Below are 72,089 nucleotides of genomic sequence, written 5' to 3'. Positions count from 1 at the left end.
AACGATAAAGCGTTAAGTTCCAGACAGATGAGCTATTGTACTATCAGAGCTGTTCAGACTCTATTGCGTGGAGGTAACGAAACTGTTAAATAACCGTTATCGATGTAAGTGTTCAAAGTGAATGTTCACCGAAATTTGATGTTAATACTCATCAAATGCTACACTAGTAATGGTAGAATGTCTGTCCTGCAGCGACACGTGAAAATACGACATACGAAAACTGAGAATAAATCACTGAGGTCGTTCCACAATTAACACCTTACCACAGTGCGAACTCATTGTCACGTGCATACCGATTTACGTAATACGGTATCCAAGGCTGTTCCTTGCAGCTGCACAGACGCGACGAGGCTCCCGACATGGAGCGCACGCTGATACGAATCTAGAAGAGAACTGAGGCCTGACCCTAGCTCGCAGCGCTCTTATTTATACAGCCGCGGTGCGGACCATCGAAGGCGCAGCCGACATTTGCCTTCCTGACTAGCTACTGGGCCGGCCGCGGTGGCCGTGCGGTTCTGGCGCTGCAGTCCGGAACCGCGGGACTGCTACGGTCGCAGGTTCGAATCCTGCCTCGGGCATGGGTGTGTGTGATGTCCTTAGATTAGTTAGGTTTAAGTAGTTCTAAGTTCTAGGGGACTTATGACCTAAGATGTTGAGTCCCATAGTGCTCAGAACCATTTGAACCATTTGAACTAGCCACTGGGGAGCGCAGAACATCACTTCAAGTTACTAAATAATCAATTGCTTCATTCGCTGTAGGCCAATGAAGCTCTCAATTTAACTGTGCAATCAGCACACAGGTAAGTATCTGTAATGAAATTCTCATGTGGCTATGTTAAATACTTTTGGCGAGAGAATTATTTTAGTTGCACTGCACGCAATGGATGAGCTCTGAGCTTGCCCTTTGGAGACCTCTACAGCTGTAGTTTTACAGCTGCCTTTTGGAAACTTCTCATATCTTTGTTATTATAGCGTATCTCCATTCTACCTAAATCTAAACATCCTAGCTTTATCTAATGGCTTACTTAATCTATCTGGCTTCCGTACTTATAGGACCCAAAAACAGGAAATCATGAATATCAACCAAAATATTACTTTGTGAGATCCAGCATGCTGTTTCCATTAAATTACAATGAAAAAGGAATCCGAATATAAATTTGGAAGTTTCTAGCTCCTTCCTGTTACGCCGATGATTTTTACGTGAATTGTCCAAATTTCGAAAACTGTTAAAGTTACTAAACTGAAACATAACACATTATTATTTTAGTATCACTCCTGACATGCTATTAACTTTTCAGGTTATTTACTTTACTTTTAAGGTATTGCGCAACATTCGTGACGTCATAGCTACACTACTGGCCATTAAAATTGCTACACCGCGAAGATGACATGCTACAGACGCGAAATTTAACCGTCAGGAAGAAGATGCTGTGATATGCACATGATTAGCTTTTCAGAGCATTCACACAAGGTTGGCGCTGGTGGTGACACCTATAACGTACTGACATGAGGACAGTTTCCAACCGATTTCTCATACACAAACAGCAGTTGACCGGCGTAGTCTGGTGAAACGTTGTTGTGATGCCTCGTGTAAGGAGGAGAAATGCGTACCATCACGTTTCCGACTATGATAAAGGTCGGATTGTAGCCTATCGCGATTGCGGTTTATCGTATCGTGACATTGCTGCTCGGGTTGGTCGAGATCAAATGGTTCAAATGGCTCAGAGCACTATGGGACTTAACATCTTGGTCGAGATCCAATGACTGTTAGCAGAATACGGAATCGATGGGATAAGGAGGGTAAAACAGAACGCCGTGCTGGATCCCAATGGTCTCGTATCACTAGCAGTCGAGATGACAGGCATCTTATCTGCATGGCTGTAACGGATCGTGCAGCAACGTCTCGATCCCTGAGTCAACACATGGAGACGTCTGCAAGACAACAACCATCTGCACGAACAGTTCGACGACGTTTGCGGCAGCATGGATTATCAGCTCGGAGACCATGGCTGCGGTTACCCTCGACGCTGCATCATAGACAGGAGCGCCTGCGATAGTGTACTCAACGACGAACCTGGGTGCACGAACGGCAAAACGTCATTTTTTCGGATGAATCCAGGTTCTGTTAACAGCATCATGATGGTCGCATCCGTGTTTGGCGACATCGCGGTGAACGCACATTGGAAGTTTGTATTAGTCATCGCCATACTGGCGTATCACCCGGCGTGATGGTATGGGGTGCCATTGGATACACGTCTCGGTCACCTTTTGTTCGTATTGACGGCACTTTGAACAGTGGACGTTACATTTCAGATGTGTTACGACCCGTGGCTCTTCCCTTCATTCGATCCCTGCGAAACCCTACATTTCACCAGGATAATGCACGACAGCATGTTGCAGGTCCTATACGGCCTTTCTGGATACAGAAAATGTTCGACTGCTGCACTGGCCAGTTCATTCTCCAGATCTCTCACCAATTGAAAACGTCTGGTCAATGGTGGCCGAGCAACTGGCTCGTCACAATACGCCAGTCACTACTCTTGATGAACTATGGTATTGTGTTGAAGCTGCATGAGCAGCTGTACCTGTACACGCCGTCCCAGCTCTGTTTGACTCAATGCCTAGGCGTATCAAGGCCGTTATTACGGCCAGAGGTGGTTGTTCTGTGTACTGATTTCTCAGGATCTATGCACCCAAATTGCCTGAAAATGTAGTCACATGTCAGTTCTAGTATAATATATTCGTCCAATGAATACCAGTTTATCATCTGCATTTCTTCTTGGTGTAGCAATTTTAGTGGCCAGTAGTGTAGTTAGAGCAGACTAGGACTGCACACAATGGAAAGCATATGAATTCTATATGGCGTGAGTAGGCTGCTTTCCTACACCATAGTGCTTAGAACCATTTGAACCATTTGAACCATGCACCGACAAACCACCACAACAGAAAGAAACGGCAGGAACTCGAAGAATTTTGGGAAGACGTGGAAGAAATGACAAACAATATACCAGGAAGACGTGTTAAAATTGTGTTAGGAGGCCTTAGTGCACAACTAGGTAAAGAGAAGAGGTACAAGCAAATAACTGGGCCATACACATCACACAGATGGGCGAACAAGAATGGGGAACATTACTGTCAAAATTTTAACTTAAAAATTATGTCTACGCAATTTCAAAAGCAAAGACGAGAACTGACAATACGGGAAACTTTCAAAAACGTAAGGGGAGAATTTCAAATAGAACACGTATCTAACAAGCGAAAATGCGAGTACATAGGAATTTCTAAACGTTTTAACAACTAAAGAATTCTTTGAGTCCTGCCATCGCTTGTTACAAGTAATTATTAGGCCAATCCCAAGAAAAAGAAAGGCAACACGGTCCAAAATTATAAGACAGGACCCAGAATACTTGAAGATAAACAAATACAAGATCATTAAAAAAGTTAGTCAAAATACAACAAAAACCTGGAGAGCGCGCTGGGGTCAACCTCCCAGGAAACGCAAACATAGGTGGTGAGACGCTACTTGTGATCAGGCCATTGAATGTAAAATCCGGACCTGGAAGAAGTTTAGCGGTAACAGAACAACAGAAATATGGAAACATTTCGACAATGTCCAGAAACAACCATCGAAATATATTAAATGAGTAAAAATGGCGTACAACAAAAGTAGACTAAATGCAATACAGGGAGACTTCAAGAGAAATAACATACAGAATTTCGATAGCATACAAAGGGAAAATATCAGCTCTCTAAATATCTGCTTCAAAATAACAGACGGATCTCTAGAAACAATTTCTAAATAAAACAGCAAAACTCTTAAAATATTTTAGAAACACTTCAACTGCGAAAAGCTACAGAAAAATTACACTTCACGAAAGACATGCCAAATTCAAATTCTAAACCGTCCACAGTCACAGAGCTAGAGGAGATTATAAAACAACCAAAATACACTAGACCCCAGGAGAAGCTGTCATTACCGCCGAAATCTGGAAACTCAAAGACCGAAATATCACACAGGTAACTAATAAAATTCTCACAAAAATATGGATTACAGAGAAAATTACACACTTATGTAAACACACGTCGGTTCACCCGCTTCACATAAATGGCTGCAAGAGAGACCCTAATACCTATAGAGTTATCACATCATCTCCGGTCACTTACAAATTCCTTTCCAAACCATTGCTCAATAGGCTAAAACCACAAACTGATACAAAGATAAGTGAATATCAAGTAGGCTTCAGAAAAAGAAGATGCTGTACTGAACAAATTTGGAACCTGCGAACACTCCTGATAGCAAGACAGAAAAACAACACTGTAGTCACATTCATGGATTTCAAGATGGCCTACAATTTCATAGACAGGCACACGCTGTTTGATACATTAAAAGAATATGGAATAGGAGGAAAAACTAGAGTACCGTACAGCAGACACAGACACCACATCAAAAATAAGATTTATGGGTGAAATCTAAGAACCATTCGAGAGACATACAAATGTAAGGCAAGGAGATGGTCTCTCACAACTTTTACTGAAGTTGGTTTTGGGCAAAATTATTAATCAGTGGGAAGAGAAAGTACAGGGGATTCAATTAGGAAGAACACGTGCTAACAAGACGATCATAAAGTATCTGGCATTTGCAGATGACCTGGCAATAGTCAGCAACAATAGATAAGAATCACTCGAATACTTATATGAAGTCTCTGCCAAAAATAGTCTTCAAATATCATATGATCTACCAAAATTGTTCTACAAATACAATATGAGAAAAAAAAACAGTAGAAGGGAAGAAAGAACGAGACACACAAACCACACATCCAAAGTATGTAAGAGTTACGAGAGTGGAGAAATTCAAGTATGTAGGGGAATATATACCTATAGAAGGATAAGAATAGGCCTCCAACATGGAACGAACAAAAATCTTCAGAAAGCCTACTAACTGACATGGATGCATTGCCACAAAAGAAACATATCAAGACAGTCCTAACTCAGTCACTACAATACAGTTGTACTACCAGAACCACTCTACGCATCAGAAACAATCAAAATCGGATAATTAGAAATCAAAGAGACACAAGAAATGGAATGTAAACTCCTCAGAAAAATATTGAGAACAACGCAAGGATGGTATATGGATGAAGAGTCCAACCAAACAACTATACATCCCATTTACAGACTCAGGAACACGATCAGAGAACGCCAACAAAGATTTTATGGACACGTACATAGCATTAATAACAGCAGATGCCCAAAAAGGGTTTTTAGTGTTTTGAACAGCACAATCCAAAAAGAAGCTTGCGCTGTGAAATAGAAGAACGCCGAAAACAAGCAGGAAACCATAAGGAACTGATAAATTAGACAAATTCCGAAAAATAATACGGAACACAAAATATAAGTAAATTAAAGGAAGGAAACAGGGAAAATAAGGACAAATCACTGGAAATACAGGTACATCCAAAGCATGAACAGATGTTGGGAAAAGAAAAAGATGGGAAACAAGAAAAGACAGAATAATCATGTTACATTAAAGTTCAAACACTGTCTTGTGGGCAATACTATGTAGCGATAATAGTAGTAATAATAATAAAAGGGAAAGATTCATTTGAACCAGGTTTGCATTTAGTCAAGGCCATTTAAATAAAAGACTAGTTAGGAACTGACAATCCACGGTTACTACCGCTATTACCAGTACTAATAATAATAAGAATAATAATAGTGAAAGTAGAAAGTAGTAATATAATACAGAAGAAAGCTACAAAAGTGAAATATTATGGTGTAGTGAGCTATGTTTTCTGAGAGATCATAATTCAGTTAGACTGTGTCAGCTGGGAGTGTGGGACACAGACTGTAGGATACAGTTATATCAAAGAGGAATATGATTTATTGAGTGATGGGCTTAAATTTTATAGGTTGTCAGATAAAAGCATCGATTGAAAATAAAAATTTAAACAATATATACAGATTTACGGTTCAAGATACGTAAATATAATTCCGTATGATAAAAGTGTTCAAACATAAAACGCATTTTCAGTTAGCGATTATGCGACGTGTCAGCGTGTTTTCTGTGACTGACGCTGAAAGAATAAATAATCAGAAAATGGTACCCTCGATTTCACGGACGGGTGCTGTGAACAGGAGCGAAATGCGCGCTACGGAAAATGCTTTGAACTCGTTACCTATGAAACTGTTCACTGTAATTAGCGTCGGGTTTAGTGTACATCAAAGGAAATTATTTTACAAATTAGAAATTAGAGAGTCTTTTCTGCAGCGAAGTACACAGGTGTAGGGTGTCAGTAATAAAAGAGAACATTATCGTTGTAGTAGCGAGCTACCTGTAAACGAATTTCTTTCCTCTTTTTACCAAACAACCAGAAATTCTTCCTTTTATTTGTTTTATCGTCTAGTTGGCGCTTTATCATGTCATCGATGGATCAGTTGAATGTTATTGGGCAATCAGCTGCAGCCCAGAGAGAGAATTCGACGTAACATTCTTCTGAAGTCATCAAAGAAATTCACAGAAACACGAATCATATCAGTGTAGCCGATACTTTAATTTTGAGAATCCACCATAGCTGCATCATTTTCACCACTGTGTATGCATATATACTGCACGCATCGAATGAATCACGTCGTAACTGAACAGTCAGATGAAATCAACTTTCTGGAATTGCAAGTTATTAGTGCTGGTTCTCATTCTTCCTTTTTCGGATGATGGTGATGTTCTACATTATTTCATTTGTAGCTGACCTTCCGTTCAGAAAGCCTTAACTGTTTTACTTATATATATATATATATATATATATATATATATATATATATATATATATATCAGTAAAGTTTTACCATCATCAGTCAATTATTATTCTGAGATTAAATTACGTCGGATGCACAGTGGTAATACAGTTTATTACAGATTTTCGTTAGTATGTCCTGAAATCTTTCGGAACTTTCTTTTTCTCCTATATCACTTCGTTTGTTTTTTGCAAACGTATATGTTATACTGCGTAAGTACAGCAAGCATCGGATCTGAAATGCGAAGTTTACTCTTCTCTTGCAATTTCTTGTGACATTTATTAACATCAGATAAGGAATTTATTGAGCTAGTTAGATAAATGTTATAACCATACTCTGGTCATGTGTGATAGAGTAGTACATCTACATACATCTGCATCTACACTCTGCAAACCACTGTTAAGTGCATAGCATAGGGTATGTCATTTTGTACCAATTGTTAGGGATTTATTTTCATCCAATTCACGTCTGAGGCGCGAGAACAATGGTTGTTTAAATGCCTCCATGCATGTTGTGATTAACCTAATCTTGTGCACACCATCCCTACGGGAGCGATGTGTAGGATGTTGTGGTATATTCCTAGAAGCATAATTTAAAGCTGTTTATTGAAACTTAGTAAATAGGCTTTCTCGGAGTAGTTCACGTTTATTTTCACGACTCTGCTAGTTCAGTCTCTTCAGCTTCTCTGTAACACTCTCCCACAGATGCTACAATCCCGTGACCATTCGTGCTGCCCGTCTCTGTATACATTCCATGTCCACTGTTAGCCCACTTTGGTACGGGTTTCACACCCTTGAACATTATTTTACGACTGGTTCACGAGTCTGTTGTAACGTATCTCCTTTGTAGACTGATTGCATTTCCCGAGTATTCTACGAATAAACTGCTTTTCCCTCGACTGAGCCGGAGTCCATTTCATATCCCTACAAATTTTTACAATCAGGCATTTGTATGCGTTAACCGTTTTCATATGTGACTCTTTGATATTGCAGTCATAGGACTTTCTTTTTGTGAAATGAACAATTTTGCATATCCGAACAGTTAAGGCAAGTAGCCGATCCTTGCACCACTTTGAGACCTCATCAAGATCTGACTCAATATTTATGCAGCTTGTTTCACATAGAACTTCGTTATAGATAACTGCATGATCTGCAGAAGGTCTCAGGTCCGCTTTCCATTATAAGACATGAGGAAACTCGTTTGCTACAAACACACATAAATCTTTAATTCATAAACAACAAGCTACAGTTACGGATATAGTTTGATGAATGTGCCCCTATGTTCTTGTACATATCCGCTGTGACGCTTGACTTGTTGCAGTTTAGTAACAAGCACGTAACTCAGATATGTTGTTACTTTCATACACACCAAAGAAAGGATACTTAATCTGCCAACTCGACTAATTTCCCCTTTTTTGATGAGCTGTTGTCTGACTATAGCCTGTGACTAAATCTACATTTCTACAGACCATTATGGGAATATTCACTAGATCCACATGTATTTGCTTGTTGTAACTACAGTTGACCGTCAAGTTTGTGCTATTATGTACGTTTGTAGCGCACAGTGATTACGTCCATCTGCACAGTCGTCTGTTAACCTTCTGGTGGATATTAAACTGTTGTGTCTTCACTTTTATTGAGATCTGAGTCGCAAAGTTTGAGAGATTAGCTGGAGGATAGTACGCCCAGTGCGTAATATTTAATATTAGGCTGTAACACTGCAGTTAGAGAATTGTTAAATAAGTTGTACGAGACCATTATTCGAACAACAACAAAAATATACAATGTTTTCATTACTGTAATACGGCGTTCATTGTTTGATAGACTTTTAAGATACTATAGAACGTTTGTATTTGTTATGAGGCAACCATAACCATTCTGAGGATGAAAAGATAAAATACATAAATGTAGCAAATGAAACAGATGAAAGGGAATACAAACGTCTAAAATATGAGGTTGACAGGAAACTGCCGGCGTGTGTGGCCGTGCGGTTCTAGGCGCTTCCGTCTGGAACCGCGGGACCACTACGGTCGCAGGTTCGAATCCTGCCTCGGGCATGGATGTGTGTGATGTCCTTAGGTTAGTTAGGTTCAAGTAGTTCTAAGTCCTAGGGGACTTATGGCCTGAGATGTTAAGTCCCATAGTTCTCAGAGCCATTCGAACATTTTTGAACAGGAAACGTAAAATGACTAAGCAAGAATGAATAGTGGACAAATGTAAGAATTTAGAAGCGTGCTTCACTAGGGGAAAAAGAGATACAGCCTACGGGAAAATTAAACAGACCTTTGGAGAAGGAGAAACAGCGTTTCGAATATTAGGGGCTCGGATGGAAAACCAGTCCTAAGCAAAGAAGTGAAAGATGAAAGGTGAAAGGAGTGTATAGGGGGTCTGCATATGGGAGAGGAACTTGAAGACAATATTATAGAACTGGAAGAGGATGTGGATGAAGCGTGGATGAAGAGATGATGAAAGTCATAATACTGGGAGAAGATTCTGACAGAGCACTGAAAGAGCTAACTCGGAACAAGGCCTCTGGAGTAGACGATATCTTTGAGAGAACCAGCCACGACAAAATTCTTTCATCTGGTGTACGAGATGAATGAGACAAGTGAAATACCCTCAGAGTTCAAGATTAATATAATAATTCCAATTCCAAAGACATCATATACTGACAAGTGTGAATATTACCGAACTGATGATGATGATGATGAAGTCCCATACTCCTTAACAGACCGTAGGGGAATGAAGGGGGAGACCAGCGCCGCTCTACTAGGCAAGGTCCTAGTGGAGGTGGTTTGCCATTGCCTTCCTCCGACCGTAATGGGGATGAATGATGATGATGATGAAGACAACACAACACCCAGTCATCTCGAGGCAGGTGAAAATACCCGACGCCGCCGGAAATCGAATATGGGACCCCGTGCTCGGGAAGCGAGAACGCTACCTCGAGACCACGAGCTGCGGACATTACCGAACTATCAGTTTAACAAATCATGGTTGCCAAATACTAACACGAATTATTTACAGAAGAACGGAAAAAAGTTGATAGAAGCAAACCTCGGGGAGATCAGTTCGGCTTCCGAAGAAATATAGGTACACATACGACAGTACTGACCCTACGACTTATCTTAGAAGATATGTTAAGGAAAGACAAACAGATGTTTATAGCATTGGTAGGCTTGAAGAAAGATTTTGGCGTTGTTGACTCTTGTACTCTCTTTGATATTCTGAAGGTAGGAGGGGTAAAGTGTTGTTGTTGTTGTTGTTGTTGTCTCCAGTCCTGAGACTGGTTTGATGCAGCTCTCCTGTGCAAGCTTCTTCATCTCCCAGTATTTACTGCAACCTACATCCTTCTGAATCTGCTTAGTGTATTCATCTCTTGGTCTCCCTCTACGATTTTTACCCTCCACGCTGCCCTCCAATGCTAAATTTGTGACCCCTTGATGCCTCAGAACATGTCCTATCGGCCGGTCCCTTCTTCTTGTCAAGTTGTGCAACAAACTCCTCTTCTCCCCAATTCTGTTCAATATCTCCTCATTAGTTATGTCATCTACCCATCTAATCTTCAGTATTCTTCTGTAGCACCAGATTTCGAAAGCTTCTATTCTCTTCTTGTCCAAACTATGTATCGTCCATGTTTCACCTCCATACATGGCTACACTCCATACAAATACTTTCAGAAACGACTTCCTGACACTTAAATCTATACTCGATGTTAAAATATTTCTCTTTTCCAGGAACGCTTTCCTTGCCATTGTCAGTCTACATTTTATATCCTCTCTACTTCGACCATCATCAGTTATTTTGCTCCCCCAATAGCAAAACTCCTTTACTACTTTAAGTGTCTCATTTCCTAATCTAATTCCCTCAGCATCACCCGACCTAATTCGGCTACATTCCATTATCCTCGTTCTGCTTTTGTTGATGTTCATCTTATATCCTCCTTTCAAGACACTGTCCATTCCGTTCAACTGTTCTTCCAAGTCCTTTGCTGTCTCTGACAGAATTACAATGTCATCCGCGAACCTCAAAATTTTTATTTTTTCTCCATGGAATTTAATACCTACTCCGAATTTTTCTTTTGTTTCCTTTACTGCTTGCTCAATATACAGATTGAACAACATCGGGGACAGGCTACAGCACTGTCTCACTCCCTTCCCAACCGCTACTTCCCTTTCATGCCCCTCGACTGTTATAACTGCCATCTGGTTTCTGTATAAATTGTAAATAGCCTTTCGCTCCCTGTATTTTACCCCTGCCACCTTTAGAATTTGAAAGACAGTATTCCAGTCAACATTGTCAAAAGCTTTCTCTAAGTCCTCAAATGCTAGAAATGTAGATTTGCCTTTCGTTAATTTATTTCCTAGGGTAAGTCGTAGGGTCAGTATTGCCTCACGTGTTCCAACACTTCTGCGGAATCCAAACTGATCTTCGCTGAGCACAGCTTCTACCAGTTTTTCCATTCGTCTGTACAGAATCCGCGTTAGTATTTTGCAGCTGTGACTTATTAAACTGATAGTTCGGTAATTTTCACATCTGTCAACACCTGCTTTCTTTGGGATTGGAATTATTATATTATTCTTGACGTCTGAGGGTATTTCACCTGTCTCATACATTTTGCTCACCAGATGGTAGAGTTTTGTCAGGACTGGCTCTCCCGAGGCCGTCAGTAGTTCCAATGGAATGTTGTCTACTCCCGGGGCCTTGTTTCGACTCAGGTCTTTCAGTGCTCTGTCAAACTCTTCACGCAGTATCGTATCTCCTATTTCATCTTCATCTATATCCTCTTCCATTTCCATAATATTGTCCTAAAGTACATCGCCCTTATATAGACCCTCTATATACTCCATCCACCTTTCTGCTTTCCCTTCTTTGCTTAGAACTGGGTTTCCATCTGAGCTCTTGATATTCATACAAATGGTTCTCCTTTCTCCAAAGGGCTCTTTAATTTTTCTGTAAGCAATATCTATCTTACCCCTAGTGAGATAAGCCTCTACATCCTTACATTTGTCCTCTAGCCATCCCTGCTTAGCCATTTTGCACTTCCTATCGATCTCATTTTTTTAGACGTTTGTATTCCCTTTTGCCTGCTTCATTTACTGCGTTTTTATATTTTCTCCTTTCATCAGTTAAATTCAATATTCCTTCTGTTACGCAAGGATTTCTAGTAGCGCTCTTCTTTTTACCTACTTGATCCTCTGCTGCCTTCACTACTTCATCCCTCAGAGCTACACATTCTTCTTCTAATGTATTTCTTTCCCCCATTCCCGTCAATTGTTCCCTTATGCTCTCCCTGAAACTCTGTACAACCTCTGGTTTAGTCAGTTTATCCAGGTCCCATCTCCTTAAATTCCCACCTTTTTGCAGTTTCTTCAGTTTTCATCTACAGTTCATAACCAATAGATTGTGGTCAGAGTCCACATCTGCCCCTGGAAATGTCTTACAATTTAAAACCTGGTTCGTAAATATCTGTCTTACCATTATATAATCTATCTGATACCTTCGAGTATCTCCTGGATTCTTCCATGTATACAACCTTCTTTTATGATTCTTGAACCAAGTGTTAGCTATGATTAAGTTATGCTCTGTGCAAAATTCTACCAGACGGCTTCCTCTTTCATTTCTGTCCCCCAATCCATATTCACCCACTATGTTTCCTTCTCTCCATTTTCCTACTCTCGAATTCCAGTCACCCATGACTATTAAATTTTCGTCTCCCTTCACTACCTGAATAATTTCTTTTATCTCATCATTCATTTCATAAATTTCTTCATAATCTCCAGCGCTAGCTGGCATATAAACGTGTCCTACTGTAGTAGACATGGGCTTCGTGTCTATCTTGGCCACAATGCGTTGACTATGCTGTTTGTAGTAGCCTACCCGCACTCATATTTTTTATTCATTATTAAACCTACTCCTGTATTACCCCTATTTGGTTTTGTATTTATAACCCTGTATTCACCTGACCAAAAGTCTTGTTCCTCCTGCCAACGAACTTCACTAATTCTCACTATATCTAACTTCAACCTATCCATTTCCCTTTTTAGATTTTCTAACCTACCTGCCCGATTAAGGGATCTGACATTCCACGCTCCGATCCGTAGGACGCCAGTTTTCTTTCTCCTGATAACGACGTCCTCTTGAGTAGTCGCCGCCCGGAGATCCGAATGGGGGACTATTTTACCTCCGGCATATTTTACCCAAGAGGATGCCATCATTATTTAACCATACAGTAAAGCTGCATGCCCTCAGGGAAAATTAGGGGTGTAATTTCCCCTTGCTTTCAGCCGCTCGCAGTACCAGCACAGCAACGCCGTTTTGGTTAGTGTTGCAAGGCCATATCAGTCAATCATCCAGACTGTTGCCCCTGCAACTACTGAAAAGGCTGTTGCCCCTCTTCGGGAACCACACGTTTGTCTGGCCTCTCAACAGATACCCCTCCGTTGTTGTTGCACCTACGGTACGGCCATCTGTATCGCTGAGGCACGCAAGCCTCCCCACCAACGGCAAGGTCCATGGTTCATGGGGGTAGGAGGGGTAAAGTACAGTTACCAAAGGCTGTTAACAACTTGCACAGAAACCAGACGGCAGTTGTAAGTGTTGCTAGATGCGAAAGGGAAGTAGAGGTTGTGGATGGAGTGGGACAGTGTTCTGGCCTATCCCTGATGTCATTCAGTTTGTACTTTGGGAAAGCAGTAAAGGCAACCAAAGTAAAATCTGTAGCAGTAAATAAAGTTCAGGGGGAAGAAATAAAAACTTTTAGGTTTGCAGATGACATTGTAATCCTGTCAAGGACAGCAAAGGACTTGGAATACCAGTTGAATGGGAAGGACAGTGCCTTTAAAGAAGGACATAAAGTGAACATGACGAAAGCAGAACGAGGATGAAGGATGAATTGACGTCAATCAGGTAATACTGAGGGAATTAGATTAGGAAAGGAGACACTTAAAGTAGTAGATGAGCTTTGTTGGCTGGACAGCAAAATAACTTTTGATGGCCAAAGCGGTGAGGAAATTAAATACAGACTAGTAAAGGGAAGAAAAGCTTTCCTGAATAAGAGTAATTTGCTGTCATTGAATATAGATTTATGTGTTAGGAAGTCTTTTCTGAAAGTATTTGTCTGGAGTGTAGCCATGTATGAAAGTCCAACATGGACAATAAACAGTTTAGACAAAAAGAGAGTACATGCTTTCGAAATGTGGTGCTATAGTTGAATGTTGAATATTTGGTGGGTAGATCACGTAACTGTTGATGAGGTAATGAGTAGGAGAGAATAAAAGAAATTTGTTGCGCAACATGACTAAAAGAAGGGATCGATGGGTAGGACACACTCTGAAACATCAAGAGGTCACCAGTTTAGTACTGGAGGGAAGTTTAAGGAGTAAAATTCGTAGAGGGAGATCAAGAGATAAGTACAGTTAGCAGATTCAGAAAGATGTTGGTTGCAGTAGTTACCCGGAAATGAAGACGCTTGCAAAGGATCGAGTAACACGGAGAGCTGCAACAAACCAGTCTTAGGACTGAGGACCACAACAACCAAACATATAATTGTCATGTCTTACTTCAAACTTAAATAACATAAGTTTTTACCTGTGTTCGTCATGTCTAAGCGATAGTGAGAAGCTACGTCATCTAAGAAAAAGAAAGAATCAGCCGTGGTCCTGAGTTAGCCTTAATTGACTCATTGAGGATAAAAGAAAACTGGAGAGGGACTGTCTTCGGGTGATCCCGACTGTGCGCAAACTCAAAATTTTACCCGGGGTCGCTTTTCGAAATAGGTAACTGCGCATTAGTGTAGTGAATTTATCCTTCCGTTGCTGAACAGAAGTAAGTTTTTATTCATTTAGTTGAAACTCACACGAGGCTGACCTCGAAAGCAGAAGGTTATAGGTGTGTGTGTTTGCGGAAGTAAGTATTCTCTTTATACTCCGTTCCTATTTCAAAGGGTAAGTTTTGTTTCAGTATGAAATAACTTGTTCCCTTATTTCACTGCTCTTTGTGGAATACAGAGATACAACAATGGTGCCAACTCCTGCATACCGAACACCGGGGACCTGACGAAACATGCTCGTACCCTTGCTCTCTGGTTCATCAAAACGCGATCCATAATATATAGACGCACGCTGGCTGCGGCGGGGTGTAGCTGGCAGGTTGCCAGCCAGCAGTAACACTAACCTGTGGCTGTAATCAGAGCCCAGGCTGTCCATTAGCGAATTGGGTTGAGCGCGACCTTCAGAAACTCCCTCTTCCTCTTCGCCTCCTCTGAGCAAGTTACAGAAAGCTTGCCGAGCCGCACCGCCATTCCGGTGTTTTTCATTTCCTGTACCTTCTCACAGGCTAGTGCGACCGTCACACGCGAATTATTACTTTTCACAAAATTAATTATTTATCATTCTCATATCCTGAATGAACGATTTTCTTTAAATTCATACACAAAAAAATTCAAATCAAGAGAAATAAATTAGATCTACCGTCAACACAATAAGAACTTCGATTTTTGTGCGAACTAAAAATCTGCCCTTGATTGATATTAGTGAAAGGAAGCTTGAACTCATCAAGGGAAAGATACTTTGTTTTTTTATTTCTATCAAAAAGATATGCTTCTACACAATTCTTTCCTTACTGTTACCAGTCGAAGGGCAGCAAATATTTGCAGAATTAATGAATGCAATAACTGGACACTTATGACAATTGAGGATTCTGATTATGTGCTATAACTTTCATAAATCTAATTTTTTCTGCATTCTAGGTCAATAGCAAGACTGTCATAGCATAGCATACACATTTAACTAACGCGTTAGCTTGCTTATAATTTCCTGTTTCTTTTAACATTAATCATTTTGTATGTATTTACTCAAACAATAGTTCGTATATGACCTAGGTCTTCACCTTCGGTTTCCTTTTCTGAGAAGATGCCTAAACCTACTGTCTGCCACTAAAGCCCAAAACGTCCTTCTGTGCACCAAGATAGAAAGTTCTATGGTGCAGTTTCCATGAAGTATTTGAGTCTAACCTATAAGAAGGCAGCACTTCACAACTGGGTTTTATTTACTTCCTTGTATAATTATTCCGTATCTGTCGAAGCAGCAGGTCTTTCAGACACGTAGATTTCAATAAAAGTTGATATTAAAAATAGGAAATAGTTCTAATATCGTCATCAGTTAAATGATTTCTTTTCATATAAGCCGCTAAGAGAAAATACGGCTCAAGATTCTTAATCTTCAGAGCAAAATCTGTTGTCTGATTTGCATGATTTTAATATACCTTTTAATTTTTATGTAACTAAATACAAGGTTTTTACGCTTGTAACACTATAGTCCTCTTTCAGTCTGCTCCATTTTGTATCTGATAAACACGGTGTGTGTCAATTAAGAACTTGCGTAGTGTAATGGATTCCTTTTGCCACCTTTTCTAATTACAGTCTTCTGACTAAAGAATGGTTAGAGGCCTCTATCCACGGTACCGTATCCAGTGCCACGTTTCGCCATCTTCGCACACGTACTGAGTGTATCCAGTGCCACGTTTCGCCATCTTTGCACACGTACTGAACCTCAATCCACTTAAACCTGCTTACTGTACTCACAAAATTGTCTCCCTTTCCATTTTACGCCTCCCTCCGCTCGACCCCTAAACACACATCTCACCATTATCAAATTAGTTATTCATTTATTATCTCAAGATGTGTTTTGACAACCTTTCTCCTCTTTCTGCCAAGCTGTACCATAAATTTCTTTCATTCCCTACTTGATTCAATATCTCTTCCTTATTTATCCGATTTACTCTTGTAAACTTCAGAATTCTTCTGTAACGTCACATGTCTAAAATCTGTGTTCGTTGCTTGTCTATACTGCATACAGTCAATATTTCTTTTCCATGTCAGGCTATAAGTAATCACTGAATAAGTTAGTCTTCAGCCTATAGTGAAAATACATTCAGTATTTATTGACCAAGGAGTCATGTCATCATATTGTGATGTAGCTTTTTGACGCTGAAGCAGTAACGTCAATAGTTACAGCTGTAAAAGGATCTGTCTCACCTGAAGATGGGAGTTGAATGTTGAGGCACGGTATGTGGTAGGTCTGCAGCTGTAGTAGAACACACCCATGTTTATTTACCTGGAACTGGCACTGATAATATTTGCATTTGTTTTGAAGTGGTGAATAAACACATGTAAATTTGGCTAAGTTTCTGTTTCTGTTTGCCATGTAAGGAAAGAAACCTTAAACCTCAAGAGAATCCGAACAGTTGATGTTCAGACGAGACAACGATGGTAAACACCAAAAGATAAGCATTGCGGTCCCGTAAGTCAAGGATTGTAACGATCTATATGTTCGCACATTTGTTTGAAATAAATAACAAATGATCTAGGTTTATCTCAGTTTGCACACAAATACAAAAAAAATTTAAATTATTTTGCCCGTGATTTAGTCTGAACTCCTCGAGATTCATTTCGCAATCCTTCCTCTCACTCTACTCCTTTTTGAGGCAACAACGTCAATGGCTCCGTTTTATATGAGCCAAACGAAAAAGTAACGAAGTTTCTAGCTTGAATGTAAAAAAAAAAAAAAAAAAAAGATTTTGCAACTATTGTTGTCGGCTCTTAGATATTATAACCAATGAAATACCTGAACTCCAGCAGCAACGGTTTGATTGCTAAAAAGTATATTTGAAACTCTGTCTTTTATTAGTTACAGATGTCAAGATACAGTTAAAATATTAATAAACAGCAGACTGTATTAAGTACGCGATCTGCCATGAATCTGTTTTAAATTGAAAATTGAAATATTTCCTTTCTTTTCCGTTAATGTTCGGTGTCACCATGGTAGCAACGTGTTTAGAACAAGAACTGGTGTTAACCTTTTGGAAACCTTACAGACAAGAATTGGCCGTTTCCCTGTTGGAGGAAGCATTTCCGTGTGCATTCAAAATGATTTAACCCAACATGGAGAAATCTATATTCCGTAGGACTATGACATGACTGACACGAGAATACTGTGTAGAGCACGTTTCTGTGTTATATTTTCACGCTGACACGTGTAAGGGATGATAAGAAAGCTTCTGTCTGCAGGCGTTGCGGCTGCGTATATGCAACGTAGCGCGACCGCGATGCAAGTTTATAAGCACCGACATTTAGGCAAGCTATTGTATGGCATTCATGTCCTTCCAGAGCGCTAACGGTAAATACTGTAATATGAACTGTGGCGACGTTATTACCAAACGCCGGCCGAAGTGGCCGTGCGGTTAAAGGCGCTGCTGTCTGGAACCGCAAGACCGCTACGGTCGCAGGTTCGAATCCTGCCTCGGGCATGGATGTTTGTGATGTCCTTAGGTTAGTTAGGTTTAACTAGTTCTAAGTTCTAGGGGACTAATGACCTTAGCAGTTGAGTCCCATAGTGCTCAGAGCCATTTGAACCATTTTTTTTATTACCAAACGCGTCCAAACAGGACCAACATGCTGTAATTGTTTCCTTGGCTACCAAAGGGAAAACACGGGCAGACATCCATCAGAGAATGAAGAATGTGTATGGGGCAGCACGTCTGTAGAAAACCATCGTTGTCGAATGCTGCACTAAGGGGTGCTGCGCCCCCACATCGCAAATGTCGTAAAGCAGAAGTTACGCCAACTCAAGTAGGATACGCTCAAGCACTCGCTCTCTAGTGGAAAATTCGAAGAAAGTGTATGAGAGAGCACGGCTGTCGAAAACCACCGTTGTGGGATGGTGCGTCAAGGTCCGTGCTGGTCGTTATTCGACAGAAGACGCCAGTGGATCTGGAAGTCCAATCCCAACCATTATGGATAACAACAAGGGGGCGGTAGGTGATTCCCTATTGTCCTGATCACTCCCCATGCAGTTACCACGCGTTCTATCCCAAAAAAAGGCCTTGATGGGTCTACGATTCCTATTGGACAAATTTGTGCGGAATACAGTTACGGAATTCTTTACGCAGCAGGATACGGTGTTTTACCAATTGGCTATCTTCAGCTTGCTGCTCGGTGGAATGATTGCCTATGTGCCCACAGCGATTTTGCCTAATTGGCATACCGCTTCTGGACTGTATTCTACGGCCTTCTAACGGAAACTTTTTAATCGCCCTTTATATTTCAAGAAAATCTAAAGCTGGAGTATAGAATGAATGAAGCAGGCAGCAACATCTGCGTAAAATGTGTGAGCAGGATGAGAGGGTACTAGTAAAGAAAATGAGGAAATCGCGGAACGACTTTTTGAACCTACAACTTAGTTCTGTGAACTAAATGTGGGCATTGCTCGACAACGCTCAGACATTAATACTTTCTGTTACAAATATAATAAATTAATAAAAGTAAGTTTTTGAAAACAGCCTTAAGTAGCACTTTGTATTATCTATTTACCGATGTCACTCTTCAAATGAACAAGACCACCATCAGAATTTACAGTTTAAAGTTGGCTAACAGCATTAATGATTACGTTTAATGTTGACTGACAGCTCTCAAAATGTACTTTAATCGTAAGTTTAAGTGCAGGCTGGTGAAAATTAAAGTGGACCGGGGAGCAGAGTTCCGGGGTACAAAGAAACACTACAGATGACAGGAAATAGAAAAAATGGTTCAAATGGCTCTAAGCACTATTGGACTTAACATCTGAGGTCATCAGTCTCCTAGACTTAGAACTACTTAACCCTAACTAACCTAAAGACAACACACACATCCATGCCCGAGGCAGGATTCGAACCTGCGACCGTAGCAGCAGCGCAGTTCCGGACTGAAGCGCCTGGAACCGCTCGGCCACAGCATCCGGTGGGAAATACAGTACTAACCTGACTATAGTAGATGTTGAAAGTGACCACCATTCGCTTCTAGGAGGGTCGAAGGTGGACTGCTGGAATCTATAAAGTCTCATCCGTAATGTTTTGCTGCAGTTCTTGAAGACTACGAGGGCTGTTGCGATACATCTTAGACTTCAGGGCCCCCCGCGCAAAGTAGTCGCACACTGGCTAATCAGATGACCTGGGTGGCCAGCTAGGGCAGTGACCAGACTGACCTCTGGTAAGAGCTCTGTCAGGCATGAAGATTCTGTAAATGTGCTCCGAGAAATTGGTGTGGAACATTTGGCGGGCGTACACGAGGTTTGCACGTCACGGGGAGTGGTTATAAACATACATTCGTGTCCTAACTTATCCACTCGTCCGGGCCACTTTTATTTGCCCCATCGTGTCCTATAGGACAGCAAGTTTAGCTGTCAGTCAACTTTAAAAGCAATCTTTAATGCAGTTACCCAACTTTACACTGTATATTCTGATGATGTCCTTTTCATTTGAAGAGCGAAACCGGTAAATAAAAAAGACAAAGTACTTGGGGTTGTCTTCAAAAATTTAGTTTTAACAGTAGCTCCCCATGCAGTTAATGCTTGCTGTTGCTTTTGATAAAGTAAGAAATAATTAGTTTCTATAGCATTAATCACATAGTTATTAGGAAAGAAGAAAAAAGGGACCTTTCCTTTCGTACGGCTTTGATTTTTTCATTTCAGAACATCCGCTCACTACGAACCAGTACTAACTGCTCGTGGCTCAACTCTTTGTTACTTAATTCCAGTCACAAAAAGAAGAATAATGTCATTATTAACGCATTTAGAATAGACCACATGATTACAAACAAAAAGAAACCCTTGTTAAAGTTAATAACATCTTGCAACTGTGATTTCTGTTCAGATGAATAACAGATCGAGATTTTTTAGTGGAGTGTGTAAGATATAACAACACATGCACACTGAACACGGGTAGGGTGCAGAGCTAAAATCTGAACAAATTTCGTAGTTCCACTGGAGGTCGCGATTGGCGTTCTTGAAAGTCATAGGCATCTAGTAAATAGTCAGAATCTCAAAGTGGCCGAGACGTTACGGACAAGTGCGAAGTACAACCACAGAGCCACGATTATCCGATGACTTCGTGCTGGGCGTTTGCCCACTCAAATAGTTCGGTTCTATGGGTACCCGAGATCAAATTTTTACGAAATTGTGGCCAAGTAAAATGCTTCTGAGAAGTCTGGGGTTCACGTTGTACGTGTTGTGTCCAGTGAGGGTGAGGTCATGCTGCCACATTTCTTTGAAAAGTGACAAACAGTCACAAAAGATGGTTATCTGGAAGTTTTGAGGAATGTCATCAAACCGTGGTTGGTAGCTGTGTCCTCGGGGAAACAATATGTCTTTCAACAGGACGGTTCACCGGCTCATACGAGCCATTTAGTCCAAAACTGGCTCTCGGATCACGTTGTTATTTTCTGGTCAATGGAGTTCTGGTCCTCGAATAGCCCGGATTTGAACCTCCTCGACTACTATGTTTGGGGCGTAATCGAAAGAGTTATTAGTAAAAAATGGCACCCTGATGTCGCCCTCTACGTACCGCTATAAAGCAGTATTCGCGACTATGGGCAGCGCTGTTTTAAAGGGTGCATGAGATGGCTTCAGGACAAGATTGGAGGCGGTCACTGCAGCTGAAAGGGGTTACATCGAGTAATGTTACTATTGAAAGATAGCCTACTTACATGTAAAACTATTTTCATTTTCATTTGTATTCTGTTTTAATAAATTGGCTTTTTAAAAAAAAACTTTATTTGTCCGGATTTAAGTGCCGTATCCTGTATACTATGACCTCTTGCTAATAGCGTGTTGGTACACCTTTTGAACGCAGTACACCGGCAGATGTCTATGTGTAAGTGACGCAATTCCTGCAAATTTCGGTGGCCAAGTTGCCTTCCAAAATAGCGTCCAAGATGTGTTCTGTCGGATTCAGATCAGGCAACTTTTGTGTCCATGACATCAACGTGATATCACTGCCAAGCTCCTCAAACCACTAGAACTAGGTTCTGGTCTTGTGAAAAGGACGCTCATCCTTCTGGAAGATGCCACCGCCGAAGCCGAAGACAAGATGGGATGCAGGTGGCCCGCAACAATGTTTACTTAGTCCGCAGCCATCAAGGTGCATTCGATTCATAATACAGGTCTCATGTAAGTCCAAGTGGACGCCTCTCATATCATAATACGGTCCCCCACCGGTATGCGTTCGTGGCACGGTTTGTGTTCCGGGGAACCATTCGCCTGGATGATGATGTATCCAGACACGATCATCAACCTGGTCTAACACGAAACTTGATTAATTCGAACAGGCTACACGTTTCCATTGATCCATGATCTCATCTCTATGATCCCGTTTCAACTGCAAACATAACTGGCGATGTCATTGGATCAACGTGGAAATACGTAGAGTCCGTCTGCTGCTGGGCTTTATGTTCAACGTGCTGCTGGGCTCCATGTTCAACGTGTGCTGGACGTCATTGTCCCAAACTCTTGTGCCTGCACTAGCATTATACGAGTGTTGGAACTTTAATAGCGGCAACTATTTATTTACAGCTCGTACAAAATAGATACGTGTTTCAAAGTTTTACTGACCTTCAAGGTAGTCACCAGCATTGTGTATAACCCGTTGCCAGCGATGTGGAAGTCGTAGGACACTCATAGCAGTGCCAGTTGTGTTGACAGTTCGAGCGGGTCGTAGGTTATGTTTCAAAAATGAACAGCATAGAGACAGAAGTGATGACACTTTCTGCAGGACCTGACCATCATTTTGTAGGACAATGATCAAGCACGTAAAGTGCAAGCTGTTACTGATTTGTTTGACTGATGAGGCTGCTAAGTGCTGTACCACTTACTGCTCTCCCTGACTTAAGCCCTCGTAAGTTCAACTCGATTTCTAAACTGAAGGAAACACTTCACGGCATTCGCTTCAGAACTGCTAGAAAGTCGTCGGGCAATAGACTAAGCTCCTCGAACTGTCAATACTACTGCACTGCTAAGAGTATCCTGAGACTTCCACATCGCTGGCAGCGGGTTATACACAATGCTGGTGACTACCTTGAAGGTCAGTAAAACTTTGAAACACGTATCTATTTTGTACGAGCTATAAATAAATAGTTGCCACTATTAAAGTTCCAACTCTCGTATGTGGTCAGATCTGCCACAGATCACGGGTTATCCTCTTTTATTTTTGAGCAAGAGTCCGACCTCGCCGTTCTATGATAAGTTGTAGACGTCCAACACCTAGTGGCCTCCTCGTGGTTTCACCCTTCTTCAACCACTTTAGAAAAATGCTCACGACAGTAGGACACGGACGCTATTTCCGAGGTTCTCCTTCCTCAGTCACAAATAATAGCAACCTGCCAAATTTTTGTAAATCGAAGGTGGTGGTAAGGAGGGGGGGAGGGGGATGCAGGAGAAGGGGAGAGGGCACAGGAAAGGAAAGGAACTGTTGATGTCAGCTGCATCAGGACTTTATGTGGAATCTTCGGCGACGAGTGAAAACGTATGCCAAACCCGTATTCGAACCCAGGATTCTGCTTACTAGGCAGTTACGTTAACCACCGCGAGCCCCGCACACAGTGGGGACTATCTCGGCACCCCGCCCAGCCGACCCACATTCCCACCTAGCGCCACCTGTCCACAGTCACTGAACAGACACCACGCATTCATATAACTGAGTCCCCTCGATGAGCTATGAATCCACAACCTTCAGTGCGGATGCACAATTAGGTTCGACTTCCAGTAGGAATCTCAAAATAGTGAGCAGGGGGGACGTCGACGTGGAATGTGGATAGGTGGCTCTGGATGGAATATGGGCCAGCCAGGAGGCGTGCCGAGATAGTTCGAACAATTTCGATAATCACTGCGTCCGCGCCCACCAGGAGAAGACGTGCCGTACTTCCGCGGAGTGTGTGAGCTCGTGTTTGTTTACATTGCGACTTAGCCTGCTCGCCGAGGCCCACGAGAAAGACAGGCCACGGCACGTACGTCATGATGATAGTCCTGAACTCGATCGCTCACTCAGCTCTGCAGACAAAATGCGTTTCTAAACCCGTTAACTCGGAGCTGGGCGTGTAAGTACTAACGAGAATTGCATCTTCCACTGGAATCTGCTATTATGAAGTCTTACTGTTTAACAGTACTACAGCAAAATTGAAGATCAATACTCGATGTAAATGGAATAACTGCTAGTTTATAGCATTCAGTCTCTTCTGCTTAACAGTACTCATTACGTTTTGGAATCGGTGCCTTATGCAAATGATAATCAGTTTATCCTTATTTTATTTTATTTTACGTCAGAAGTAGGGCCATGGACTTCCCATCATTATAGGGCTAATAACAGTAAGATTCCATTATAGCGGATTCCAGTGGAATATTAAGTTTTCATTTGCAGGGACATGGCTAGTTACGAGTTAACAGGTGTAGAAACGTAGTTTGTCTGCTGATTTGAGTGAGCGAGCGAGCGCAGGACTACCTTCGTGACGTACACGCCGCGGCCTGTCTATCTCGTAGGCCTCTCCTGCTCGCGCACTGAGATCATGACATGTAAGTTCATTAAATCGACGTTACGTTTCACCTTTTGTCAGGAATACGCACGACCAAAAGCCTTAGATTTGTGCCGTTTCCTCCTTGAGGGTGCGAACATCCCGCCACCGATACTTCTGGGTAACCACCTCTCGATTCTCGGTAACACAATATACGTTTAAATGATAAATGACGTTGCGTGCGATCGCGTTTTAAAGACGACCAAACAGGGACGTCGAACATGCACGATTAGGCATGAGAACCATTGGAGTGTTCGAACTGCCATTTGAGGTACCTGCAGAGAACGTTATAACGGCTCTCCGACCATACGGCGTTGTTCATGATCATAACGCAGAACTCTGGGCCCATTTCTGCACATATCCTGTTTTTATCGGGGTCCGTCAAATTGCAACTGATTTGCTCAGTCATGTTCCGCCTTATCTGACCATCAGCGGATTTTGGGCCATAATCATGTACGACGGACAGCGGCGTACTTGTTCTGGGTGTGGAAAAGAAGGCCACATCAGATCTGAATGTCTGCAGCAATGGATAACGCAGCCACCATATGGAGGATCGGTACTTCCCTTGTCATCTACGACACTTCCGGTCACACTTGCGATGGCGCTCAAGTAGCCACTGGCCACCCAGCGGCTATCAGAATCACGCGAACAACTGATGGATAGTGTTCCGATGCTTCCTAAACCGTTTGTGAACGAGGTGACTGACGATGTGACTTCAGCCATGTCCTCAGTTCCGGTGTTTGCTTCGGCTGCACCCGTGGCCGACGCTGATGTCGAACGTGACTCCTTTCTCGACTCTCTGGATGCACCCGATGGCAGACTTTCTGCCTGACCGACACGACTCCCTTCCGTCTTCGGACACGGAAGGACAACTGCGTAATCGAATCTCCCCCACAACGACGAAAAAGGAGGTGCCGAGTGCGGTCGAAACGGGACTTTTCTCCCTGTCCAGATGATACACTACTTGCTGAACTAATCAACGTTTCAGCATCTGAGACCGTGGACAACGGGGTCGTCAGTGCGCCTGAGGAGCGGCTGCCCTCCGTTTCTCTCGTGTCGTCGGACGAAATGTTCCTGCCTCAGAAGTCCGTACCTAAGAAGAAACGATATCAGACGATCTGACGGTGTCAGCGGGTGTTGGACATATGAATACCACGGCGACGGATTCCCCGTTGGCCTGGAGCGAGGATTTTTAAGAATCAGCAGATCCCGCACAGAAATCTCCCTCGTTAGGGGAGCGACCTTTTGATCTCGACTTCTGCGGCTTGCGAGGATCGGCGACAGAGCCTACCGCCGTGTCCCCCATATCTTCACTGCAGAGACCTGTAACCCCCCACTCCGGCAGGGCTCAGCCCCACGAATACCGTATCGCGACATTGCATGTCCGCGCGCCCGTCAGTATCCACCTGTTGAAAGAAATGATATGGGCTTCGGAACGAGACATTACACTGTTACAGGCGGTACATTTAGCAATGCTACCACAGATAACAGGACATGACTTCTGTAGCTCTCGTGACGATCACCTCCGCCGTGGAAAGGCGGTGTTTGTACACGAAGGCATCCTAATAGACTACATCATCTACAATTATTATAAAGAATCCGCCTCGATTGCATATAGAAACCGGATGTTAACCTTGGTTTCGGTGCGGTTAACCACGCCTTCTTCGGAACACACTAAAACTACAAACTGCCTAAAGAGGCATGGTTCAATATTAATACAGAACGCCCAAAAGGGCAAAAGACTCGCATAAAATGTAAAATAAACGGTACGTGTGTACCATGTCAATAGCTGTACTTAGCTCAAACGTCAGAAGCGTGCTCCCTCATCCCAGCCAATGTTCGGTGTGCCGCGGGCTCTCAGGTAAACTGAGGTGGCGCCGGCAGCTAGGCTGTGACAATGTCAGAAAGGAACGCGCATGCGCAAATTGAGAAATCGTCTTCTTCCATATGATTGGCATAAAATGTGTTACGAAAGTGATCCGATGACCGGGTCAAAGGCGCAGGAAGTTAATGCGTGTGTGTGTATAATGCCCTAGCTCGAGGTTGATTTTATAGAACTATAGAACGTCGATAGGCTGAGACTATATACGTGGGACAGCAAATTCCACGGATGCTCAAAACGCATGCATGCAGGATAGACAAAATACCATCAGCTAGAGGCAGGCTAAAAATATGGGCGATGAATAGCCCGTGTTTCAGTTACTTGGGGTCGGTGATAGTACACGATGACTATGCTTGGATAAGCGTGTACAGTTACTATATTAAATTCTAAGCGCTATTGACCAGAAAAGGGTCAAATTAGTATGATAGGCTTAATTCAATTGCGTGAAAGGAAGTACAACGTCGCCTTCAACGCCCATAATATCTAATGACCGACAGAGGTCATTTTAATATTGCTATCGGATATGTACTAAAATAGTGTAAAAGGAGTCTAAAGCTAGTTTCTTAAAAATAAGGTAATTGAGATACTGAACCATGAAGCTTAATCTGGCGAGGTCTGTGAACGCATATAGCGTGGAACAGAGAAACTACCTTTATGTTGTAATAGCTGTTGACGTGAAAGGTCAAATAATGCAACGGGTTTAATATATATGCGTGAAAGGACATACAACGCCGCTTTCAGCGCCCTTATTATCTATTGACCTAAAGAGGTCAACGTGATTAGTGAAATCAGGAGTTACCAAAATGGTATGAAAAGTTATGTGCATATGCGCGAAGAGACGTACGACATCACTTCAACGAGTTTTAAAAAAGCTTAAGGATTTGTTTGCTAATATTAGGCCAGAGCTCGGTCTTGGAATTAATATGACTAAAAACATCCTTCCATCACCATATTCAACTTGGATAATTATAACTAAGTGGGAATGGCTATTTGGACCATATTAGAAATATTGGAGCTTGCAAGAAGTGAGAATACTGTGAGCATGTACAAGAATCACACATTATAAGGCGTTAAATGAGATAAAAAAGCTCGTGTATTGTATTAGTGTACCCGCGTGTGTAAGGGAAGCAGTTATAACTAAAATTAAGGGAACCTAGAGCGTGACTAAGTGAATTGACCATCCGTGACACCAAGCTATCGCATTAATGCATCGGCTATCTCCTATGTCGTATGGTAGAATGTGAAGCACTGAGCAAGGGGATAAAACATTCGAAAAAATTTTTGTTTTTTAACTGGAGTTGGTCATTAAGGATGCAGTGCTTGTCATATCTGTCGGTCATTAGATATTAAGGGCGTTAATGGCGACATTGTACGTCCTTTCACGTAATACATTAAGCCTATGATGCTAATTTGACCCTTTTGTGGTCAATAGCGCCTAGAATTTAATATAGTAACTTTACACTCATGTCCAAGCATTGTCATCAAGTACTATCACCGACCTCAAGTAATTGAAAAATCGGTTATTCATTGCCCATATTTTTAGCCTGCTTCTAGCTGATGGTATTTTGCCTATCCTGCATGCATACGTTTTGACCATCAGTGGAATTTGCTATCCCACATATACAGGGTGGTCCATTGATCGTGACCGGGCCAAATATCTCACGAAATAAGCGTCAAACGAGAAAACTGCAAAGAACGAAACTTGTCTAGCTTGAAGGGGGAAACCAGATGGCGCCATGGTTGGCCCGCTAGATGGCACAGCCATAGATCAAACGGATATCAACTGCGTTTTTTTAAAAATTGGAACCCCCATTTTTTATTACATATTCTTGTAGTACGTAAAGAAATATGAATGTTTTAGTTGGACAATTTTTTTCGTTTTGTGATAGATGGCGCTGTAATAGTCACAAACATATGGCTTACAATTTTAGACGAACAGTTGCTAACAGGTAGGTTTTTTAAATCGAAATACAAAACCTAGGAAGTACTTTTGAACATTTTATTTCGGTTGTTCCAATGTGATACATGTACCTTTGTAAACTTATCATTTCTGAGAACCCGTGCTGTTACCATGTGATTACCTGTAAATACCACATTAATGCAATATACGCTCAAAAAGATGACCGTTAACCTCACTGCATATGGCAACACGTGTAACGACATTCCTCTCAACAGCGAGTAGTTCGCCTTCCGTAATGTTCTCACATGCATTTACAATGCGCTGACACATGTTATCAGGCGTTCTCGGTGGATCACGATAGCAAATATCCTTCAACTTTCCCCACAGAAAGAAATCCTGGGACGTTTCACATGTGGCTGAACACTTCCTGTTCCTTAAATAACGTAACTATGCGGTGAACGGTCCGGACACTTGGATGATGTCGTCCAGGATACCGAGAAGCATACATAGCTCACGCCCGTTTGGCTTTTTGATCACAATAGCCATACATCAACACGATATCGACCTTTTCCGCAATTGGTAAACGGTCCGTTTTAACACGGGTAATGTATCAAGAAGCAAATACCGTCCGCACTGGCAGAATGTTACGTGATACCACGTACTTAAACGTTTGTGACTATTACAGCGCTATCTATCACAGTGCGAAAAAAGTGGTCCAGCTAAAACACTCATATTTCTTTACGTACTACACGAATATGTAATAAAGGTTGTTGGTTCCTATTTCAAAAAACGCGGTTGATATCCGTTTGACCTATGGCAACGCCATCAAGCGGGTCAACCATAGCGCCATCTGGTTTCCCCCATCAAGCTAGACGAGTTTCGTTGTTCGTAGTTTTTTCGTTTGATGCTTATTTCGTGAGATACTTGGCCCGGTCAGTATCAATGGACCACCCTGTATAGTTTCAACCTATCCACGTTCTAAAGTTCTATAAAATCGTCCTCGAGATAAGACATTCTACACACACACGCATTAACTTCCTGCGTCTTTGACCTGGTCATCGGATCACTTTCGTAACATATTTTATGCCAATCACATGGAAGAAGGCGATTTCTCAATTTGCGCATGCGCGTTCCTTTCTGACATTGTCACAGCCTAGCTGACACCGAACGTTCCCTGGTGTGAGGAAGCACGCCTCGGACGTTTGAGCTAAGTACAGCTAATGACATGGTACACACGTACCGTTTACTTTACATTTCATGCGAGTCATTTGCCCTTTTGGGCGTCCTGTATTAATATTTGGCCATGCCTCTTTAGGCACTTTGTAGTTTTAGTGTGTTTAGAAGAAGGCGTGGTTATCCGCGGCGAAATCTAGGTCAACATCCGGTTTCTATTTTGGAATCGAGGTGGATTATTTATAATAATTAAATTATTCACAATTGCAGACCCGCAGCAATGTTAAAAGTTCTCTACATCATGTATCTCCCGTCTTCCAGGGGTATAGCGTTTACGATTCACTACACACATGTCATTAATGTCGTCAGAGATGGAAAAGAGCCACCGTGGTACAACAACCGAGTTAGAAAACTGCTGCGGAAGCAAAGGGAACTTCACAGCAAACATAAACATAGCTAAAGCCTTGCAGACAAACAAAAATTACGCGGAGCGAAATGTAGTGTGAGGAGGACTATGCGAGAGGCGTTCAATGAATTCGAAAGTAAAGTTCTATGTACTGACTTGGCAGAAAATCCTAAGAAATTTTGGTCTTATGTCAAAGCGGTAGGTGGATCAAAACAAAATGTCCAGACACTCTGTGAGCAAAATGCTACTGAAACAGAGGATGATAGACTAAAGGCCGAAATACTAAATGTCTTTTTACAAAGCTGTTTCACAGAGGAAGACTGCACTGAAATTCCTTCTCTAGATTGTCGCACAGACGAAAAAATGGTAGATATCGAAATAAACGACAGAGGGATAGAGAAACAATTAAAATCGCTCAAAAGAGGAAAGGCCACTGGACCTGATGGGATACCAGTTCGATTTTACACAGAGTACGCGAAGGAACTTGCCCCCCTTCTTGCAGCGGTGTACCGTAGGTCTCTAGAAGAGCGTAGCATTCCAAAGGATTGGAAAAGGGCACAGGTCATCCCCGTTTTCAAGAAGGGACGTTGAATAGATGTGAAGGACTATAGACCTATATCTCTAACGTCGATCAGTTGTAGAATTTTGGAACACGTATTATGACGAGTATAATGACTTTTCTGGAGACTAGAAATCTACTCTGTAGGAATCAGCATGGGTTTCGAAAAAGACGGTCGTGTGAAACCCAGCTTGCGCTATTCGTCCACGAGATTCAGAGGGCCATAGACACGGGTTCACAGGTAGATGCCGTGTTTCTTGACTTCCGCAAGGCATTCGATACAGTTCCCCACAGTCGTTTAATGAACAAAGTAAGAGCATATGGACTATCAGACCAATTGTGTGATTGGATTGAAGAGTTCCTAGATAAGAGAACGCAGCATGTCATTCTCAATGGAGAGAAGTCTTCCGAAGTAAGAGTGATTTCAGGTGTGCCGCAGGGGAGTGTCATAGGACCGTTGCTATTCACAATATACATAAATGACCTTGTGGATGACATCGGAAGTTCACTGAGGCTTTTTGCAGATGATGCTGTGGTGCATCGAGAGGTTGTATTAATGGAAAATTGTACTGAAATGCAGGAGGATCTGCAGCGAATTGACGCATGGTGCAGGGAATGGCAGTTGAATCTCAATGTAGACAAGTGTAATGTGCTGCGAATACATAGAAAGATAGATCCCTTATCATTTAGCTACAAAATAGCAGGTCAGCAACTGGAAGCAGTTAATTCCATAAATTATCTGGGAGTACGCATTAGGAGTGATTTAAAATGGAATGATCATATTAAGTTGATCGTCGGTAAAGCAGATGGAAGACTGAGAATCCTAAGGAAATGCAATCCGAAAACAAAGGTAGTAGGTTACAGTATGCTTGTTCGCCCACTGCTTGAATACTGCTCAGCAGTGTGGGATCCGTACCAGATACGAGACTGGAATAGAAGAGAGAACCGATAGAGGTACTCAGGGTACCCTCCGCCACACACTGTCAGGTGGCTCGCGGAGTATGGATGTAGATGTAGAATGTCTATGCGCTTTCTGGTACTGGTCATGGCGTGAATGAGCACGATTCTATGCGGAGGATATCCAGACTGTTCGTAGGTCGGCATGAAAATCTTCTCTCTGAAGAAGAGTTTAAGTGTGTACTCGGCAGGAAAGATCAATACTCGTATTTCGAAACGTGCCAGGATCTGTGTCTCATTGTTGGCGATCTAGTCCGACGTGGTACATGGAAGGTACGGGGTGCAGACGACCCGGGATTCACATTTCACACGAGCCATTCGACAAGTCGGTTAGACCGCACTTATGGCTACCGTGGGCTGGGTGATGCGGTGTTCGATGTAGAGCGCTGGCCTCTTGTGTTCTCGGGCCGCTGCGTATACATGTGTACGCTGCTCTGTCCTCGCCGGGAGGCTTGGAGGAGTCGGGCACCATATAAACTGAACACTCAGATCTGCAAGATCGCGATTGGTGCCAGCGTATCACTGAGACGTGGACAAAGTGTGAACGGCGCCTCCAATCGTATGCAACAGTGGCAGACTGGCGGCTGGAATGTGCCAGACCAATGCTTTGTCGCACATTCACCAATTACTACAGGGAGGTGGCCGCTTGGCACAGGCACACTACACAGACTTCTACTACTTCTGCTTCAGTGCCCACCGCTACCTTAATGTCCAGCCACCTTCCCCGGAAATGCAAACTGAGCAATCATGATTAAAGCGAAGCTACTTGCGATTACTCGCCGAAAACTACAGGAGGCTGTGGTGCTTGCCCGCTGACCTGATGTGGTGTGGTGAGTGGATGCCTCCATGCATTGTACATGACCACAGACACCGCAGACAAAACTCAGTCACCGAACTCTTTGATCACCGTGCGCAGCGAGTCATCTGCCAAGCGGACATAGTCACCAGCTTTGTCGAACATTATCGTAGAGTCTACGGTGCGGATGATAGGGCCGTTCTGGACTTCGAGCCTTTCGCCGTGGACGTTCCAAACACCCTCAGGCTTGAGGAAGGCGTTACCTTAGTAGAACCTTTCACCTCCGAGGATTTCACCACCTCTATCTTCAGGGGTGCTCTGTGCAAGTCGCCAGGCCAGGTCCCTTCTGATTTTTATCGAACGTTTTGTGGTCTCATGTCTATACGATGGACAGGGATGTATAATGAACTGATCACGTCTGCAGCTACGATTCGGCAAGCTCTTGTCGAGAGTATTATTGTTTCCGTTCATATACCGGCACCGGCCATTACTACTGCCCACTACCGCCCCATCACTTCGTTAAATACTGTTTGTAAGATTTTTACGTATTTATTCACGGCAGTCCTCTCTTACCACGATTCCTCACCGAGCAAACTACCCCATATGGTACAGTTAACGTCCAGACAGCTACTGGAGACTCTTGTGACGTGAATGCGCACTCAGAGGCGTGCAGACTTCGTGCGGCGATCGTAGCCGTAGAATTTTTCAGCCCGTTTGACAGGGTGCCCCATGATTTCTACACACTGTCTTAGAACGGATGGACTTCCCTGCCAGGTTCATCGGCGTCCTTTGATGGCTCTTTAGTAGCGCGCGTTCGTTGGTCCAGGTCAATAAACGTGTGGCGGGTCCGATAAGGATCCAACGGTGCGTCCACCAAGGCTGCGCATTATCCATGCACCTTCATGCAGTGGCGCTAGAGCCGCTCATAGGTCTGCTGACGGCGCAGTTGTCTGGACTTTCCTTACGCGGTTACACCTTCTGATGTCTCTTGCACAGGCAGATGATCCCCTGCTGCTGGTTCCTGCTCGGGAGGAGTTCGCACAGGTCCTCGACACCATTACGGCTCATGGGAGGGTGTCTGGTAGTGTGATGAATGGGCGCAAATCCACTGCGCTGTCTATTGGTTGCAGGCTACCCCCGGAAGATCTGTTGCCCCCGCGTTGTGTCCAAGGTCTCCGCTGCTTGGGATCACCTTTACATAATCAACGCGCCGTACAGCGGAGGTCAACTTTCGTCAGGGTTTCAGAACTACCTGTTCGATGATTAATTATAACTCCCTACGCCACATCGATTCTCTGTAGCGTGTTGCCTACCTGAATGCCTATGTTACATCCACATTGATTCATACTGAGCAGGATCTTCTAATGCCGATTTCGATAGAACGCTGTATTCAAACGGTATTTGGATGTTTTCTGATGGCTGGGTCCATGTTCAAAGTACGCCGTGACACACTTACTCGCCTCCCCCTCCCCTCCCCCTTCGCCGTGCTGGAGGGCTTGATCTTACGAACGTACCCTATCGTGCGGCGCCTCTTAGATAAACAATGGCGAGGCGTCGAGACCCCCATTACCCATCATTTACTAGCCATCCTTGTGTGCCAGAGTCCCTCTCCCCTCCGGTCCCGATCGGTAACACCATGCTTGGATTTGCACACATCGCTGCGTTTATTGTGGAACTCACTTATGCTTGCGCCCAACTCCCACGAACGCGCCGGCCGGAGGCAAAGGATTTCTTTTTCCTGCTTGGTGTCACCTTTAACGCCGTAGAACAAAAGTTCCCAGTGTTGCGGTGGACTGTTATTTGAAGGAATATTCATCACACTTTGTTTTCGATGCATATCAGATCTACTAAGTATTATGCGTCGTGTGGGAAGTATTCTATTACTCAGCGGCACCATGCCACAGGACTGGCGGTCTCTCCCCTCTGCACTGTCTGTCTCAGTGCCGGCGACGATCATCAAAAATGGTTCAAATGGCTCTGAGCACTATGGGACTTAACATCTATGGTCATCAGTCCCCTAGAACTTTGAACTACTTAAACCTAACTAACCTAAGGACGTCACACAACACCCAGTCATCTCGAGGCAGAGAAAATCCCTGACCCCGCCGGGAATCGAACCCGGGCGCAGGAAGCGAGAACGCTACCGCACGACCACGAGCTGCGGACACGATCATCATCGATCCAACTGTGTAGCTGTTGCGGATGTCCGGTTGTTAGGGCGACAAATGTTCGTGTGTTTTCTACGAGACCCGCCGAACATTACTGATGCACAGTCCTTTCTTTATCCAGCACTGGAATATTTTTCTGCCACAATGTCTCGAGCGGTTCTCTGGATAAAGGGCTCGCCCTTGGCATATCTATATGAAGATGCTCATCACTCGCGCATTAATTTTTGGCGGTACGTGCACACTGCACTTGGCAGAGGTTGCACGCTGTTCTCGTTATCATACGTATTTTGACAATTATCTTAACAGCGGTTTTACCATACCCGCACTAGGTTGGCGTCTTACCGGCGTGGTGAAACGAAGTCCGGCGCGCCTACACCTGAGACCCGGCCCGTCTGCAGCCTTCAGAATATTGTGGGTTTTCCAGGGTTCCGGATGGGTGAACTAGTTGTAATTCGTTTTCCCACTTTGTATATGAGCAAAAAAAGATAAAGATAAGAGAACAGGCGGCTTGGTATTGGGCATAAAAGGGAAATTATGAGAAGATCGTAGATATCATTGGTATTAGGGTGGGGGATAAAAGAGAAATAAGGAAAAGAGGGGAGGAGCTCTGGCAGGATTCTTGGGAAGCAGAAGAGGCTGGACGTAGAACTTTCCAGTTTATACCTGATGTAAGGGAACGCCTGGAATTGAAATACTTTGAGCCTACACGAGGTTTGATCCACTTTCTCACTGGCCATGGACCCTATCCGACATATTTATGTCGATTTGGGATGAGGGCTACACCAGCGTATGACTGTGGCAATCCGGAGGGTACACCCGAGCATGTGGTTTACGAATGTCCCCTCTTCAATGATATCGCAAACATACTACGAGACAGACTACCCAACTATGACACATACCAACCACTCAGACGAGAGGAAACTTTTCAGACCTTAAACACATTGGCTAACGAGGTATCTCGAAAACTCCTAACTGAATACTTAAGAGAGATACATTAAATAATAATGACAATAACCACCGATTGCGTCCAAGAGCCCTATTCCCATGCCGCCTGTGCGTGGACTGGCCGACTTCATCTCAGTTGGAATCCGCCACGTGCAGAATTAGGGGGAGTAGGGGTCAACACCACCGATTGTGACACACACCCGATAAGACGTAGGATAAGTTAGTTTATAGGACTTAGTTATAGGAAGTTACGATAGGAACTGCAGCGAATTTAACATCGAGGCCTGCCCAGTGCCAGGGGCATGCTCTTCGGGATTAGCTCGAAGAGCAAGGCAGATTAAGTAGGTTTATATCTTTTCACTGGCACACATGTGACGCTGCAGAATACCTACAAATTAAAGTAGTTATAGGAATTAGGTATAAACAGTAGATGTTAGATATTAAATGCCCATTGTTGTTAATAACTGTAGATCACTTATTAAAACTAAAACTAGCTGCAAACTTAACATAAATGTATAACTGTTATGACCCACTAATGAATTAAGGAAGTGGGTTAACTTGTATAATTATAATGGTTTTGCTAATAAAGAATTTTTTTTAAAAAAAATGTAACTAAGTCAAATGCAAATGAGCAGTGTGCCTGTGCAGCACAGTGATGGGAGGGGAGGCACCGTGGCCAGGCTCCGGGATTCGACTCCTGTCCACCCTGTCTCCTCCACCCTGTAGCTATGACCCTAATAAAAACAAAAAATATAAGAATTAAAAAAAATTAAAATTAAAAAATAATAAATTAAGAGGACAGACGTTTCACTTATTTCAAACCACTGACAAATTGTAATTAGTTTGTCAAAAAAATAAAAAAGTAAAAAAAAAATTAAGCAAGATATCCTTGGTTCGAATCCCGTTTCGGCACACATTTTCACTCGTCGCCGCTGAATCCGCATGAAGTTCCGAAGCAGCTAACATTAATAGTTACTTCCCTTTCCTTTCATTCTCCCTCTCCACCATCAATTTATGTAATATGTATCACAGCTGCGGATTCCGTGTGATGTCTGTTCTTTCTGACATGTCCGGAAGACCAGACACCATGCATTCATATAATCTGCCCTTTGTCTAAATCACTGAAGTCACTGGATTTCCTTATCTGTGTCTCGTATCGTATATACTTTCTTCACCGTGTTACGTAACCACATCGCCACCATGCAGCATTCAGTCATATTTCGGTTCATCTTTGTATATTTGCTTCTCAGCCCGATTAGTTCCATATTCTTAGCACACTGAAGCCTGGAAATAATTTTTAAGTTTATTAAATTTTGTAAAAGAGATTTTTAATATTGTATTATGTCTGTAATTGTGTAGTCTTGGTTCTTTAATTTAATTAGTGTTTATGAAATATTAGCTTCGAATGACACAGTGTTGAACGCCCTTATGTTCATGATTACAACGAGTACAGACATAGATTTTAAAAGAATTTGTTACATTCATGTCCCATGTACGATGTAACTTTAGTTTCATCTTGTCTCATGTTTTCTCCGTTTTGTGTTGGCTTGTGTGGCGTATTTCGTGGGTCTATTAAAAATAAAATAAAATACGTCGAGTAAGATCCTTTGGGTCGTTGCAGGTAATCCTGATGATCTAACATTCGCAACTCAGCGTCGTAGTAATTATGGACATACATCGCTGAAGTTGTAAAAGGCTTTTCTTTTCCCAATATCAGGACCGTTTCGGGCTAACAAATAACTATCATTAGGTGTAATGTTAGTCTCGTGTTCCTATCCAGAGAGCCTCTGGATTGGATAGAGCAGAGGCGACCACCATAAGCAAGAGCATATCATGAAATATGTGACATGTTAAACAATAATTAGGCGCCTTCGGTGTTGAAATGTTCTCTCAAAACTTCCTAGTCCTCTCTCTTATTCAGGTCAGTAAATACATGTAGAAATTGCGTGTTGTGGAAGAGGATACATTGTACAGTTGCTATATCCTAAATTTTTTGTATCACTAAAAATATTCTTTTATTCACTTTCGCTATAGCACTAAGTCTGATAGTGTCTTCGAGCAAGTTAATTCATTCCATATTAGATGAATCGCCACACTTGTTGGGTATGTAGCAGGTAAGTTTGCATCTACCTCGCCGTCCTCCGAAGACACATTGAAATGAGACAGAGAGGTACTATGTGCATGCCCTAAAACATTTGCCTTGCGTTACGCATGATACCTGCGGTACAGAAATGGGATTTTATCGTCACATGACGTAAGAGCCATACGACCCACCTTAAATCGTTCAACAGGAAGCGGATGTCAGTTTCTGTGTCTGTCGAAGTGGAGGATTTGGATACTAGTGAGACTCAGATATACTTATGAAGAACCGTTCTCACTATGATTGTGATCCAATATTCTGCATAATTTTATTTTAGCAGTTCGCAGTGTTCCTCAAATATTTTCTTTGCACGAAGCTGGCATTGCCATTGAATATCTCATGAAACGTCTTAAAGGAACACTATGGTCATTCCGATTCGAGGAAGGGTTGAATGCAGGTGTTGGGTGTGCTTTCATATAAAAGTAAGTAGACGATTGGGCGCCAGAAAACGATCGAGATTCTGATGGTCACTCAGATGTTAATATTGCAGTGGAGTTCCCTGTATATGCGTATTTCCTTACCCGACACTGCGTTGGCCATTGTCATGGCGACCTAGTTTACAGTAAGCCTTAATCGGACATCTTAGCAGCCAGGCCGTTAGCCTTTACTTGCCACGAAAAAACGACCTGCTTTCATTAAAGAGAGTGCCTCTAACGTTCTCAGTGTTACAGCATTTATACCTATTGTCTCGCCGCCGCAGAACATTAACGCTATAATGTAACCGTTCTTCTTATTTCTCAGCGTTTGTCCAGCTGGGAGGCGGGGTGAACTTTCGCTCACCGAAAATTTGGCGGCAGTTTCTATGTTTTCTTTTTTTCTCCTCTGAACGACATACCTCATACTAATGAGGGCGGAAGTGAAGTGCGCCGTCTATTTGTGAACTGAAACATATTTATGTAGCTTGTTTTTATCTTTTCACTGTTTTTACAGTTCGTATCTAAGTCTAAAAGGGGTATTCACCTAACCACTTATGTGAAATGAGGGTGTAAAGTCACTTAAGAGCGAGAATTATGGCGTTCGTTGTACCAGACTAAAGTCATTCATTCGACACCAGAACACAATCCTGATCTCGTTTTTCCCTGTCTCATAAGCTACAGCTCGCGTGTTGTGCAGAAATAATGACTTCACTGTTCAAAGTGCGACTATGAATTTTGTTGAAATCATTCCACATACGATAGCTGTTTTTTTTTTTTCTGACTACGGCCGCAGCCAGTTGGTCGGTTGCCTACAGAAATAAATCAGTGAAAATAGGAATACTACAAAATGACACGTGCATAACAGCTTCGCCGGAACAGCTCAAACCTCTGATGTCAATCGTACACTCAATAACTCCGTGTAGGAGGAAGTATATTCACTTACGAACGCCACCTGTGAAGGGCTGGCCGGTCGGAGTGACCGCGCGGTTCTAGCCGCTACAGTCTGGAACCGAGCGACAGCTACGGTCGCAGGTTCGAATCCTGCCTCGGGCATGGATGTGTGTGATGTCCTTACGTTAGTTAGGTTTAATTACTTCTAAGTTCTAGGCGACTGATGACTTGAGAAGTTAAGTCGCGTAGTGCTCAGAGCCATTTGAACCATTTGTGAAGGGCTGATTTATGGTTGTTAATTGGTATCGTCTGGAGATGAGATGTGGAAACGGAGTGTTCATGGACCTAACTTCATCTTTATATTTTTCATCACCAGCCGAACAATGTTGTGAAGATGTCGTCTGTGTTTAGAAGCTACAATTCGTTGTTATCTTCATACTACAATCAAAGCTGTGGCGCAACTGATCAAATCAAATTCTGCTCTGTTTGGTACTCATCAATGAATCAGAAAGAATAGTTCACTCACCGTTAAATTCCTTAGGCTCATCTTAAATTGTAATTTATTGCTAGCTAAACACTTTATCATTGTTAGCGAGCTATTGCAAATTTCTGTTCCTGAATAATGGATATCTTCCTGGACAAATGTGAGTTACATTTAGTTTTTATGAATTGAGCTGTTGATTTGAATTACAAATTCATTACTTGTGACAAATTTGGTTAAGGAACAAATATACTGAGAAAGACTTCTTTTAATTTTAGATATATTCACATAATTTGATAACGATCTTTGGCGGCTTCGGATATTCATTGGCCATTTGTAAATTCTACACTTGAAAGAGGGTAGATTTGTCATATTATGCTATCGTGTCTGAAGTAAAATAAGTTTAGAATACGTCTATCATTCTTCTAGATATATAGAGTGTAGTTTTTTTCCAAATAAATGCTATATCCAGTGGTTAGATGAGGCTTCTGTAAGACCTTGTTCAATTTATTGAATGAATGCGGCATTTTTCTTTCTTCTGGCTATTGTTAATTCTCACTATAATTTATGCTACAAATCTGTAGTGATATTTGAACATGGGACATCTTAACTTTGCTTAATGAGATATCCCAAAATAGTATACCACATGACGTGAACTGAATCCATCACAATGTAAGAAGATAGGGATGTCCATACAAACATCACTAGAAGGAAAAATGACCTTTACTTCCCATTATTAAGGCTAACAGTGGCTCAGAAAGGAGTTCAGTAGGCTGAAACAAAAATCTTTGATGAGTTACCCAGTAAATAAAATGTGTTGCAGGTAGCAAAAATTAATTTAAATATAACCTAAAATCATTTCTCCCGGACAGTTCCTAAAATTCCATGGACGAATTTCAATTTAAAAGTTGGTAGCCTCTAAATGCACTTACGAAAATAAGTGAAATAAATAAAACACATAACTTTCTAAGCGTAGTTGTATGAGTAGGACTAAAATGAATAGTTAGTTTATTTATGTTTACATTAAACGTATACACATATCCTCTAAACTGAGACGTTCTACATCATTTCAATAGAAGAATCATTCAGTTGACCTGTAGAACATTTAACTAACCAATTACGTTGCCCTTTCATGTTCTCACGTATGCAAGACATCGCTAGAGATAGAGAAAAAGATAAATGACAGTGAAAAACATGAAATAAGCTGAAAATATGTCTACATTGCTAAATACGAGTTAATAACAATAACACAATGAATCGGAAGAAGATGGTAATCGGTGTATGGTGCCTATTTGCTCATGTTACCTCACTGTGACAAGAGGACGCAGCACCCAGCTTTCCAATACTTCCTCGAGGTCAAGTGTCGATAGGCAAATCGTAGGTGCAGTTGTAACGGACATTTCTCGTCTTTGAGAGGCGAAAACTATAGGATTTATGAGGGGCAGTCAAATAAAAACCGAACATCCGCCACAACGGGAAAGAGGGACGGTTCTATTCAAAATTAATCACCATACGCGTTAAGACTTTTATCCCCACCACAATCACAGCCACTTTTGCCGTTTCTGCTCCTACTGATACCGACGACCACACATTTCCTTCTTCTCGTTGCCAAAGAGTGAAAATCACACGCTAAAATATCCGGACTATATGGAACACGTTGTAGTGTTTCCCAACCAAATTGCTGAATCGTAGCGTTCGTCCCATGGGCAGGGTGGGGACGGACGTAGGAGTGAAACAGGATGATTCCGTCCGATAGCATTCCTGGGCGTTTTCTCTTACTGGCACGTCTTAGATTCTGCAAAGTGTGTTCACAGTGCTGACACTGATTGTGGTTCCACACTAGAGGAACTCGAGCAGCAGATGCACCCTGCAGTCGAAGAAGAACGTCTTCATGACCTTAACGTGTGTGAGTGCTTGCAGCTTTGGATTTCTCTGACAGGGGAGATGTGGGATGTTTCCACTGCTGGCTTTGCCGTTTGCCCTCGGGCTGTTGGAATGTTGTCATACGGAATCACGCCGTTGCGCGATAACGCCCGCCTCCACACTGACAATCGGATGAGCGCTACGCTTCAGCGATTTGTTTGAGGAATACTGCAACATTCTCCGTAGAGCCCGGAACTTTCACCGTATAATTTTCACATCTTTGGCTAACTGGAAAATGACATGCGTGCACGTCAGTCTCAGTCGAACGAGGAAATACAAGAGTGGAAGCGGCATGGAGCCGTCAGCGGCCGACCACCTTCTATGAAACAGGAATTGAGCGGTCTCCCAGTGGGGTAAATGTCTTAACGCATGTAGTAACAACTTTTTATATGCAACCATTCCATGTTCCCTTTGCTGCGGTTGCTCTGATTTCATTTGACTCTCCTTTTATATTAAAACTTAAGCTGTAAAATAATCGCCTCTATATTTAAAACCCATAACAGTGATTTCTATATATTTTTACCAGTTCTAACCGTGTGTTTGTCGTGAAATGTGCGTCCATTTCCTTCTCATTTGAGACCATACTGCATCTCAACCCTATACCTGGGAAGGATGCCAGTATTTTCTTTGGGGTAAGATGGAAACTTGAAACACTTTTTCTTGTAACTTACTTTATTTGCAGGCAATGACTGGAAGTTACAGAAAAGCATCTTAATGGAATTCACGTTCTTGCTGGATATGGCAACACAGAACCAAGCGCAATGATCCATTAGCGCAGAAATTGCATCTAACGCAAGTGTTACAGCTAAAGCAGGGACCTCTACATCGTTTGAAAAGATTGTACCTATACCAATTTTCGAAATACCAGAGAACAGAATGAAGAATATAGCATCGGTGTTGAAAGACCAGGAAACTTACGAAATTTAAGGAAGCGGAACATAAGAGGACTGACACAAGAAAAAAGGAGTCCTCCTATCACTAAACGATGGAGGAAAGTAAAATAGATTGCTGAACACAATGCCTGTGTTGTGTGTCAAAGAAACCACTACGAAAAAAAAGTACCACGAGTAGACTGGATTCAGTGCATTCACTGTGAGAAAAGGCTTCATAAGACATGCACAGATGAAGCAGATATGTGTAACGACTCTGCTGTAAAACAGTAAAGATAAACAGTATAATGGTCGGTAATTGGAATACAATATATATGTGGTGTCACCGCCAGACACCACACTTGCTAGGTGGTAGCTTTAAATCGGCCGCGGTCCATTAGTACATGTCGGACCCGCGTGTCGCCACTGTCAGTGATCGCAGACCGAGCGCCACCACACGGCAGGTCTCGAGAGACTTACTAGCACTCGCCCCAGTTGTACGGACGACTTAGCTAGCGATGCAACACTGACGAAGCCTCGCTTATTTGCAGAGAAGATAGTTTGAATAGCCTTCAGCTAAGTCAATGGCTACGACCTAGCAAGGCGCAATAGCAATTGATAGTTATCGTGTGAAGCATGTCTGATCAAGAACGATGTATACAAATGATGGATTAAAGTTAAGTATTCCAGAAGCTACGTACTTTTATTTATAGCATTCATTACGTATCCTGTTCCAGACCTCACGCCATCCTGCGTGAGCTTATAGCGTGCATTTCGGCCTTCTCTAGCAATATAACAAGTGGCGACGAGGCTTAAAAGAGGATTTCGCGTTCGCATTGCTCTAATTTACTTGTGTCATGGCTTCGCCACAATCTCCAGATGTACTGTCCGAATTTTATCGCTTGCAGAATCAGCAGACGCAGGCGTTATTGGATGCCCTTGGACAGCTCGTCCAGGGTCAACGTGCAATGCAAACCGATGAGGCAGCCGCCGCTTCACCGCTACCGCAGCCACAACATGCTGTTGCACCCCCGTTTCGGCACTACGATGCGGAGGTGAAAACCTGGACGGAGTGGTCACGCCAGTTTGGATTTCATCTCGCCGCCTACAGAATTCAAGGTAACGAGCGGCAGCCTCATTTATTGGCGTGTGTAGGGGTGCAAACGTACCGTGTGATAGTGAAATTATTTCCCCGACGCGATGGGGGTCAACCCTTCGGCCCCTCCTGTCTCTTTACGGGCGCATACACCGCATGTTGGCGTGCACCCTGGACTAGGTTTTCAGGCGTTTCCTAGCTCCCCTCGGACCGAATGGCCGGGTGCGGGTGGCACAGCCTCGCCTGTTGTTAGGCTCCCCACCTCATCGCATACGCCAACATGGGGTCCTCCCCATGGCGGCCGGAAGCCTTATAACACGACCGTTCGCCGATTTGCGGGGGAGGAATGTGGTGTCACCGCCAGACACCACACTTGCTAGGTGGTAGCTTTAAATCGGCCGCGGTCCATTAGTACATGTCGGACCCGCGTGTCGCCACTGTCAGTGATCGCAGACCGAGCGCCACCACACGGCAGGTCTCGAGAGACTTACTAGCACTCGCCCCAGTTGTACAGACGACTTAGCTAGCGATGCAACACTGACGAAGCCTCGCTTATTTGCAGAGAAGATAGTTAGAATAGCCTTCAGCTAAGTCAATGGCTACGACCTAGCAAGGCGCCATAGCAATTGATAGTTATCGTATGAAGCATGTCTCATCAAGAACGATGTATACAAATGATGGATTAAAGTTAAGTATTCCAGGAGCTACGTACTTTTCTTTATAGCATTCATTACGTATCCTGTTTCAGACCTCACGCCATCCTGCGTGAGCTTATAGCGTGCATTTCGGCCTTCTCTAGCAATATAACAATATACTTTTATTGTGTATTCTTTGACCATAAAATGTACAGTAAATGTGTTGATGGTATCGAATTTCTTTCGCCATCTTCCCCCAATCTTCGGAGTAAGATACCTGTTAGTCCGACCTGAAAAAAAAAAATTACTACGGCACATGAAAGTTACGAATGTATTATAGACACTGGATTTCGGTTTGATGAAACCTTTCGCAACGTATGTGATAAATTTCGTTTTCAAAATCTCAAGATTCATGTCTTAATTTCACGTAGAAGCAAAAAAATATCGCATCTGCCGCCGAATTACTATAAGAAAATGAAGTAACTATGAGACCGAATTTCACCTGGGCATTCTCGTGCTTACACCAAAGTAGATTTGTCCTTGTGTTCTAATTTTACAATAGTAGCGACGTAACATAGGCTTAGAAGTGATGCTGAGCCGATAAGAGCAGTCCAAAGACGTAAACAGCGTTTTGCTGTACGGCGGCCGGGGTGGTCGGTACTTAATTGTCGGATGGATCGTGTTCAGCGGGCCGGTTTGTTTCTGCACTCTGCGCCACGGCGCATCAGTGTAATTGAATTACAAATGTGGGCCACATTGGCGGCGCGCGGGAACCGGTGTTTCGCTGCTCGGCCGCGCACGTCGGTCACCCTGTTCAAACGTCGCTACTTTGTCTCCCCGAGACTTGTCGACTGAGGTCCTCTCCCGCGGAAAAGCAGCCTGGCTGCTCGTGAATCTTGACAGCTCAATCCGGCACAAGTGAGTAGCATCAGCTCTTGCCCGCACTTTTGCTTCTCCGCATCTTATAGCTAGTAGGCTGCGACAGTGATATAATTCTTCATCTGCAAGAAACATCATCATACTCCTGTGATTTTCCAGAGGTTTCAGGACTACACTGGCTCAAGTCTTGTTTGCGACTGTTGTGCTGTAATCATTTGCTATAACTGTGAGATGTGGTTGCGTCGTACTGTCAGTGGTGAGAAGACATAAGCGGGATGTTCGAGATTCCTGATTCCAAATCACAGACAAAGTGCCAAAAAATCTGGAAGAGAAATTAACGGCTTCCTGAGTCGGGAAACGTCCAAAACCTAGGAGAGTTCATTAGCATACGCCTTGATTTCATTTCAGAGCATGGCACATCTCATTAGTCGTCAAGAACCTACTTGCAATATTTCTTGACATTGGGAAACGGCACTGAGATATGTGCGGCTGGTTGTGATTACCGAGCACGAAATGTTCCCTAAAGACAGTTGTTAGTGAACTATTTGCTTCTGACGATGTGTATAACGTTTCAAAGAGACCATGACCAACGTTCTTCTGTAGTCACAACTGTATACAGAATTCCTTTCTTGAGTTCTTTCCTACGATTTATGTTAATTTCTATTAAGCGTTACCAATTCGTAAATGGCTGCTGCAGTGTTATATAAATAACGTGTAGGGTATAATGTAGAAGTTAAAATGTCACCATAATGCCATCAATGAACTTTATGCCTAGATTTTGAAAATGAAAATCACAAATCGGAACACAGTGAAAACACTGTAGAGATTTTACACAAAATATCTAAAGGAAGTATTATGAATATTTTGGGAGAATTAGAGATATAAAGACATACTAGAATTTCCCAAATGATTTGCTCAATTAAGAAAATGACCTAAAACATAAGCCCTACTCAGAAAAAATTATTCAAATCTTCGACAACGAGAAAGGATTAACATCTGAAATAACTGATCATGCATATACAAAATACCTTAAGCACATAATATCTATGCAACAAACACACAACTGCTGACGCGCAAAGATGAGAAATCTGTAAGGATATTGCATCTAAGGAACAAACTGTCATATGGCTGTCAAAAAAACTCATACTACAAAAAACTACGTGATTGTAGTAACATTATTGTATATCAGACAGATCACAACTGTGCGCTGGATGCCATGTGACCGTCAATTACACCCGGACGTAAGTATAAATACAATTTACAGGAACGCCGTTACTGATCGTACGTAAGAAGTAAATAAGATTCACTGTTCATAACACCCTGTCGCACACTTGAAAAAGGTATTGTAAGAAACAGACAAGTTTGTTCTCCAGAAATCTGTAAGTATAAGCAGATAAAGATTACATTGCAGCTACTGGAACAGAGTTTTTACATAATGTTATACTTTTCGGTCATATGTCATCACTCGTCAATGTAAACTGCATAGATACGTTTGGCTGACATCACGGCTATGATTTCTGGGTATTGCTTAGATCCTTCATGCTTTCTCATTTGTCTGTCTGGCTAGTTGTGTATCACTCCACAATGACCGGAAGGTTGAGCTCAGAATGGTGATAAGACATTAGTATTATTCATCACATACCTTGTTTCCAAGATTTTTCAGCTAAGATGCATTTCAGTACGAAAACGTATTAGATTTTTCACTATTGACGTATGGTAATTTCTTATCAACTCTTACTCTGTGTCGTGGAATTAATCCAGCACTGAGTATCACAAGTGATTTAGCAAGTATGTCAACTGCATTTCGAAACGTATTGTTTCAAGTTATACATTAGCACTTCTTTTCGGAATTTATAGCCCATTTTTGTGCCTTGCTAAGGCATACTTCTCTGATGCTTAAGCTTCACTACGTATTTGACCATGAAAATCAGTCCTACTTCTAGTTTCATAAATGAAAATGCATGTAATTGTCAAAAGATCGCCACTTTAAATGATTTAAAATGGTCACATATAATTCGCTATTGATAACTACCTTTACTGATTACTGAATATATACATCAGACTCTATACCTCCCCATACGATGTATTAGTACGCAACAAAAGGCCTTAGCATCTTCAACAGTGTCCATCTTGAATCTTAATTAATTAATTGTCGTTTGATTAGAAAATGTTCTGATGTCTCTGCCTGTCGTACTCTTTAACAATTTCCACCATGTTATTATCATAATTACGGTTCTGCATGTTCGTCTCTCTTATTACGTCAAAATTTAAATACTTGTTCACAAAAATATTTTATTTTACAGGAACCTCTCTTGTGAAAGATGATGATTTTTTATTTAAAAACAAAATATGCCCTATTCAAAGACTGTACTTTGAGCCCCATAATTTGCATGTGAAACTTTTCTAATAACTCTGTTCGTGCCAGTATAAACATCTTTTCACCGTCAAGTTCTTTCTCTGTCAGTTTTTATAACAAATCCATGATCCAATGGGAGTTCCTGACACAGATACATAACACCCAATTCAGTGAGGCAATGTTTTTGTAATGAGTAACATTTAGCAATTAGTTATAGCCATGTGATTATTCCACTGGAACACTTTAAGTTTATTTAGATTTGTGTATGTATTTTCTATCTGCTAGGTTCAATAAGTGTGTTAAATTATTTCATTTAGTGGACTTGCAGTGTTTCCTGTCAGATAAAGCCGGCCGTCGTGGCCGAGCGGTTCTAGGCACTTCAGTCCGGAACCGCGCGACTGCTACGCTCACAGGTTCGAATCCTGCCTCGGGGATGGATGTGTGACGTCCTTAGGTTAGTTAGGTTTAAGTAGTTCTGAGTTCTAGGGGACTGATGACCTCAGATGTTAAGTCCAATAGTGCTCAGAGCCATTTGAACCTTTCAGATAAAACATTAACGAACAGTACCATCAATAAATGCATTCAAACATCTGTTTCATATAATAATTACATTAACTACAGTTAAGCCTCCATATCCTGATAGTTATCAGATTGTAATTTATTATTATTGTTAGTATTGGCATTTGGCCATCGCCATACAGCCGTCCATCACATTTACACAGTATATTTCTACTATGAACCTAGTAAATTGCTATTTACAAAAATATTTAGGATATCAATAAATGGTTGATACATGTCACCACTATAAACTAATCTTAGAGGGATTTCGCCACAATAATAAAAAAAGAAAAAGAGGAATACATAAAACTTTAAAATGTGTGTGAATTCCAAAGGGAACAAACTGCTGAGGTCATCGGTCCCTAGGCTTACACACTACTTAAATTAACATACATTAACTTATGCTAAGAACAAAACAAACACCCGTGCCTAATGGAGGACGCAAACCACAGGCGGAAGGGGTAGCGCAATCCGTGATATGGAGCCTCTAACCACGCGGTCACTCCGCGCGGCAAGGAAAACATAGCATTGAATTAAAAAATATTAAATAAAATAAAAATGTTTCACACATCATTTACACTGATTTACTAGATAGTTAGGTCACGAATCTTTCATATTTAAAATCATATTTGATGCTAGTGCATTCTTTTGGGTTGAAAACAACACTGCAGTCGACGTCGAAGGAGGAATCTGTGCGTTAACCAGTTCTCTAACAAATCATTTTTGTTGCGTCTTGTATCTGATACACGAGAACAATGGATGATTCACGTCTCCTTCTTTATTGCATAATTCACATAATGTAGATTCCTTCAATCCTATTCGGAACAGATGGATTTAGTATTTGCCATAATTTAAGCGCATGCGAGTGATCGTTGTTATGAATCGTCTGCTCCCAATGTAATTCATCGTCTGCTGCCAATCATTAAACAAAGGGGATAACGCTATTTTAAGCTGCAGCTGGCCATTTTATGCTCCTTATGATATCTTGGTCGAATTCCATTGCGTTTGCAAGTTGTTTCTCGCTTTTCCGTTGATTAAGCGTATTATTTCTTGATAAAGAAGTCTCTCATTTAGGATTTCACTTAAGTTCATTAGTCGCTTCACTAAGCTGTCTATTATTTCGTTATGAAAGATGTCGCTGAGCCCTAGAATCTACAAGAAATTTGTTACTATTCCTAACTGATTATTCGTAACTTCTTTTTTAAGAACGACTGTAATTATAGGTGACACATTGTTTTCCATTTTGGTTTTTTAACACTCGTTAGTACACTTAGGGAATGCGTTAATAGAACCATACTGCTTCGTCTGCAAGATCTGGCGAACTTTATTTTTTCTCTAACTGCGATCGCTTCCGCGTAATGGTTTGCTGCCCCTCTCGGTATAGAATATCGGCTTGATAATTTTCTGCTGGGTTGTATATCATCATTCAAGATATTTCATTATCACTGCCTGTCTTATATTTCCAGAGAAATAGTTAAATTTTTCAGTATCTAATCAATATTTCACTATGCCATCGATTAAAGGATGTCCTGTCTGTGAAATTCACTTCAAAATGAATTATGTTCAAGTTTCTCCCCGTCTCATAGTCAGTGGTGGTTGTCTCGCCTCAACAAGGAGAGCATCGGTAGATATGGATAACACAGATCCAATGCATAATCGAATACAGTTATACAGAAGTTTTCCTAGCTTCGATATCGAATTCCCTTCCCCATCATGATGAAATATGCATCCGTAACCAAAGACTGATCTCACAGAAGTCCTATATAAATTGAGCTGGCTACAAATCACAGTGCATTCATCTTTGTTACTACTGTCTTGGAAGAACTATCATATATGTGAGGCCTCCGCGTTAGTCTCGAGTCAATTCCCATGACTGGAAACTTAACTTGACTTCTGAGTGTGATATTTATTTCACCAACATCATATTATCGGGGCGATCTGAAATTATTCTTCGCTTAAAAATAACTATCGATGAATTTTCCAGTGTTATCTCCAGGCTATTCCGTTTGATCCCAATTGTGAGGTTTGATACAGCATGATCCACAATTTCTTTTGCTGTTTCTACGGAATAAGCTGTCGAATACAACCAAAATCATCAGCGAATGCCGGCCGCTCTGGCCGAGCGGTACTAGGCGCTGCAGTGGCACCGCGCTGTTGCTACGGTCACAGGTTCGGATCCTGCCTCGAGCTTGGATGCGTGTGATGCCCTTAGGATAGTTAGGTTTAAGTAGTACTAAGTCTAGGGGACTGGTGACTTTAGATGTTAAGTATCATAGTGATTAGAGCCATTTTAATCATTATGTTTTCACCAGCGAATCGAAAGGTAGACATTGTCGGCGAGAAACATCTTTCAAGCTCTCGCATGTACACTGTGTACAGGAGAGAGCTCAGTACGGCTCCCTGAGGAAAATCCCGTGTCGACAGTCCGAGGATCGAGTACATAATCTGTAAACCTGGTCTCTCGATTAAATGAAGAATTATCTCAGAATTTTATGTATTACATATCCATAGATGACTTTTATTTATCTTGCTTTAGAAGTATCAACTGTGATACTATAAACTGAGCTGAAAATATGTCGTCGAGCACTGCATTTGAACTATAGGAACTGTGACGTGGCGACCAAGCTGTGATGGCTGTGATCGCTCACTTAAGGGCGTGGTGGTCCACATAGTGGCGTGACTAGGATCACGTAAAACTGTCAGTTCTGTGAGCTACTCAGATGCGACTCCATGTCCGCTCGGTTGCAGTCACACAGGGATGAACAGCATTGCACATATTTGTGCACATGCAGCTAAAACTATCGTAACAACGTTGAAACACAACACACCATTTTAATGAGGAGAAAAGGGCGAAGCAGTGGATTTACTGGTTTACTCTGGAGAAGATTCTTAGTCGATTACATTATGCTGCCCTTCCTGGAGTGGTTCAAGTGCCCCTGAACACATAACTAACCTTTAGGTATGATTAGCGGCTACTGGTGACAATCCTTGAGCACGTACAGTGCTTACGATTGTCGCTGGCTGGTAGACTCCTTCTGCGAATCTGAGTAGTTTTTGCAGTCGACAAAAGCTTCATACATTAAGTTGGGATCTAGAATGACGATTGGAAAACGTGTAGTTGATAAAAGCAGGATAACAACGTATACAACCGGCTAAACCAATCTTTGTTATGTGCATCACTTCCTCAGTGTGGAGTTCTGATCTCCCCCAGTCTATAATTGCTTTTAATGCCCGCAAGAAATCCATCCGAGAGCAGCCTTGTGATTACATTCTTTGGAAACGACAAATTGCATGGGGCTGTGTTGTGTCATTGATAGTTATTCTGGTAATACATGTCCCTGATAGCTGCATGTATTTCACTTTACGAATTCAGCACAGTCACACTGATACGTATTACGCAATTAGTATTCTTTAGCTGTCGGCAGTAAGCGTTCGACATAACAGAAAAGGAAGCCCCTAGGTCGACTTGCGCCCAGAAAGGTTGGCTGTCGATGATGGCCTCAGTGATGTTTCGAAAGATCTTCGTGACTGCAGGTGATGGAGGACTTTCGTCTGTGACGGATTCACATCCATAAATAGTCGCCTCGTTTAGTTTTCCTGAATTCGGCGGCTGAACGAGCGGCTTATACCTCCTTAGGTTCAAAAATGGCTCTGAGCACTATGGGACTTAACTTCTGAGATCATCAGCCCCTAGAACTTAGAACTACTTAAACCTAACTAACCTAAGGACATCACACACAGCCATACCCGAGGCCGGCAGGATTCGAACCTGCGACCGTAGCAGCAGCGCGGTTCCGGACTGAAGCGCCTAGAACCGCTCAGCCACTCCAGCCGGCATACCTCCTTAGGGCGACAGCGCAAGTCTCAGGCGTGGTAGGGAGCGACCTCGTCCAGAGTACAGCGATAGACTTCCGACTGTAATCGTCTGCAGTTGACTGGCGTGACACGAACCATTGCGATGGTTGACGTTCGGCGGCGAAGCTGTTGTCGAAAACTCGTCTTTCCCTGCAACAGTGTACAACGTGTCCAAATTGGAAACGTACCAGTTTGTTCTGCTGTGTGCTCCAAATGTCTGTTCTCTTTTGGGGCGTTGTACCAGAGGGAGGAGTTAGTTTTATCTGTGTTGGCAGGGCTCTAAGTTATCGAATGACAACTGCTGCGAAAGTCCGAGTTGGCCGAGTCCAATTTTTTCTGGCGCATCGTCGTTATACCTCTACTTCAACATTCTCTGTTATCTAGTGACGTATGGAGTCGACATTCAGGGCAGATATCTCTTGCTTACTCGGTCCGGCAGTTTTCGCTGCCATAAAATGATGTGTCTCTTCTGTCACTATATGAGACAGGCCAGGTGATGGTCTTCTACAACAGCCATAGGGACCACACTCCCTAGTCTTGTAACATTATTGCACATACGTGTCTTTTTTAACTTCTTTGTCTGTTTTTACTTAATTTAACTTCTGTAGCATCAAGCTCATTGACGTAACATCTACGTGAATATTTTATTCATTGATTATGTCAGTTTAATTAATCTACGGATGTAATTTTAAAAATAATGGTCTGTGAAAGAATAGAAATGTTAAAATTTTACTTGTAGTACTGGTTCATGCACAGGGAAAGTGGGTTTTTAATCATGTGAAACTTAGAGAGAAGTCCCTTCGCAAATAAACTGGTCTGGCGGGAATAGAAAAAGGTGGATTTGGCGATTAATCTGCAAGGCCCCTTTGTGGTAAGAATTAGTCGGTGGTTAGCAGGCAAAATGTTCGCTTCTTGTGAACTGAATGAGGCAAGACGAATTAAAAAGTTATGAAATACAGCCTCGCATGTGGAAGTAATTTGGCTCATTATTCACATCATACTTTGGTTAGCTCTGAACTACGAAAATCCGACGCCAAGACGAGAGTTTGTACAGTTTGTCACACGGAAAGTGCCATGGATGCTCTTGCCGCCTTTTTAGAATAGCCACAGGAGATCGACACTGTCGCCAACTTCATCCCAATTTATCAGTTGAGTACTGTATAACTGCATGGACCAATTATGCGGTTTCTGTTTCAATAATGAATTTCTGTTCTTTAAACTTTGTGTTGAGCACTAGTACTTTACCCTTGGTCACGTACCTACACGTGGTCATAACACAAGTGCTACGATATTTCCGAGTATCCTATTTTGCTGAGCCGCAAAGTCATTTCAGTAAACTTTCACTAGAGTAAATAAAATTTGTGGAGCAGTAAATTTCAAAATCATTCAGTAATCTTAAGGTTTGCACTATTGCACGTATTTTTCATAAAACATTACTTAAAGTTCCACCAAAGTACAGTTGCCAAGAAAGGATTTAAAACACTCAGTTTAAAGATTGTTCTTATTGAAAACTCAGTACATAATTACAGTTACCTGCGAAAAACCATAATAATTTGTATTAGTTACTGGCTAGTAGACTTTGAAGGGCAGGCAGAAGGAGTAATTACTGTGCAGGTCTGGAAGAAATAGTGTTTATAATTTCGTGTGTATATAGTTAATAGCGTTTCTGAAATTGTTTTGTGACTAAAATGTCCAGCGTTGATATGCGTACACAAACAAATTAGTTTCTGTGTCGCAATGCTAACTGTTGAGCCACATTTAAGGTTCATATTACAAATACATCTATAATGAAATGCATTTGCTAGTCCTCTAGCATTTGTGTGGAATAGTAAGCACCTGGCTACAGTCATTCAAACTATACTAGATCCAGGTGCCACATGTTCCAGTAGCATGAGGGAGTGAACGCTCCTTGAGGGCACAACTACTAATAGGAATAGAGAACGTAATTACCTGAAAACTATTTCGACGATAGTATTTTTCAATAATCAAGCTGATAAAAAACCTCTTGCCCAAATTAATATTGCTCCACCCTTAGTAATTATTTACCTATAAGAATCATTAGGTCTCTGCCTTAACACATAGATAGTAAGTGCTATTGAGAGTCAATTGTTAAGAAAAAGGCTAATATTCTTTTTACATTATTCATGCCAAACTACTGTTACATTGGTTGATAAACTGGGCTGTTGCTTGGTATCTTATATCCAAAACGTAATTTCGGTATCAAGTAAAGTCAGTCCCAACAGTTAACTTTCGTTATCAACAGTGCTATTACGTGGTATAGCTTTGCCTAATTAGGCTGGAGACCGTTTTCTTTTATGTAATTGCAATTTACTTTATTACCAATAGAACCACGGCTCGTGGTTCTCCTACTGCATCCTTTCAATAGACATCTTTAGAGAAACGAAAATAGTCCGATACCTTAAGCACTATACGCACGATCACGGTCGAATTACAATCCTTTAACAGGAATAACATTATCGGCGTATTGCTGATTTGGTAGTAGCCGATAGTGTTATTGTCTATCATACTTCTTCTGTCCGAATCTTTTTCTTTTTTATTTCCTCGTTGCACTGGCACCACGTGATGACTTCCTCGGTTGTTGTGACGTCCATCACTCGAAGAGTTTCGTAGATGTTTCTGCGACCCCTTCTATAAACTGTGAGATTTTATCGGGTTCTGTCATATTGAGATTCACAATGTGGCGTAGGACCAAAACATTCCGTATGTAATACTGTGTCGTTTGCCACTGACATCGAAATCTGTTCTTCAATTGATCTTCCTTGAAGCGCACTTGCTGTTGATTGTCACCAAATGATTTCTTCAATTCGACCTGATATTCTACTGAGCTTCTCTTTATTGTTCTCGAACCATTGCTCGGCTGTTTCGTCTAAGTATAAATTTGCCAAATACACCATGTCACACCATCTATTGGGCTTGGCGACTCGGTCGAATCCTTTCAGCTCTTTTGCTGGGTCCTGACTAGTTCTCCGAGAAACAATGATGGATGTCTGATGTACAAATGACTTGCTGCTTTGGAATCCATTGGTTTCCTAAATACACAGGCCTCGCGAATGAACTACTGTCTGAATTCTGGCTTCCCGTACAAGCGACAGCTCTTACATTGTCCGGTAGGAAATATAGTGATGTACTACTTGTTTTGAATTACTGGACGCCTCCACCAAGCACTGCAATGTCGTAACCAGTATCAACTACAGATGCGAAAGCAGGGTCCTCCGTGAAGTACAGCACTTAGCATTAAAGCAGAATTATTACGAACACCAACGCACAGCCAGAACAGAACTGAACTCTTGCACAGAGATTGTTGTTGCTTATACTGACAATGGATATTGCTGACTTTACAAACGTAAGAAATTTCGGGGACTTTCCAGAAAAGGTAAATACCGAGTAACAAATAATTACTTGCGGTAGGGTTTCAACTGTCGCAATGCAGCACGCCAGCCAGCGACGCTACGCAACACCGCGTGTAGCGTAAGTCGCCACAGTATAGCAAACTGCGAGTTATTTTCTGTTTTATGGGAGAAGAACCACGAAGGAACAGTGGAGTTCATGACTGCCCGATTGAACGACTACGAGAGGCAATCAGACACCGGGTTTGAGGAATCATAGCCGCGTTGACCTAAAATGCTTTAAGGAAACGCCGGAAAATCTAAATTGTGAGGCCGAATCCCAGATGTGTATATGATTTTCGCTACAACCGAATTTGTAAGCAGTTTCTTCGCTGGTGATCAGGAGCACTTGGTTAGAGAAAGACTCTTTCACAGTGCTGTTAAACTTACAAACAAATGCTACCACGTAATTTTTGATAAATTGCTACACCCTGAAGCTCGAGTGGCGTTCACTAAATAATGCAAGATTTTTTTCTCGTCTAATTTCGGTTGGAGAAATGTAGATTTTGTTTTGGGACGTTATGGAGTAGTAGCCCGCTTCAGCCCCTACTGTTTCATGAAGTTCCGATATTTGGCGACATTATGCGTAGCCTTCAAAATGGCGTCTGACGGAGAGCTGTCAGTGAGTTTCTTACGGCGGAAAACCAGAGTACCGCAGATGTTCATAGGCCCTTGCAGAATGTCTTCGGAGACCTGGCAATGAACAAAAGAGTGGTGAGTCGTTGGGCGACGCGTCTGTAATCATCGGTACGGGGTCGCGCATTCCTATACGATCTCCCGTGTGCCGGCATAATGCACAGAACTGTGACTCAAGCAATGTTAGAACGTGCGGCCACTCTCATTCGAGGTGATCGAGGTGATCGACGTATCACATTCAAACACCTCACTCCTCAACTAGTCTCTTTTGGTTGTTTTGAAGCACTCGTACACCAGTTGGGGTTCTACGCCGCTTAACAGATGACCATAAAGAGCAACGAAGGACCATCTCTGCGGAGTTGCTTGCGCATTACGAGGCTGATGATGACAAATTTTTCTCCATCGTCGTCACAGTTGATGAAACAAAGGTTCATCACTTCGAACCGGAAATAAAGTGGCAATCCATGTGGTGGCGCCGCACCACCTCTCCTCCAAAACGAAGTTCAAAGCCACACACTCAGCCGGTAAAGTCATGGCGACAGTTCTCTGGGACTCTGTCTTGAACTCACAAAACCTCACTTCTGGTGATGGATATCGGCTGCCAACTGGCCCGCTGAAACTACCACTCTATATTCCGGTCTCTCACTTTCCGACTTCCATCTGTTTGGCGTAATGAAGAATGCAGTCCACGAGAAACAGTACGTGGGTGGTGGGGAGGTTTTTGGGGCAGCAAAATGTTGGTTCCGACGTTGACCAGTACATGGCAGTGAGCCGGTATGTACGTACCAGTCCGTTGTATGGAATCATCGTGGTAATATAGGTAGATGCGAAGCAGAATGACAGAAAGGAGCAATCGTGTTTAAATACCATGATAGAAATTGTTCGAGTTGTTGTTATATCAACTCTGACTGTCCAACGTGTCTACACGGAACAGCGCGTCATTCACAGTTACGTAACACAGAGTAAGTAAATCTGTAAAAATATTCTAACTGACAGCGACCAGAGACGATTTTCACGCCTTGCCCGTGACAACTGGTTTTAACCCCACAGTTGTTACGCAATACAGATCCTTCTCAAACAACATCCGAGCAGCATTAAGAAGAGAACTGCATCCTGCGGGTATTTGATGTCGGGTACATCGCCAGAGGCATCGGATCACAGCCGTCGCTATCCTCAGCGGTCCCCACAACACAGCACATAACAGTTGGTGATGAGAGGCTCGTAGTGTGGCTCGATGAACCACGATTTGTCTCTTTTCAAATAATGACACTTCTGCGATGTTTTCAAGGTGTCTTTGTACCAAGACTAGGAAATACTCAATTAGAGTACCATTAACATGGACCAGGCTATTTACTTCAACATCTTTATCACACCTCAGCATTTGTGATTTCAAATAAATAAAATACCATGATAGAAATTGTTCGAGTTGTTGTTATATCAACTCTGACTGTCCAACGTGTCTACACGGAACAGCGCGTCATTCACAGTTACGTAACACAGAGTAAGTAAATCTGTAAAAATATTCTAACTGACAGCGACCAGAGACGATTTTCACGCCTTGCCCGTGACAACTGGCGTAATGAAGAATGCAGTCCACGAGAAACAGTAGGTTATTGGGGCAGCAAAATGTTGGTTCCGACGTTGACCAGTACGTGGAAATCTGCCGTTTGATTTTGATAACTTAATTTAGGAAATGCCGATATCTCATTACACTGAAGCTCCAAAGACCCTGGCATAGGCATGCGTATTCAAATACAGAGATATGTGAACAGGCAGAATAAGGCACTGCAGTCGGATACGCCTATATAAGACAAGATGTGCCTGGCGCTGTAGTTAGATCGGTTACTGCTGGTACAATGGCAGGTTATCAAGGTTTAATTGAGTTTGTGAAGTGGTGTTATAGCCGGCGCACGAGAGATGGAACACAGCACTTCCGAGGTCGCGATGAAGTGGGAATTTCCCCATACGACCACTTCTCGAGTGTACCATGAATATCAGGAATCCGGTAAAACATCAAATCTCCGACATCGCTGCGGTAGGAAAAACATCCTGAAAAAAGAGACCAATGACGACTGAAGAGAATCCTTCAGCGTGACAGAAGTACAACGCTTCCGTAAATTGGTGTTGATTTCAATCCAGGGCTATCAAGAAGTGTCAGCGTGCGAACGATTCAACCAAACATCATCGATGTGGGCTTTCGGAACCGAAGGCCCACTCGCCACCTTGATGGCAGCTGGAGACAAAGCTTTACGCCTCGTCTGAGACTGTCAACACCGACAAGGGACTTGATGACTGGAAACATGTTGCCTGGTCGGAGGAGTCTCGTTTCAAATTGTATCGAGCGGATGGACGTGTACGGGGATGGAGACAACCTCATGAGTCCGTGGACCATGCATGTCAACAGGGGAGTTTTCAAGTGGCTGGAGACTCTGTAACTGTGTGGGGCGTGTGCAGTTGGAGTGATATGGGACCCCTGATACGTCTAGATAAGAATCTACAGGTGCCACGTACGTAAGCACCCTGTCTGATCACCTGTATCCATTCATGACCGTTGTGCATTCCGAGAGACTTGGGTAATTCCAGCAGGATAATGTGACATCCCACAAGTCCAGAAATGCTACGGAGTGGCTCCAGGGGCACTTTCCTGAGTTTAAACACTTCCGCTGGCCAAACATGAATATTGCTTAACATATCTGGGATATCTTGCAACGTGCTGAGCAGAAGACATCTCAACCACATCGTACTCTTATGGATTCATGGATAGCCCTGCAGGATTAATGGTGTGAATTCCCTCCAGCACTACTTCAGACATTAGTCGAGTCCATTCCAAGTCATGTTGCGGCACATCTACTTGCTCGCGGGGGCCCTACACGATATAAGGTACTTGTGCCAGTTTCTTTGGCTCTTAAGTGTATATTCAGTCATGGTTGGAGATACAAGGGCGGTTATCCCGTGCAGATGTGCCGTGAGACGAGAACATACAACTTTAAGTGTATCAAGAGCGCTCTCAGCGTGGCACCCCGGCTGCTGGATAATATAAACCATGAGATGCGTTCGATTATTCCACCTTAGGCCGTAAAAAGTAAAATTAAGTGAGGTGATAGAGATGAACTTTGAAACATCAAGTTGCGAATTTGCCACACTTCGCGGGAGACTATATGCAGTTAACTGTGTTTACTTCTGCCGCACGGGAAGGTTCACATAAACCGGTCGATGGACACGCGCAAGCACCAAGGGAAGAGAACGCGGCATATTTCTGGCTTTTTATCGTTGAGTTCTGAACCAGCTTTCTGGAGGACCACGCAGAGATCTAGAAAATAGCGATCGAGTAGCAATGAAGTTCTTCTCTTGCAGTTGCCAACTGTATCTGGTGGGGCACAGGTAAATACTTAAATCTTAATAACGGCTAACGGTCTACATGACAATCAGATCTACCATAAGACAGTCGTTTCATGAAGCTGAAGGACGAACTCCTAGTTTACCGTTCAGTAACAGTTCGTCCTTGAAAGTCTGGTAGCATGATCAATGGAATTGAAAGTTAGGAACAGACCAAATGGATTCATTACGCGTCGTAGAAGAGTTTGTACAGCGAGTAAATGATGACTATAACACTGCACCGTATAAGCTTTCGGACCATATCAGACACAATGCAAATGTTACACTATGAAAGGTGTTTCGAAATTCTCATTGCATACTTTGAGGGCTTGTAGTGGGGAGCTATTGGTAATCATTTTAGAAGGGATTTCATGTTAGGAAACGCAGGAATAACGACACATTTCTACTCTCCCGTGTCTGCAGGATGAAAGGCCACCAGCAGTTTACCGTGACTTTTCAGTTATTACATTTATAGTCAACTAAAGGGGTAACAATGTCCAATGCTAAGATATAAAACAATACGCGTAGTATTCAATTGGCACACTGATACGAGGTATATCTTTTCCCAAAGATTATTATTAGTTTGTGCCACTTAGCATCAGCAATGAGCATTGTTACCACGTTAATTAATTGGTTGTAAATATATAATTAGCGAATTTGCAGTAAATTATTATTGTCCCGCGATTGAGCAGAGACTGGAAAGTGTAATACATTATCGTATATACGAGGGTCGTCCACAAAGTAAGTTCCGTTTGCTTATATAAAACAAACGTGTACAGATACAGAAAAAATATTTATTGTACAAAAATCTACAACTGTTAAACTACTTTTCTACGTAGCATCCGAAATTTTGTAGGCACTTGTCATAGCGTGGCCCAAGTTTTTGTATGCCTTTTTTCATAGAAGCCTGCTGCCTGTGTATTCAACCATGTGGTAATACGTTCTTTCAGCTCGTCATCATCGTTGAAGTTTTGACCACCAAGGACAGATTGTATGTGTAAGAAGAGATGAAATTCGCTAGAAGCGAGGTCCGGCCTGTACGGAGGATGATCAAACGTGTCCCAGTGAAATTCCCGTTACAGTTGTTTGCTCACATTCGCCGTGTGAGGTCGGGCTTTATCGTTCTTCATATAACAGTGTCACCCATCTTCTGTCCATTGAATCACTCACAGCATTTTGTCCGTGAACCTCGCAGATTTACTGATGAATTTCCTTTGGTTTATCTTTCTTTGCTTTTAGAAAACGAATCACAGATCTGATTTCACACGCGGCGGCATTTTCAATTACGTTTGACATTGTAAAGAAGCACTACAAAGCACAAGTTGGCAGCAGGGATCTGAAACTGGCGTACATGTCCTCTCCTTGAGTCAGAGTACCTGCAGCGCATGCTCGGAACTGCGATCCTTGTGCTGCCGCGGATAGAAATAGAAACGGAACTTACTTTCTGGACGACCCTCGTATTTTCTAGTGTAGAGTGGTACAGTTTCGTTCCCGACTATGTGTTGCTAGTTAAGTGGGAGCACAATGTCAAGCATTAGGGACGGATCTTCTCAGAAGGGAGGAGTATGCTGCAACATAAACAAGTCCAAATGTGGATTTGGGGAATTCTTGTAAATTTTTCGCAGCTGTGGCTGGAAAGTAGTAGTTAAGGAACCGATTGTCACATCGGATTGCACGCGCGGCAATATTGATATTTAGCAAACGATTCTGTGAGGCAGGCTTATGAGACCGATGCAGGCGAGAGAGCACGGCCTGTCGGACACTTTACACGAGTGTGAAGTAATCAGAGCAGCTCAGGGTACTGACGTGGTGTGAAGAACCCATACGTTGCAATTATAAGAGCGCCTAGCGACATGCGTGTAGGAGCCGGAGCTGAGGAAAGCTGACGTAAGTATTAAAGAGCACTCCACTTGTTGCCTCTAGAGGAACTACGTCACAGGCATAGGGAAACGACGTATAAATAAGCGATCCCGGAGGCTCAAAGGGAGCAGTCGTGTCGCCATTGTTTGCGTCTAGAGCGGGAGAGAATGATTATTGTTTAAGTTGCAGTACTATCACGACGACCTTCTGGTGTGGATATCGGCTGACAACTGGCGCGCTGAAACTACCACTGACCTCCACTGCACGGACCCTCCATAGCTGTGGTGGGACGGGCCATGCCTTGGAGCTGCACCGGCATGAGGAGCGAGACGGCTGCTAGCCTTCGCTCTCTGGGTGACATCGTCAAGTGAACTCCAGCTTGCCGTCTCCAGTGGCGTGGCTGGGGTTCGAACTCGCGGCTTCCCGAGTGCAGAACTGTCTGCGATCACTGATCGAGCTGCCCTGGGCGGATGGCTGGAGCTAGTGCGGCTCATTTCAAAGACGGTGGTCAGCTGTTTCCCTCCAGCGCTCTACGTAGGTTCCACGAGTGTCCAGGACTACCGGCACAACCAACCAACACTCGCGGCGGCCACTTAGTCGTGGCATGCGTTGGAGCGCTACATCTGCAAGGCTGCGAGACTCGACGACGACGGAGCAGATTCCGGCATTGGCATTGCCGCTGACCCACGCACGCACGCCGTGCGGCACTACCACCGGGATCAGTGGAAGGCCTGCTGTGTACCTTCGACGCAATAAAATCTATGACACACTTGCCGGTGTTTCTCTGCACGCATCGGCGTGAGTCACCCCTCTCTCCCAAACCATTCTCCTCGATCTTCCTCATATATTACGAACCCTGAGCTCAGGGGGATGTAACAGGTATACCGACTGAGAAATGATGCCTATTGCATCTATACTACAAACCCTTCCAGTCAGTTACAGTACTTTAGAACACTTGGCGAAATAACACACATCAGTCAGGCTTCAACTAGCTGTGAGCCAGATGGCCTCACCCGAAAGAGGAACGCAGAGCTACTACTGCAGCAGTATTCAGCTATTTTATATTTGATTGCATTTCTTACGACAAAAATGAAATATGTGCTTATTTGTTAGCACCTGCCAAAATTGTGCGTTTCTTGGCGATAAAAATGACCTTCTCGAAGCGAGGCCATAGCTTGTACCCACGCGTCCCAGTCTAATCCAGACACCAATCCAGGTCATGGGCGCCAATGTTAGTAGAGGTAGTTCTTCTCCAGGATGCAATATGGATATCATGTAACGGTTGCGCCGCCAAAAGACAGATCATCCCCTTGTACCGACATACACTTACGCACTATCGCCATAGTCTGCCTACAAAGATACCATTTATCTCAGAGTAATAAGTAAAACTTACGGAAAATGAAATGACCCTGAGGTTTTCAGAGTGGTAACTAAAATTAACTAATCATGGTCCCAAACAGAACAATTTACCCACATAAAACCATTGTAATGCACTCGGTTCACGTTACTGGAGCTGGAAGCAATCATCACATTATTTTTATATTAACATCAACTGATGAACTGAAGTGCAGTTATACGAGGGCAGTTCAATAAGTAATGCAACACATTTTTTTTTCTCGGCCAATTTTGGTTGAAAAAACCGGAAATTTCTTGTGGAATATTTTAAAACATTCCCGCTTCGTCTCGTATAGTTTCATTGACTTCCGACAGGTGGCAGGGCTGTACGGAGCTGTTAAACTGGTGTCTGTAACGGATGTGCGTTGCAAACAACGGGCAGTGATCGAGTTTCTTTTGGCGGAAAACCAGGGCATCTCAGATATTCATAGGCGCTTGCAGAATGTCTACGGTGATCTGGCAGTGGACAAAAGCACGGTGAGTCGTTGGGCAAAGCGTGTGTCATCATCGCCGCAAGGTCAAGCAAGACTGTCTGATCTCCCGCGTGCGGGCCGGCCGTGCACAGCTGTTACTCCTGCAATGGAGGAGCGTGCGAACACACTCGTTCGAGATGATCGACGGATCACCATCAAACAACTCAGTGCTCAACTTGACATATCTGTTGGTAGTGCTGTCACAATTGTTCACCAGTTGGGATATTCAAAGGTTTGTTCCCGCTGGGTCCCTCGTTGTCTAACCGAATACCATAAAGAGCAAAGGAGAACCATCTGTGCGGAATTGCTTGCTCGTCATGTGGCTGAGGGTGACAATTTCTTGTCAAAGATTGTTACAGGCGACGAAACATGGGTTCATCACTTCGAACCTGCAACAAAACGGCAATCAATGGAGTGGCGCCACACGCACTCCCCTACCAAGAAAAAGTTTAAAGCCATACCCACAGCCGGTAAAGTCATGGTTACAGTCTTCTGGGACGCTGAAGGGGTTATTCTGTTCGATGTCCTTCCCCATGGTCAAACGATCAACTCTGAAGTGTATTGTGCTACTCTTCAGAAATTGAAGAAACGACTTCAGCGTGTTCGTAGGCACAAAAATCTGAACGAACTTCTCCTTCTTCATGACAACGCAAGACCTCACACAAGTCTTCGCACCCGAGAGGAGCTCACAAAACTTCAGTGGACTGTTCTTCCTCATGCACCCTACAGCCCCGATCTCGCACCGTCGGATTTCCATATGTTTGGCCCAATGAAGGACGCAATCCGTGGGATGCACTACGCGGATGATGAAGAAGTTATTGATGCAGTACGACGTTGGCTCCGACATCGACCAGTGGAATGGTACCGTGCTGGCATACAGGCCCTCATTTCAAGGTGGCGTAAGGCCGTAGCATTGAATGGAGATTACGTTGAAAAATAGTGTTGTGTAGCTAAAAGATTGGGGAATAACCTGGTGTATATCAATGCTGAATAAAACAACCCCTGTTTCAGAAAAAAAATGTGTTGCATTACTTATTGAACTGCCCTCATATTATAAGTAATAAATGTAATGAACATCAGTTTGGATTCACCAATGAGGGGACTACCTCAGTACATTAGTACAACTTACAGAAAGCAGCATATACAGGAGCCAGGCGTTTGCAGTGGATAGGGAATGTCAACAGAGTACAGCCGTAGAGGACCACTGTGTGAGCTATAGGACAACTTGCCAGTGGTGCATGACCTTTTGAAGGCCAGAGTACGAGACATCTTGTCTCGACAACAATCAAAGTGATTCTGAAAAAATAGGACAGGGCAGAAACTGAAAAATTATTTGCGAAGGTGAAGGAAAGAGGATGACCAAAGTTCATTCTGCAGCGATGAGCCTTAATTGTTTCTGATGATGATGATAATATAGTAGTTTGGGTGGAGTACTTAGCGACCGTACTCAATTCTAGTGATATGAAGGTGGTTATTATGAGTGAAAATGATATGTAATTGTAGAATATGAGATAAAATGTTTTTCATAGCTTCTTCTGTGGATCACAAAAAAAGCACTCGAACACACACACACACAAACACACACACACACGGAAACTTAAAAAAATAGCCGTCAGTTCTTAAAACCACTGATATAAAAGCAAAAAGAGAGCTCAAAGAGAAAGTATTAAAATATTAAAGCAGGCACATTTGGGTGGGTGATAGCTAACCAAAACATGCATGTGTCAGCCACTTTGCAACACACTGAAACCTCCAAACTAACTGTTTGGAATAGAAACAATTCATAGAATTTTAAATGCGCACTGCACTTATGGCTTTTAAAGCTGAATAATACATATGTTTATATACCGAATATGAGAACCTTTCTCTCAGTAGCCTGATAACACCACTACTTCGCCTACAACGGCCAGCCAGCGATCAGTGAAAAGTGATGAGCAACTTGTTGACGTGACGAACAGCGACTGAATTGCAAATACACCGGTGTCAATGTAAACCCGTGCCACGAGTGCGTGTAGCGCCAACGCGCTATCAATCACGCGGAGAAAACAGTGGTGAGCGGCGGAGCGCCTGGCTGCGCGCACGTGTGGCCGACACAACGTGCAACTAATTACGGCCGCGTTGTATATTCATACACAGCGCACCGTCTGCCTCCCATCTAGGTCTGGGCCCCGCTTACTCTGCCTTACTTCCGACGAATCCTACTGCAGCATTCTCACTCACACTGTTACACGCCCGCCTCTCCTTGGCACAAGTGTTTTCGACCGTCTACACTTTAAAAATTACTGGCAAAAAACATTAATATTAAAATTTATTTTATTTTTGTACAGTAAAGCGGGTATGCTTACAGTTTGTTAACCTTCTAATCTTAGAAGTAATCTCTTCTGAGGATCGAAGAGAAAGAAGTTCCGAAAGAGGAAGAAAGGGAAATGTGTCGACGAAATGGAGGCCACATGTTTGAGTCCCTCTTTTTACACGTACCATTAGTGTATCCCTACAGTGTCTGTATTAAATAATAAAAATAGGACTTGAAAAACTGTACACGTATGCAAAAAGAGTTTTCCATGGATTTTGCAAAGGCATTCATGATGTCGGAAAACGCAGTGGCCCACTAACTTGAGGACATCTAGGATTTCTCATGGGAGTTGAGATGTCGAAGAGTTTGAGAGTAACGGTGCCGACGCTGAAGTTCTGTGGTTTGTTGTCAATGTCAAATTTGTGAATAAAACCCTATCTGTCAGTTTCGTTTATTTCTCGGTTAAACACGTAAAACGAGATACCACTTTTATTTCGTGAACGATTCAAGATATCGAAACTAGGTTTTGGAAAATGAAAGTACTTAGAGGGGATCGTAATGTTGCTGCGTGGTTATTAGTATTTTTGTGTCAATCGAGATAATGTCGCAAGTATGACGTTTTTGGAACATTATACTTTTCATAATGCCATTAAATCGTTTTTTTGTTGACGTGCTCTGTGGTATAGCCCGTGTTAAGGTCTGTCTGATTTCCTAAAATACAATAGTGTGCGAAACTAACGGGACTGAAGTAACTTTCATCTGATGTGTCACTGCCAATTAACCAGAGATGTGAATTTCGTGAAATACATTTATCTGAAATGCCAATACACAACACCTATTTTCGTTTTGCATTTGAAATACTTATTCAAAAAGCAATTATATGTTATTTGAAATACTTAACATACAGATATTTGGTAACTGTAAAATGCAAAATGCGTCTCTGTACTCCTTTATTATATACTTAGTACTTTCCGTTCATTTACTGATCCATTTGTTTAGACAAAAATATTTCCACGACGGATACAGATGACACAACAAGTGTCAAAGGTATTCTTGTCAAGTGAATGTGACTATGACCCCAATTATTAGAAAAGATTTCAGTACGCGGTATATGGTTACCATTATTGTCTGTGGAATGTAAAACGTACCATCATGTAATAATGCTTAGTGATTTCAAAAGGAAGTGAAGGAAGCGGGGTGGAGGTGAATTTCACATTTCTGTGAGGTCACGAGTTTACTCTCAAGCAACACTAAGAAGACTTCATTCAGTGTAACAGTGACAGCTATACATTTGTAAACAATGTCTACATCTATGGAGCACTTGAAAAACTGCTTTTTCTTTTCGTTTGTTCGCTTGGTATCGATATTTCTTTAACTAAACATCAACTATCTAATCTTAAATATAAATCCAAGGTTACCGATCTTCGTTTGGCAACGTGTAAAATTGTATTCAAAATTGTTAATTTACAGTAGCTTGAGTACCCGGCGTTGCTCGGGAGTTTACGTTTTATGGATTTCATATTCTACCCTAAGAGCTTCTGAAGCTCATTGTTCTAGCCCTGTCAGATATTGTCTACCTCCATTTCCTACGCGACAAGAAATCGCCCTGCCCCCTGGTCCTTTTCGTGCCTTGTCGGCATAACTGGGAAATTTCTGCGTTCAAGTTCTGCTCCTGCTCAACCACCATTTTCCTTTGATGGAATGATAATGAGGCCAAATAGGTGGAACACGAAAGATGAAAAATTTGAACAATTTCGTGATCTTCAGCCCTGAGACTGGTTTGATGCAGCTCTCCATGCTACTCTATCCTGTGCGAGCCTGTTCATCTCCAAATAACTACCGCAACCTATATCCTTCCGAATCTGTTTACTATATTCATGTCTGGGTCTCCCTCTACTATTTTTACCGCCCCCCCCCCCTCTCAAACTTCCCTCCAGTACTAAACCGGCGATTCCTTCACGTCTCATAATGTGTCCTATCAACGGATCCCATCTTTTGGTCGAGTTGTGACAAATTTCTTGTCTCCCCAATTCTATTCTGTACTTCGTCATTAGTTACATGAACTACCCATTTGACCTTCCACAGTCTTCTGTAGCACCACATTTCAAAAGCTTCTCTTCCCTTTTTGTCTAAATTGTTTATTGTGCATGTTTGACTTTCCTACATGCCTACACTCCAGGTAAATACTTTCAGAAGAGACTTCCCAACACTTAAGTTTATATTCGATGTCAAAAAATTTCTCTTTTTCAGAAATGCTTTTCCTGCGATTGTCAGTCTACATTTTACATCCTCTCTGCTGCCGCTGTCATCTGTTCTTTTGCTGCTAAAATAGCAGAACTCATCTACTACTTTTCAAGACATTGTCCATACCGTTCAACTGCCCTTCGAAGTTCTTTGCTGTCTCTGACAGAATAACAATGTCATCGGCAAACCTCAAAGTTTTCATTTCTTCTCCCAGAACTTTAATTCCTACTCCAAATATTTCTTTTGTTTCCTTTATTGCTTGTCCAATGTACAGACTGAATAACATCGAGGAATGGCTATAACCCTATCTCTCTCCCTTCTCAACCACTACTTCCCTTTCGTGCCCCTCGACTCTTATAACTGCCGTCTGGTTCCTGCACAAGTTTTAAATAGCCTTTTTCTCCCTGTATTTAACCCCTGCTATCAACATAAATTCAAAGAGAGTATTCCAGTTAACATTGTCGAAAGCATTCTCTAAGTCTACAAATGCTGTAAAAGTACGTTTGCCTTTCCTTAACCTGTCTTTTATGATAAGTTGCAGCGTCAGTATTGCCTCGCGTGTTCCTACATTTCTCAGGAACCCAAACTGATGTACTCCGATGACAGCTTCTACCAGTTTTTCTATTCATCTGTAAAGAATTAGAGTTAGTATTTTGCAGTCATGACTTATTACACTGATAGTTCAGTAATTTTCACACATGTCAGTATCTCATTTTTTAACGTTTGTATTCCCTTTCACCGGCTTCATTTGCTGCATTTTTATATTTCCTCCCTTCACCAACTAAAGTCAGTGTCTCTTGTGTTATCCGAGGATTTCTACTAGGACCCGTCCTATCTGATCCTCTGCTGCCCTCACTATTTGAACAATTACTGTAGTTAAAATCAGTGAAATGAAGGGCATCTAACTAACTAAAGGTGTTTTATTTGAATAAAGGTATTTTGAAAATATGTGTTTTGAATAAATACTTTTAATTAAAACCATTTTTATTTACATTCGAAATAGAAAAATATATGATAAATAAATAAAAATCTAAGTATTTGCATTTTGGATTGAATTACTTTTAGTAAACTATTTTGAACATCTCTGCAAGTAACGCAGATCGATGAAACTTGGAGCACACATAGAAAGAAGAGGTACAGTACAGTCTGGAAGGTAAGTGAAAAAATACACACTTTTATTCAAAGATAATAATAATTTTTATTCTGTAATTTTTGTGTAGCATCCGGTCTGCCGAGCGTCGTTGGCAAGCGTGGTGCAACCAGCCCTTGTGAGGCAAACTGAGGAGCTATTTGATTGAGAAGCAGCGGCTCCGGTCTCGTAAACTGACATATGGCCGGGCGAGCGATGTGCTGACCACGTGCCCCTCCATATCCGCATCCAGTGACGCCTGTGAGCTGAGGATGGCACAGCGGCCGGTCGGTACCGTTGGGCCTTCATGGCCTGTTCGGGTGGAGTTTAGTTTTCTTTTAATCATCGTGTAATTATTACGCTGAAGTCAGCGCAGTTTGTGATGGTCCCCTGAAAATCACAAAAGGCGGGAAATGGTTCTAAACTGGGTGCGTGATCACCTCGGATAGCAGTGTATGCTCTCTAACGTTTTCCCACGCTGGCCACAAGTTTGAAAAGGAGTTCTTGTGGAAGGATGTTCCATTCCTCCACCCACGTGGTTGACAACTGCTGGGTGGTCGTTGGTGCAATAGACATGCTGAAGGACGTCTCCCTAACGCATTTCAGATGTAATTGATGGGATTCAAGTCAGTGGTGGAGCAAGGAGGCAGGGGGGAGGGGCGGGGGGAACTCGCATGAAATTCCATTCTCTGAATAACCCTCGTTACAAGAGCGCCTCCACCTCAACTGATGAAGTGATCGTGCATTATCATCCATAAACATAATGTCATGGCCCAGTACACCTCTTAAAAGTTGACCGTGGGGATGGAGTACAGTGTCACAATAGTGCTGACCAGTAAGTGTTGAATGATTTGGAGGCCAGTACGCCCATGGAACATTATGCCTCCACACATCATAACACCTAGATTGCCAAAACGATCATGTTCTGAAGGTATTCCACCTGTCTCATGTCTCTTGAAAACCAGATTGAATATACTCCAGAGGTCTTGTTTCGACATTGGTCTTTCAGTGCTCTGCAAAAGTATTCGCGCAGTATCGCTTCTCCAGCATAATCTTAACTTGCTTCCTATTCCTTTTGTGTAATATATTCTGTTACTCCCATTTCGTAGTAGAGCCCCTTCACCTATTTCTTCCACCTTTTCAATTTCCTATGTTTGTTTAAGACTGGCCTGTCATCTGACATCTTGACTTTTGTCTTTTTGATCCTCGGGTGCGCCGGCCGCGGTGGTCTCGCGGTTCTAGGCGCGCAGTCCGGAACCGCGCGACTGCTACGGTCGCAGGTTGGAATCCTGCATCGGGCATGGATGTGTGTGATGTCCTTAGGTTAGTTAGGTTTAAGTAGTTCTAAGTTCTAGGGGACTGATGACCACAGATGTTAAGTCCCATAGTGCTCAGAACCATTTGAACCATTTGATCCTCGGGTGCATTCGATATGTCATCCCTGAAAGTATCCAATTCATCCGCTATTGTATTCCATACCGCTTTTTGAATCAGTTGTTATATAATGTTCCCCGTGAAGCTCTCAACAACATCTAGTTCTTTCAATCGATCCCAAGCCCATAAATTTTTACATTCCTAAAATTTCTTCTATTTCAATCTCCAGTTCACGATCTATGAACTGTGATTACAGTTAACATCTTCCCATGAATCTGTCTTGCGGTTTAAAATCTGGTTTAGAAAAATCTGACTTACCATTAAATAATCAAATGGCTCTGAGCACTATGGGACTTTAGATCTGAGGTCATCAGTCCCCTAGAACTTAGAACTACTTAAACCTAACTAACCTAAGGACATCACACACATCCATGCCCGAGGCAGGATTCGAACCTGCGACCGTAGCGGTCGCGCGGTTCCAAACTGAAGCGCCTAGAACCCCTCGGTCACAACGGCCTACTCTTATCTGTGTATACAACTTTCTTTCATGATTATCAAGCCAATTATTAGCAGTGATTAAATTGTTTTCTGTACAAAATCATACCTGGCGACTTCCCTTTTCATTGCGTTCATCCAGCTCGTGTTTTCCCCATAGTTTTGCTTCCATTCTTTATGCTACTGTGGAACTCCAGTCCTCATCAGGATTAACGATTTGATATTTTTATATCTCATCATTTATCTTCTCAGTAGCTTTATCATGTAATTTTGTATGTATTTTAGCAATGATGATGCCTGCAGTATGCTATTCGTAGTTGCTCACCGGCATTATAACTTTCTGATTTACTATTAGACCTTCTCCTGCGTTTGACTTTTTGTTGATAACCCTGTGCTCACCTGACCATAATTCCAGTACTTCATGTCACCGTACTTCATTCATTCGCATTACATCTAATTTCAATTTTTCGCATTTCTCTTTCTAAATCCTCTAATCTAACTACGGGATTGTGAGGTACACACAAATCAAAAAAAAGTTCTGCATCACCTCGGTGCCGAGAGTTCCGGAACCTGAACAGAAAATTGGAGTAGAGATCAACATAAACTTCGTTTCCGCTCTTTCTATTGATCATGAAAACCACACATTGCATGTTGTACCACAACACAGCGAGACCTACACAAGTGGTGGTCCAGATTGTTGCACACACCGGTACCTCTAATACACAGTGGCACATCCTCTTGCATTGTAGCATGCCTGTTTTCGTCATGGCATACTATCCACAAGTTCATCAAGGCACTGTTGGTCGACGTTGTCCCATTCCTCGACGGCAATTCGTCGTAGATCCCTCAGAGTGGTTGGTCGGTCACGTCGTCCATAAACAGCCCTTTTCAATCTATCCCAGCGTTCATGTCTGGAGAACATGCTTGCCACCCCAGTCGAGCGATGTCGTTATTCTGAAGAAACTCATGCACAAGGTGCGCACGATGGGCCGCGAATTGTCGTCTATGAAGACGAATGCCTCGCAAATATGCTGCCGATATGGTTGCAATATCGGTCGGAGGACGGCATTCACATATCGTACAGCCGTTACGGCGCCTTCCATGACCATCAGCGGCATACGTCGATGCCACGTAAAGGAACCCCAAAACAGCAGGGAACCTCCACCCTGCTGCACTCGCTGGACAGTGTGTCTAAGGCGTTCAGCCTGAACGGGTTGCCTCCAAACACGTTTCCGACGAATGTCTGGTTGAAGGCATATGCGACACTCATCGGTGAAGAGGGCCTGATGATAATCCAGAGCGGTTTATTCGGCATGTTGTTGGGCCCATCTGTACCGCGCTGCATGGTGTCGTGGTGTCAATGATGAACCTCGCCATGGACCTCGGGAGTTAAGCTGTGCATCATGCAGCCTATTGCGCACAGTTTGATTCTTAACGCGATGTCCTGCGGCTGCACGAAAAGTATTATTCAACATGGTGGCGTTGCTGTCAGGGTTCCTCCGAGCCATAATCCGTAGGTAGCGTTTATCCACTGCTGTAGTAGTCCTTGCACGGCCTGAGCGAGGCATGTCATCGACAGTTCCTCTCTGTCTGTACCTCCTCCTAGCTCGAACAACATCGCTTAGGTTCACTCCGAGACGGCTGGACACTTCCCTTGTTGAGAGACGTTCCTGGTATAAAGTAACAATGGGGACGCGATCGAACGACTTTATTAAGCGTCTAGGCATGGTTGAACTACAGACAACACGAGCCGTGTACCTTCTTCCTGGTGGAATGACTGGAACTGATCGGCTGTCGGATCTCCTCCGTCTACAAGGCGCTGCTCATACATGGTTGTTTACATCTTTGGGCGGGTTTGGTGACATCTCTGAACAGTCAAACGGACTGTGTTAGTGATATAATATTCACAGTTGACGTCCATCTTCAGGAGTTCTGGGAACTGAGGTGATGCAAAACTTTTTTTCATGCTTGTAGCTTTATAAGCTTTGACGCTAGTTTTGTTATTTCGTATGTTGCCCTGAGCAATAACCTAGAGCTCTCTGTAGTTAATGTTCACGAATCTGTGTCCTCCATACGGATTGCTTTAAAGATTGAGTCAAGAAGCTTCAAAACGATACCTGTTTTAGTATTCATCAATGATGAACTGTTGTTTCAGGTAGTAGTTTTCGTAAAATAGTGACTGATTGGATTCTGCAGAGTGGTTGGAAACAGTCTGAAAAGTCTGTAAGAGTGTTATAGGCTCTGAGCATTATGGGACTTAACTTCTGAGGTCTTCAGTCCCCTAGAACTTAGAACTACTTAAACCTAACTAACCTAAGACATCACTTACATCCATGCCCGATGCAGGATTCGAACCTG

The sequence above is a fragment of the Schistocerca serialis genome, chromosome 3 (genome assembly GCF_023864345.2).
Source record: "Schistocerca serialis cubense isolate TAMUIC-IGC-003099 chromosome 3, iqSchSeri2.2, whole genome shotgun sequence".
Lineage (NCBI taxonomy): Eukaryota > Metazoa > Arthropoda > Insecta > Orthoptera > Acrididae > Schistocerca > Schistocerca serialis.
This window is presented reverse-complemented; position numbering follows the sequence as displayed.